This window comes from Tinamus guttatus, unplaced genomic scaffold (assembly GCF_059628265.1).
Source record: "Tinamus guttatus ecotype Peru unplaced genomic scaffold, ASM5962826v1 Tinamus_guttatus_pri_ptg000939l, whole genome shotgun sequence".
NCBI lineage: Eukaryota > Metazoa > Chordata > Aves > Tinamiformes > Tinamidae > Tinamus > Tinamus guttatus.
In genome coordinates this window covers 1-70,297 of record NW_028289473.1, presented here as the reverse complement: position 1 = coordinate 70,297, position 70,297 = coordinate 1, and the positions used below count along the sequence as shown (strand labels likewise).

The window sequence follows — 70,297 nt, the reverse complement described above, 5'->3', positions numbered from 1 at the left end:
GGGGACAAGGACAGGACACCATGGGGACAAGGACAGGGGACACGCACAGCGCGTAGCGGCTCTGCAGGGGACACGCCAGCGCTGCGGGGACAATGACACCATGGGGACAAGGTGAGGACACCATGGGGACAAGGACAGGGGACACGCACAGCGCGTAGCGGCTCTGCGGGGGACACGCCAGCGCTGCCATGGGGACAAGGACACCGTGTCACCATGGGGACAAGGTGAGGACACCATGGGGACAAGGACAGGGGACACGCACAGCGCGTAGCGGCTCTGCGGGGGACACGCCAGCGCTGCGGGGACAATGACACCATGGGGACAAGGTCAGGACACCATGGGGACACGCACAGCGCGTAGCGGCTCTGCGGGGGACACGCCAGCGCTGCAGGGACAATGACACCATGGGGACAAGGACAGGACACCATGGGGACACGCACAGCACGTAGCGGCTCTGCGGGGGACACGCCAGCGCTATGGGGACAAGGACACCGTGTCACCATGGGGACAAGGACAGGGACCACGCACAGCACGTAGCGGCTCTGCGGGGGACACGCCAGCGCTGTGCGGACAATGACACCATGGGGACAAGGTCAGGACACCATGGGGACACGCACAGCACGTAGCGGCTCTGCGGGGGACACGCCAGCGCTATGGGGACAGGGATGGGGGACAGACACATAAGGGGACGTCATGGGTGGACACTGGGGACATCATGGTTGAACAGACACATGCGGGGACGTCATGGGCACTGGGGACAACGTGGTTGGACAGACACACGAGGGGACATCGCGGACACCAAGGGACATGATGGGTAGACACCTCAGGACATTGTGGTTGGACAGACACGCAAGGGGACATCATGGATGGACCCTGGGGACATGGTGGTTGGACAGACACACAAGGGGACATCGTGGGTGGACCCTGGGGACATGGTGGTTGGACAGACACACAAGGGGACATCAGGGATGGACACCAAGGGACGTGATGGATGGACACCTCAGGACATTGTGGTTGGACAGACACACAAGGGGACGTCATGGGTGGACCCTGGGGACATCATGGTTGGACAGACACATGAGGGGACGTCATGGGCACTGGGGACATTGTGGTTGGACAGACACCTAAAGGGACATCATGGGTGGACCCTGGGGACATGGTGATTGGACAGACACACAAGGGGACATCAGGGATGGACACCAAGGGACGTGATGGATGGACACCTCAGGACATTGTGGTTGAACAGACACATAAGGGGGCGTCATGGACGCTGGGGACATCGTGGTTGGACAGACACACAAGGGGACATCGTGGATGGACCCTGGGGACATGGTGATTGGACAGACACACAAGGGGACGTCATGGGTGGACCCTGGGGACATCATGGTTGGACAGACACATGAGGGGACGTCATGGGCACTGGGGACATTGTGGTTGGACAGACACACAAGGAGACGTCATGGGTGGACGCTGGGGACATCGTGGTTGGACAGACACACGAGGGGACATCGTGGATGGACCCTGGGGACATGGTGGTTGGACAGACACACAAGGGGACGTCATGGGTGGACCCTGGGGACACGGCGGCTGCACCGGCCCCTCGGGGCCGCCGCGTCGGGCAGGACCCCCCTCCCGGGGCCGTCCCCGACTCACGGCAGAAGCTCTGGCTGCGCCAGGGCCGCAGGGGGGCCCCGGCGTCCTGGCAGGCGGCGGCGTAGGCGGCCATGGCGGCGCAGAGGACGTCGCCGCCGCGGTCGCCGGGCGCCTCGCACAGCTCCCGCACGCACGCCGCGAAGAAGGCGCCGGGGTCCAGGGCGCCGTGGCAGCCCCCGAACGGCCCCCGGGCCTCCCGCAGGAGGCCGCAGAGCTCGGCGTGCGCCGAGGCCCGTCGCGGAGGCTGGTGGCACGGGGGACACGCGGGGCAGCCGCGGCGACACGGGGCGGCGTCGCCGGCGCAGAGGCCGCAGGTGCCGTTGAGCAGCGCCGGCGGCACCGCCACGGCCAGGCGGGTGCCGGGGCCCAGGGCCACGCGGAGGCCCGAGGCCGCCAGCAGCACCCGCTGCGCCCCGTGCTGCAGGACGCACGCGCCGCGGCCGCCCGCGCACCACGGCGGCGTCACCGCCGCGCCGTCCACCTGCGGGAGCCGGCGGCACCGCCGGGGGACGGATGGGGCCGCCTGCCCGAGGGTGTCCACCCACCCAACCTTCTAACCTTCCACCCGTCCAACCTTCTACCCATCCACCCAACTCCCACCCATCCAACCTTCCTCTCATCCAACCTTCCCTCCATCCACCCACCCAACCTTCTAACCTTCCACCCGTCCAACCCTCCATCAATCCAACCTTCTACCCATCCAACCTTCCCTCCATCCATCCACCCAACCTCCCACCTGTCCATCCCTCCATCCACCCAACCTTCCACCCGTCCATCGCTCCATCCATCCTTCCATCCCTCCAACCTTCCATCCTTCCATCCACCCATGCAACCTTCCACCAATCCAACCTTCCACCCATCCAACCTTCCCTCCATCCACCTGTCCAACCTTCCACCTGTCCAACCTTCCACCCGTCCAACCTTCCACCCGTCCAACCTTCCCTCCATCCACCTGTCCAACCTTCCACCCGTCCAACCTTCTACCCATCCAACCTTCCCTCCATCCACCTGTCCAACCTTCCACCCGTCCAACCTTCCACCCGTCCAACCTTCCCTCCATCCACCTGTCCAACCTTCCACCCGTCCAACCTTCCACCCATCCAAACTTCACCCATCCAACCTTCCCTCTATCCAACCTTTCAACCTTCTATCCATCCATCCCTTCAGCCATCCCTCCATCCATCCTTCCATCCACCCATCCAACCTTGCACCCATCCATTCTTCCACCCATCCATCCCTCTATCCATCCAACCTTCCCACTAATTTCTCCATCCAGCCACCCATCTATCCCTCCTTCTTCACCTGTTTCTCCTTGTTCTCTACCCATCCTTCTGCCATTTCCATTGCTTTCTCCATCCCTCTCTCCTTCCCTACCTCCCTCTCTCTCTCCTTTTCTGTCCCTCCCTTCTCTATCCCTCCCTCCACACTCTTCTTGATCCCTCCATCCATGTTCTTCTCCCTCCCTTCATTAATCTTGTTCTTGAGCCCTCCATGTTCTCCATCTATCCTTCCAACCTTGCTCTTCTTGACCCTTCCATGGTCTTCTACATCCATCCCTCCTTCCCTCATTCCCTCCAACCATCCATTCTCTTCTTGATTCCTTCATGTTATTATCCATCCATCTATCCATCCATCCACCCATCCAACCTTCCACCCACCCACCCGTCCCTCCATCCATCCATCTATCCATCCATCCACCATTCTACCCAGCCATGCCTCCATGCATCCACTCATCCATCCTTCCATCCTTCCATCCATCCATCCATCCATCCACCCATCCATCCATCCATCCATCCATCCTTCCATCCACCCGTCCAATTTTCCACCAGCCATCCCTCCATCCATCCAATCTTCCATCCATCCATCCTTCCACCCATTCCTCCATCCATCCATCCGTCGGTGTCTCCCTCCCTCATCCCTTCCTCATCCTGGTCCCTCCGCCCTCTTCCTCACCCAACCCCTCCACCCTGCGTGTCCCCGCACCTCCACGACGCCGGGGCTCCCGCTGTCCATCACCACGCGGTGCTTGCCCAGCTCCACGGTGACGCGGCGGCCGCCGACGCCGGCGCCGGGCCGGTCGTCCACGCTCACCGCGAAGCCGCGCGCGGCCCCGCAGCTCCTGGCCACCACGTAGGAGCAGTTGGGGCGCACGGCGAAGGCCGCCCCGTCCAGGCCGCGGTAGTGCCAGGCGCCCGTGGAGTGACACGTCCCCACCGCGGTGGTGGCCGGCGGCGGCTCCGGCGCCGTCCCGCATGCCGGCGCGCCGGCCGGGTCCACGCAGCCCTCGCGGCAGCCCGGGGTGCAGCCCGCGGCGCACACGGAGTAGCGGTGACCGGGGGGACAACGGGGGGCTGCGGGGACAAGGGGGCGTCAGCGACCGGGGTGGGTGGATGAGGAGAGGGATGGAGGAGAGGAGGGAGGGAGGTGTGAGATGGAAGGATGGAGGGATGGAAGGATGGATGAAGGGGTGGATGGATGGGTGAGGAGATGGATGAAGAGGAGAATGGATGAGGGGATGAATGGAGGGATGGAAGGATGGATGGGTGGATGGAGGATCGATGGGTGGATGGATGGATGGATGGATGAAGGGGTGGATGAAAGGATGGAGGATGGGTGGAGGGGTGGGTGGATGGAAGGATGGAGGATGGACAGGTGGATGGATGGATGGATGAAGGGGTGGATGGATGGATGGGTGGATGGAAGGATGGATGAAGGGATGGATGGATGGGTGGATGGAGGATGGACAGGTGGATGGATGGAAGGATGGATCGATGAAGGGGTGGATGGATGGATGGGTGGATGGAAGGATGGAGGATGGACAGGTGGATGGATGGAAGGATGGATCGATGAAGGGGTGGATGGATGGATGGGTGGATGGAAGGATGGAGGATGGACAGGTGGATGGATGGATGAAGGGGTGGATGGATGGGTGGATGGATGGAGGGTTGGGTGGATGAGGGGATGGATGAAGAACCCCTCGAGAAGGGCGGCTGGGCTGATGATTGGCCAACACCAGGGCCCTCTCCCACCCCCCCGTCCCCACAGCCCCATCCCGCTCCCCCCACATCCCCCACCTCCCGGATCCGCCCGGACGCCGGGGCCCCTTCCCGGGGCACTTACGGCAGAAGCCCTCGGAGCGCCACTCCAGGACCTTCCTGCCGGCCTCCTGGCAGGCGGCCACGTAGGCGGCCAGGACGCGGCACGCGGCGCCCGCGCGCCCCTTGTGGCGGCAGCGGTCGGCCACGCAGTCGCGGAAGTAGGTTTCAGGGTGAACGGCCTCGTGGCACAGGCGGAAGGGCCCGTCCTTGCGCAGCAGCAGGGAGCACTCGCCGCCCTCCGCGCGCTCCCGCCGGGGCCAGCGCGGGGCGGCCACGTCGCCGCAGCCGGCGGGCTCGGCCTCGCCGCAGCCGGGCAGCGCGCGCGCCCGCCAGCCCCGCGCGGGCGCCGCGTCGTTGCGCGGGTCGCCGTCGAAGTCGCCGCAGAGGCCGCAGAGCCGCTGCCGGTAGGCGGCCGGCACCTGGACGCTCACGCGGCCGTGGCGCCCGTCGAAGGCCACGCGCGGGCCCCGCGGCGCCCGCAGCTCCACTGACCAGCCCCGCGGCTCCAGGGACAGCCCCGAGGCGGCCGCCACGTGGGGCAGCCGGACGGACTCGCCGTTCACCTGGAAAACGCGGGAGGAACTGGGGTGGCGCGGAGCTCCAGGCCTTCTGGAGCCCCCTCACCTGCTCCAAGGGCTTCACTCGCCCCCCTGGACGTCCCGAGCACCAGGTGGGACATCCTGAGCTCTACATGGGACATCCTGAGCTCCACATGGGACATCCTGAGCTCCAGGTGGGACATCCTGAGCTCCATATGGGACATCCTGAGCACCAGGGACATCCTGAGCTCCACGTGGGACATCCTGAGCTCTACATGGGACATCCTGAGCTCCACATGGGACATCCTGAGCACCAGGGACATCCTGAGCTCCACGTGGGACATCCTGAGCACCACATGGGACATCCTGAGCTCCACATGGGACATCCTGAGCACCAGGTGGGACTAAACTGATGGACATTGACCTGTTCCTCCTGCTTTACTCACCTGTTCCCTTGGACCTCTTGAGGTGAGGGTCATCTGACCAACTGTGACCTGCTCTTCATGCTCTACTAACTCATTACCCACCATTGGCCTCCTGAACCTCCTGAGGTGAGGACCAGCCTGGACCAAGCTCCATTGACCAACACTGACCTCCTTCTCCTCGTGCTTCACTCACTTGGCCTCTTGAGGTGAGGACCAGCCTGGACCAAGCTCCATTGACCAACACTGACCTCCTTCTCCTCGTGCTTCACTCACTTGGCCTCCCGAGGTGAGGCCTGCACAGTTCCAGACCTGGTGGACCTGCTCCTCACGCTTCCCTCCCTCCTCCTCGGAGCAACCCCCAGGTGAGAGGTCCCGCTCGGGGCTCACCGTGACGCGTCCGGCCTCCATGGCCACGTGGGTGTCGCGCAGCAGGACCTCGGCGGCGACGATGCCGTCGGGGCTGCCCCGCACCAGGACGCGGAAGGGCTCAGGGCCCTGGGCCTTGGGGCAGAGCCCGGCCAGGAGGTAGACGCAGGTGCCGGGGAAGTCGTGGTGGAGCCGGTCGAAGGTGCGGAAGTGGCCGGCGCCCAGCGCTGAGCAGGTCGCGGTGATGGGCAGGGGGACGGGGACGGGGACGGGGGCGTCACAGGGCTCGTCGTGGGAGCAGGACGGAGCTGTGGGGACAGCAGGGGTGGGACATGGAGAGGGGCTCCCTGCTGTGGACCCTCCATCAGCCCGGCCACCTTCTCGAGGGGTTCTTCATCCATCCCCTCGTCCACCTCTTCATCCGTCCATCCCTCCATCCACCTTCTCATCCATCCCCTCACCCATCCCTCCATCCATCCCCCTCATCCTTCTCTCTATCCTTCTTTAAAGGTTTCTTCACCCACGTGTCCATCCATCTTTATTCACCTACTTCCCCACCCATCTCTCAAACCATCCTTTTCACTGCTTTCTACATCCATCCATCCATCCATCCATCCATCCATCCATCCATTCTTCTTCACCCATATCACCACCTGTTCATCTCTCCATCCATCCATCTCTCCATCCTTCACCTGCTTCTTCATCTATCTTTTCCACTGGTTTCTCCATCTGTCCATCCGTCCATCCATTCATCCATCCATCCATTCTTCTTCACCCATATCACCACCCGTTCATCTCTCCATCCATCCATCTCCATCCTTCACCTGCTTCTCCATCCATCTTTTCCAGTGGTTTCTCCATCCATCCCTCCATCCACCCGGCGGTCCCTCCCTCTTCACCTCTTCCTCCTTCCATCCCTCTCTCCCTCCTTCTCCACCACCCAACCCTTCTCCCATCCTTCCCACCGCTTCCTCCCCGCCGCCTTTGTCCCCCCCTAACTCACGGCATTGTGTCCCGTGTCCCTCGCTGTCCTTGTCCCCTCCGGCCGGGTGGGCGCAGAGCCCGCAGAGCCGCCCCTGCAGGCTCCCCGGGGCCATGACGCTCACGGCGCCGTCCCTGCCGAAGGCCACGCGCACGCCCAGGGACGTGGTCACCAGCCGCTGGCCACCGCGTCGGGCCAGCTGCACCTTGCCCCCGGCCAGCGCGAAGGGCAGCAGGACGTGGCGCCCGTCCACCTGCGAAGGGAAGACACCGGGGCTGCAGAACAGGGCCGCCCGGATCCACCCCCTAACGCAGGAGTTGGGAGGACCTCGATGGCCAAGTGTGGTCTAGGGACTGGAAGGACCTCGATGGCCAGCTGTGTTCTATGGGTTGGAAGGACCTTGATGGTCACGTGTGATCGGGGAGCTGGAAGTCCTTGATGGCCAGGCGTGATCTTAAGGTCGGAAGGACCTTGACGGCCAAGTATGATCTACGGGTTGGAAGGACCTTGATGGGCAAGTGTCATCTAGAGGTTGGAAGGACCTCAGTGGCCAAGTATGATCTACTGGTTGGAAGAACCTTGATGGCCAATGGTCATCTAGCGGTTGGAAGGACCTTGAATGGCCAAGTATGATCTACGGGTTGGAAGGACCTCGACGGCCAATGGTCATCTTGGCTTTGGAAGGACCCTGATGGCCTCGTTCCCTTCTCCATCCTCACCAAGGTAAGGAGCCCGTTCCCACCACCTCCGCGCCGCCCCGTCCCCACGTCCCGTCCTCACCCTGGCCATCCCCTCCTCTCCTCGGAGCAGGACCACCTCGTAGCCGTCCCCGCGGAGCGTGACGCGGCTCACGGCGGCGCCCGGCGTCTTCTCGCTGCCCAGGGCCACGCGCAGCGATGGCGGCCGGGGGTGGGCGCCGCAGAGGGTCACCAGGGTGCGGGCGCAGGGCCCGGGGAAGCCGTAGCTCCGTCCGTCGAAGGCGCGGAAACGCGAGCGCCCGGACACGTGGCACACGAGCGGGAGCTGCGGGGCCGGCGCGCACTGGGGCGAGGAGTCCACCATGTGGCACGTGGTGCCCTTGGGGCACTGGACGTCATTGCAGGACGGTCTATGGGGCAGGCACTTGGGCGAGGAGTCCACCATGTGGCACGTGGTGCCCTTGGGGCACTGGACGTCATTGCAGGACGGTCTATGGGGCAGGCACTTGGGCGAGGTGTCCACCATGTGGCACGTGGTGCCCTTGGGACACTGGACGTCATTGCAGGATGGTCTATGGGGCAGGCACTTGGGCGAGGTGTCCACCATGTGGCACGTGGTGCCCTTGGGGCATTGGATGTCATTGCAGGACGGTCTATGGGGCAGGCACTTGGGCGAGGTGTCCACCATGTGGCACGTGGTGCCCTTGGGGCACTGGACGTCATTGCAGGACGGTCTATGGGGCAGGCACTTGGGCGACGCGTCCACCATGTGGCACGTGGTGCCCTTGGGGCACTGGACGTCATTGCAGGACGGTCTATGGGGCAGGCACTTGGGCGAGGTGTCCACCATGTGGCACGTGGTGCCCTTGGGGCATTGGATGTCATTGCAGGACGGTCTATGGGGCAGGCACTTGGGCGAGGAGTCCACCATGTGGCACGTGGTGCCCTTGGGGCATTGGACGTCGCTACAAGAGGGCTTGCTAGGGACACATTTGGGCCAGCCGTCTACCAGGCTGCACGTGGTGCCCTTGGGGCAGTGCATGTCGTTGCAGGAGGGCTTGTTGGGGACGCACTTGGGCCAGTTGTCCACCATGTGGCACGTGCTCCCCGGCGGGCAGCGCATGTCCCCGCAGGAGAGCTGGTTGGGGACGCACTTGGGCCAGTCGTCCACCATGCGGCACGCGGTGCCCGCGGGGCAGTGCATGTCCCCGCAGGACGGCTTCTTGGGGACGCACTTGGGCCAGTCGTCCACCATGTGGCACGCGGTGCCCGCGGGGCAGCGCACGGCGGCGCACGAGAGCCTCTTGGGGACGCACTGGGGCCACCCGTCCACGACGCGGCAGGCGGTGCCCGCGGGGCAGCGCGCGGCGGCGCACGAGGGCGTCGCGGGGACGCACTGGGGCCCCCCGCGGGCCACGCGGCACCCCATGCCCGGCGGGCAGCGCACGCCGGCGCACGAGGCCGGCGGGAGGCTCCGGGCCACGCGCACGCAGCGCGGCCGCCCCTGCACCACGCGGCAGCCGGCGCCGCCGCCGCAGCGCAGCTCGCGGCACGAGGGCGCGCGCACGCAGCGCGGCCACCCGCGCAGCACGCGGCAGCCCGTGCCCGCCGGGCACTGCAGGTTGCGGCAGCCGGGCCGCGACACGCAGGACGGGTGGCCGTGCACCAGGACGCAGGCGGTGCCCGGCGCGCAGGGCACGCGGCGGCACGAGGGCGGCAGCGCGGCGCAGCGCGGCGCCCCCGACACCAGCGCGCACGCGGTGCCCGCCGGGCACAGCAGGGACAGGCACGAGGCCGGCGGGAAGGGGATGCAGACGGGGCCGCCCGCGAGGACCTTGCAGCCCGTGGCGCGCGGGCAGCGGATGCCCTTGCAGGACGACGGGGTCGAGGCCACGAACGGGGAGAAAGGGGCGATGGAGGCGGCTGAGAGGCACCGGGGCCACCCCTCGGTGACGCTGCAGGACGTGCCCTGGGGACACTGGATGTCCTGGCAGGAGAGGTGGTCGGGGATGCACTGGGGCCACCCATCGACACTCATGCAGGAGGTGCCTTTGGGGCACGGGATGTCCCCACAGGACGGTTGGCTTGGGGAGCTCTTGGTCTGCACGCACCTGGGCTGCCCATCGATGATCTGACAGGAGGTCCCCTTCTGGCACTGGATGTCATGGCAGGACGGTCTGTTGTGGACACACTGGGGCCACCCGTCTGTCATCTGGCACCTGGTTCCCTTGGGACACTGCACCTCTCGACAAGAAGGTCTCCTGATCTCTGCCTTGGTCTGCACACACCTTGGCCAACCATCGATGAGCTGACAGGTGGTTCCCTTCTGGCACTGGATGTCATGGCAGGAAGGTTGATTTGGGACACACCGGGGCTGGCCATCGATGATCTGACATGAGGTCCCCTTGTGACACTGGATGTCATGGCAGGAAGGTTGATTTGGGACACACCGGGGATGGCCATCGATGATCTGACACGAGGTCCCTTTGGGGCAATGGGTGTCACTGCAAGAAGGACGTCGTGGGGAGCTCTTGGTCTGCATGCACCTTGGCCAACCATCAACGATCTGGCACGAGGATCCCTTCTGGCACTGGATGTCATGGCAGGAGGGTCTGTTGTGGACACACTGGGGCCACCCGTCTGTCATCTGGCACCTGGTTCCTTTGGGACACTGCACATCTCGACAAGAAGGTCTCCTGATGGCCGTCTTGGTTAGGACACACCTTGGCCACCCATCCACCATCTGGCATGAGGTCCCCTTCTGACATTGGACGTCATGGCAGGAAGGTTGATGCTGGAGACATTGAGGCCACCCATCTGTGACCCTACATGTGGTCCCTTTGGGGCACTGCACGTCATGACAAGAAGGTCTCCTGATGGCCGTCTTGGTCTGCACACACCTTGGCCAACCATCAACCATCTGGCATGAGCTCCCCTTCTCACATTGGATGTCATGGCAGGAAGGTTGATTTGGGACACACTGGGGATGGCCATCAATGATCTGACACGAGGTCCCCTTGGGGCAATGGGTGTCACTGCAAGAAGGTCGTGTTGGAGTGCTCTTAGTCTGCACACACCTTGGCCACCCATCGACGATCTGACAGGAGGATCCCTTCTGACATTGGATGTCATGGCAGGAGGGCCTGTTGTGGACACACTGGGGCCACCCGTCTGTCATCTGGCACATGGTTCCTTTGGGACACTGCACATTCTGACAGGAGGGTCTCCTGATGACCGTCTTGGTTTGGATGCAACGGGGCCACCCATCCACCATCTGGCATGTGGTTCCCTTCTGGCACTGGATGTCATGGCAGGAAGGTTGATGCTGGACACATTGAGGCCACCCATCTGTGACCCTACATGTGCTCCCTTTGGGACACTGGACATCATGGCAAGTGGGTCTCCTGATGGCCGTCTTGGTCTGCACACAGCGGGGCCACCCATCCACCATCTGGCACGAGGTCCCCTTCTGGCACTGGATGTCATGGCAGGAAGGTCGATTTTGGACACATTGGGGCCCACCATGGATCATCTGGCATGAAGTCCCCTTCTGGCACTGGATGTCATGGCAGGAGGGTCGATGCTGGACACATTCTGGATGGCCATCGACCAGGTGGCACATGGTGCCCTTGGGACACTGGATGTCCTTGCACGAGGGTCGTCTTGGGATAGATTTGGTCTGCACACATCTCGGCCACCCATCGATGAGCTGACACGTGGTTCCCTTCTCACATTGGATGTCGTGGCAGGAAGGTTGATTTGGGACACACTGGGGATGGCCATTAATGATCTGACACGAGGTCCCCTTGGGGCAATGGATGTCACTGCAAGAAGGACGTCTTGGAATGGTCTTGGTCTGCACACACCTTGGCCAACCATCAACGATCTGACAGGAGGTTCCCTTCTGACACTGGATGTCATGGCAGGAAGGTTGATTTGGGACACACTGGGGATGGCCATCGATGATCTGACACGAGGTTCCCTTGGGGCAATGGGTGTCACTGCAAGAAGGACGTCTTGGATTGCTCTTGGTCTGCACGCACCTTGGCCAATCATCGATGATCTGACAGGACATTCCCTTGGGGCACTGCACATCATGGCAGGAGGGTCTGTTGTGGACACACTGGGGCCACCTGTCTGTCATCTGGCACCTGGTTCCCTTGGGACACTGGACATCGTGACAGGAGGGTCTCCTGATGGCCGTCTTGGTTGGCACACAGTGGGGCTGCCCATCCACCATCTGACACAAGGTCCCCTTCTGACATTGGACGTCATGGCAGGAGGGTCGATGCTGGACACATTCTGGATGGCCATCGACCAGGTGGCACATGGTGCCCTTGGGACATTGCAGGTCTTTACATGATGGACGTCTTGGGGGGGTCTTGGTCTGCACACACCTTGGCCACCCATCAATGGTTTGGCACGTGGTCCCCTTCTGACATTGGATGTCATGGCAGGAAGGTTGATTTGGGACACACTGGGGATGGCCATCGATGATCTGACACGAGGTCCCCTTGGGGCAATGGGTATCAGTGCAAGAAGGACGTCTTGGGGTGCTCTTGGTCTGCACACACCTTGGCCAATCATCGATGATCTGACAGGAGGATCCCTTCTGACATTGGATGTCATGGCAGGAGGGTCTGTTGTGGACACACTGGGGCCACCCGTCTGTCATCTGGCACCTGGTTCCCTTGGGACACTGCACATTCTGACAGGAGGGTCTCCTGATGGCTGTCTTGATCTGCACACAGTGGGGCTGCCCATCCACCATCTGGCATGAGGATCCCTTCTGGCACTGGATGTCATGGCAGGAAGGTCGATTTGGGACACATTGGGGCCCACCGTGGATCACCTGGCATGAGGTTCCCTTGGGGCACTGCACATCATGGCAGGAGGGTCTGTTGTGGATACACTGGGGCCACCCGTCTGTCATCTGGCACCTGGTTCCCTTGGGACACTGGACATCGTGACAAGAGGGTCTCCTGATGGCCGTCTTGGTTTGAATGCAAAGGGGCCACCCATCCACCATCTGGCACGAGGTCCCCTTCTGACATTGGATGTTGTGACAGGAAGGTTGATTTGGGACACACTGGGGATGGCCATCAATGATCTGACATGAGCTTCCCTTGGGGCAGTGGGTGTCACTGCAAGAAGGTCGTCTTGGGGTGGTCTTGGTCTGCACACATCTCGGCCACCCATCAATGATTTGGCACGAGGTCCCCTTGTGACACTGGATGTCATGGCAGGAAGGTCGATTTTGGACACACTGGGGATGGCCATCGATCATCTGGCACGAGGTCCCTTTAGGACATTGCATGTCCTTACAGGATGGTCGCCTTGGAGGGCTCTTGGTCTGCACACACCTTGGCCAATCATCGACAATCTGACATGAGGATCCCTTCTGACATTGGATGTCATGACAGGAAGGTCGATTTTGGACACATTGAGGATGGCCATCGATCATCTGGCACGAGGTCCCTTTGCGACATTGCAGATCTTTACAGGATGGTCGCCTTGGAGTGCTCTTGGTCTGCACACACCTTGGCCACCCATCAATGAGCTGACACGTGGTTCCCTTCTGACACTGGATGTCATGACAGGAAGGTTGATTTGGGACACACTGGGGATGGCCATCGATGATCTGACACGAGGTCCCCTTGGGGCAATGGGTGTCACTGCAAGAAGGACGTCTTGGAGTGCTCTTGGTCTGCACGCACCTTGGCCAATCATCGATGATCTGACATGAGGTCCCCTTCTGACACTGGATGTCATGGCAGGAGGGTTGATGCTGGACACATTCTGGATGGCCATCGACCAGGTGGCACATGGTGCCCTTGGGACACTGGATGTCCTTGCAGGAGGGTCGTCTTGGGGTGGTCTTGCTCTGCACACATCTCGGCCACCCATCAATGATTTGGCACGAGGTCCCCTTCTGACATTGGATGTCATGGCAGGAAGGTCTGTTGTGGACACACTGGGGCCACCCGTCTGTCATCTGGCACCTGGTTCCCTTGGGACACCGGACATCATGACAAGAGGGTCTCCTGATGTCTGCCTTGGTCTGCACGCACCTTGGCCAACCATCAACCATCTGGCAAGAGGTCCCCTTCTCACACTGGATGTCAAGACAGGAAGGTTGATTTGGGACACACTGGGGATGGCCATCGATGATCTGACATGAGGTCCTCTTGGGGCAATGGGTGTCACTGCAAGAAGGTCGTCTTGGAGTGCTCTTGGTCTGCACACACCTTGGCCAATCATCAACAATCTGACATGAGGTTCCCTTCTGGCACTGGATGTCATGGCAGGAAGGTTGATGCTGGACACATTGAGGCCACCCATCTGTGACCCTACATGTGCTCCCTTTGGGACACTGGACATCATGGCAAGTGGGTCTCCTGATGGCCGTCTTGGTCTGCACACAGCGGGACCACCCATCCACCATCTGGCACGAGGTCCCCTTCTGGCACTGGATGTCATGGCAGGAAGGTCGATTTTGGACACATTGGGGCCCACCATGGATCATCTGGCATGAAGTCCCCTTCTGGCACTGGATGTCCTTGCAGGAGGGCCTATTGTGGACACACTGGGGCCACCCGTCTGTCACCTGGCACCTGGTTCCCTTGGGACACTGCACATCGTGACAAGAGGGTCTCCTGATGGCCGTCTTGGTCTGCACGCACCTTGGCCAACCATCAACCATCTGGCATGACGTCCCCTTGTGACATTGGATGTCATGGCAGGAAGGTTGATTTGGGACACACTGGGGATGGCCATCGATGATCTGACAGGAGGTCCCCTTGGGGCAATGGGTGTCACTGCAAGAAGGTCGCCTTGGGGCTATCTTGGTATCCACGCAACGTGGCCAATCATCGATGATCTGACAGAAGGATCCCTTCTGACACTGGATGTCATGGCAGGACGGTCTGTTGTGGACACACTGGGGCCACCCCTCTGTCATCTGGCACCTGGTTCCCTTGGGACACTGGACATCGTGACAAGAAGGTCTCCTGATGGCCGTCTTGGTCTGCACACACCTTGGCCACCCATCCACCATCTGACAGGAGGATCCCTTCTGGCACTGGATGTCATGGCAGGAAGGTTGATTTTGGACACATTGGGGATGGCCATCAATCATCTGGCATGAGGTCCCTTTAGGACATTGCAGGTCCTTACAGGTCGGTAGTCTTGGAGTGCTCTTGGTCTGCACGCACCTTGGCCAACCATCGATGAGCTGACAGGAGGATCCCTTCTGACACTGGATGTCATGGCAGGAGGGTCTGTTGTGGACACACTGGGGCCACCCATCTGTGACCCTACATGTGCTCCCTTTGGGACACTGCATGTCATGACAAGAAGGTCTCCTGATGGCCGTCTTGGTCTGCACACAGTGGGGCCACCCATCCACCATCTGGCACAAGGTCCCCTTGTGACACTGGATGTCATGGCAGGAAGGTCGATTTGGGACACATTGGGGATGGCCATCGATGATCTGACACGAGGTCCCCTTGGGGCAATGGGTGTCACTGCAAGAAGGACGTCTTGGGGTGCTCTTGGTCTGCACACACCTTGGCCAACCATCAACCATCTGGCACGAGGTCCCCTTCTGGCACTGGATGTCATGGCAGGAAGGTTGATGCTGGAGACATTGAGGCCACCCATCTGTGACCCTACATGTGGTACCTTTGGGACACTGCACGTCACGGCAAGTGGGTCTCCTGATGGCCGTCTTGGTCTGCACACACCTTGGCCAACCATCAACCATCTGGCATGAGGTTCCCTTCTCACATTGGATGTCATGGCAGGAAGGTCGATTTGGGACACACTGGGGATGGCCATCAATGATCTGACACGAGGTCCCTTTGGGGCAGTGGGTGTCACTGCAAGAAGGTCGTCTTGGGGTGGTCTTGGTCTGCACACATCTCGGCCACCCATCAATGATTTGGCACGTGGTCTCCTTTTGGCACTGGATGTCATGACAGGAAGGTCGATTTTGGACACACTGGGGATGGCCATCGATCATCTGGCACGAGGTCCCTTTAGGACATTGCAGGTCTTTACAGGATGGTCGTCTCGGGGTGCTCTTGCTCTGCACGCACCTTGGCCAACCATCAAACATCTGGCATGAGGTCCCTTTCTGACACTGGATGTCATGGCAGGAAGGTTGATTTGGGACACACTGGGGATGGCCATCAATGATCTGACACGAGGTCCCTTTGGGGCAATGGGTGTCACTGCAAGAAGGACGTCTTGGGGCTGTCTTGGTATCCACGCAACGTGGCCACCCATCGACGATCTGACAGGAGGATCCCTTCTGGCACTGGATGTCATGGCAGGAGGGTCTGTTGTGGACACACTGGGGCCACCCGTCTGTCATCTGGCACCTGGTTCCCTTGGGACACTGGACATCGTGACAAGAGGGTCTCCTGATGGCCGTCTTGGTTAGGACGCACCTTGGCCAACCATCAACCATCTGGCATGAGGTCCCCTTCTGACATTGGATGTCATGGCAGGAAGGTTGATTTGGGACACACCGGGGATGGCCATCGATGATCTGACAGGAGGTCCCCTTGGGGCAATGGGTGTCACTGCAAGAAGGACGTCTTGGGGTGCTCTTGGTCTGCACACACCTTGGCCAACCATCAACCAGCTGACACAAGGTCCCCTTCTGGCACTGGATGTCATGACAGGAAGGTTGATGCTGGACACATTGAGGCCACCCGTCTGTGACCCTACATGTGGTCCCTTTGGGACATTGCACGTCATGACAGGAGGGTCTCCTGATGGCCGTCTTGGTCTGCACACAGCGGGGCCACCCATCCACCATCTGGCATGAGGTCCCCTTCTGGCACTGGATGTTATGGCAGGAAGGTTGATTTGGGACACATTGGGGCCCACCATGGATCATCTGGCATGAGGTTTCTTTGGGGCACTGCACATCATGGCAGGAGGGTCTGTTGTGGACACACTGGGGCCACCCGTCTGTCATCTGGCACCTGCTTCCCTTGGGACACTGGACATCATGACAAGAGGGTCTCCTGATGGCCGTCTTGGTTTGGATGCAACGGGGCCACCCATCAACCATCTGGCACGAGGTCCCCTTGTGACACTGGATGTCATGGCAGGAAGGTTGATTTGGGACACACTGGGGATGGCCATCAATGATCTCACACGAGGTCCCCTTGGGGCAATGGGTGTCACTGCAAGAAGGTCGTCTTGGGGCTGTCTTGGTATCCACGCAACGTGGCCAATCATCGATGATCTGACAGGAGGATCCCTTCTGGCACTGGATGTCATGGCAGGAGGGCCTGTTGTGGACACACTGGGGCCACCCGTCTGTCATCTGGCACCTGGTTCCTTTGGGACACTGCACATCTCGACAAGAAGGTTTCCTGATGGCCGTCTTGGTTAGGACACACCTTGGCCACCCATCCACCATCTGGCATGAGGTCCCCTTCTGACATTGGACGTCATGGCAGGAAGGTTGATTTGGAACACATTGGGGCCCACCATTGATCATCTGGCATGAAGTCCCCTTCTGGCACTGCACATCATGGCAGGACGGTCTGTTGTGGACACACCGGGGCCACCCGTCTGTCATCTGGCACCTGGTTCCCTTGGGACACTGGACATCGTGACAGGAGGGTCTCCTGATGGCCGTCTTGGTCTGCACACACCTTGGCCACCCATCCACCATCTGGCATGAGGTCCCTTTCTGACACTGGACGTCATGGCAGGAGGGTCGATGCTGGACACATTCTGGATAGCCATCGACCATGTGGCACGTGGTGCCCTTGGGACACTGGATGTCCTTGCAGGAGGGTCGTCTTGGGGTAGATTTGGTCTGCACACACCTTGGCCAACCATCAACCATCTGGCAAGAGGTCCCCTTCTGACATTGGATGTCATGACAGGAAGGTCGATTTGGGACACACTGGGGATGGCCATCAATGATCTGACACGAGGTCCCTTTGGGGCAATGGGTGTCACTGCAAGAAGGTCGTCTCGGGGTGCTCTTGGTCTGCACACACCTTGGCCAACCATCAACAATCTGACAGGAGGATCCCTTCTGACATTGGATGTCATGGCAGGAGGGTCGATGCTGGACACATTCTGGATGGCCATCGACCAGGTGGCACATGGTGCCCTTGGGACACTGGATGTCCTTACAGGAAGGTCGTCTCGGAGTGCTCTTGGTCTGCACACACCTTGGCCACCCATCAATGATTTGGCACGTGACGCCCTTGGGGCACTGGATGTCCCTGCAGGAGGGCGGGTTGTGGACGCACTTTGGCCAAGCGCCACCCACCATCTTGCACACGGTGCCCTTGGGGCAGCGGATGTCCTCACACGTGGGCAGGGGCCCCACGCACCGGGGCCACCCGTCCACCACGGTGCACACGGTGCCCTCGTGGCACCGGATGTCCTCGCAGCTGTGGCCCTTGTGGCCGAGGTACCCCAGGGCGGTCGAGACTTGGACGCAGCGGGGCCACCCGTCCACCACGTGGCACGTGGTCCCCTGGGGACACCGGCTCTCGTGGCACGAGGGCGGCGGGCGGACGCGCGCGGGACGCGGCGCTTCCCGCCGGACGAGCGCCTTGCGGACGCACCGGGGCCACCCGCCGGCCATGCGGCACCGGGTGCCCTTGGGGCAGCGGATCTCCTTGCAGGACGGCGCCGCCGGGACGCACGTGGGGCCGCCGTCCACCATCCGGCACCGCGTTCCCGCCTCGCAGGGGAAGTTGTGGCACGAGGGCGCCGGGACGCACACGGGGCGACCGGCCACCACCTGGCACCGCGTCCCCGACCCGCAGCGGACAGTCCTGCACGATGGCGCCGCGACGCAACGGGGCCACCCGGCCACCATCCGGCACCGCGTACCCGCCTGGCAATGGAAGTGATGGCACGAGGGCACCGGGACGCACCGGGGCGACCCGTCCACCATCTGGCACCGCGTCCCCGTCCCGCAGCGGACGGTCTTGCACGACGGCACCGCGACGCATTTGGGCCACCCGTCAACCATCGTGCATTGGGTTCCCGCCCCACAACGGATGTTCTTGCATGACGGCAACGGGATGCACCTGGGTGACCCGTCAACCATCGTGCATTGGGTTCCTGCCCCACAACGGATGTTCTTGCAGGTGGGCAACGGGACACACGTAGGGGACCCGTTAACCATCGTGCATTGGGTTCCTGCCCCACAACGGATGTTCTTGCAGGTTGGCAAGGGGACACATCTAGGAGACCCGTTAACCATCTGACATTGAGTTCCCGCCCCACAACGGATGTCCTTGCACGTGGGCAACGGGACACATCTAGGAGACCCATCAACCATCTGGCATTGAGTTCCTGCCCCACAACGGATGTCCTTGCACGTGGGCAACGGGACACAGGTAGGGGACCCGTTAACCATCTGGCATTGGGTTCCTGCCCCACAACGGATGTCCTTGCACGTGGGCAAGGGGACACACGTAGGGGACCCGTTAACCATCGTGCATTGGGTTCCTGCCCCACAACGGATGTCCTTGCACGTGGGAATGGGGACACATCTGGGGGACCCACCAACCATCTGACATTGGGTTCCTGCCCCACAACGGATGTCCTTGCAGGTTGGCAAGGGGACACATCTAGGGGACCCGTTAACCATCTGACATTGGGTTCCTGCCCCACAATGGATGTCCTTGCACGTGGGAATGGGAACACACGTAGGGGACCCGTTAACCATCTGGCATTGGGTTCCTGCCCCACAACGGATGTCCTTGCACGTGGGAATGGGGACACATCTAGGGGACCCGTTAACCATCTGACATTGGGTTCCTGCCCCACAACGGATGTCCTTGCAGGTTGGCAAGGGGACACATCTAGGGGACCCATCAACCATCTGACATTGGGTTCCTGCCCCACAACGGATGTCCTTGCACGTGGGAATGGGGACACATCTAGGGGACCCGTTAACCATCGTGCATTGGGTTCCTGCCCCACAACGGACGTTCTTGCACGATGGCACCGGGACGCACCTGGGGGCCCCGTCCACGACGTCGCACGCGGTGCCCGGCTTGCAGCTCACCCCGTGACAGGCCCGCTCCTTGGTGACGCACTCGGGCCAGCCCTTGGTGGCCACGCAGGCCAGGCCGGGGCCGCAACGCGCCTTGGCGCACAGGTGGGCTCCGCTTCGGGGCGACGGGTCGGCGGCTGGGGGACAAAACCAGGACCTCAGTAAGGGGCTGGACCGGCTCCTTGAGGGTCCCTGTGGCTTCTTGGGCATGAGGGGCTCCAGCTGGACTCAACTCAACCCCATATTAGACACCAGAGAATCCCTTGATGGTGGAGCAGATTTGGGGGGCAAATGGGGCAGTTTCCCACTGAACTTGGTCTCCTCCCACTAAACCCAGCCCGTTCCTCCCCTTGGCTCATTGGAGGCTTTTGGGGTGTTCCCGAGTGTCTCGTAGTGGAGTTGGGCACTTGTTGCCCTGGATTTGGGGCAGGGGGTGGAAACTGAGGGATGGGGTGGGCAGGAAGGAGGGATCTGGGGAGAAGGACGAGGAGGGGGGACACGGGTGGGATTCGGGTGGAGAAAAGGGGGATTTGGACAAATTGGACTCACCGCATTGGAGTGTGACCCAGGCCAGGAGGAGCAGCAGCCGGTGAGGCCCCATCTGGGGACACATGGGAGGGACCGTGAGGACGGGGGGCCCGGGCGTCCGCGTCCCACCTTGTCCCACTCTCTCCCATCCATCCAATGACCCCCAGAGCTGGACAAGGGGCCCAGGCGTCCGGGTCCCACCTTGTCCCACCACCCCAACCCCACGCGGGGGCCCAGGCGTCCGGGACTCACCTTTCCGGGGCCACCAGGGCTGAGGCTCTTCTGAGGGCACTGGACTTTTGTAGGGACCAAGGCGGCTGCGTCGGCCAATGGGGTGCTGGTCCCGCCCCCCCGGGCTCCACCCCCATTGGACCTCATGGTTAGGGCGGGGCTTGCAGGGCGCCCTGGCCCTGGGGCAGAGATAAGATCTGGGGCCGGAGGGATCCGGATGGCGCCGAGCAGGCGGGGGTGGCGGGACGGGCCCCATGGGGACCTCCATCCATCCATCCATCCCTGCACCCATCCATCCATCCATCCATCCTTCCATGAATCCATCCATCCCTCCACCCATCTGTCCTTCCATCCGTCCATGAATGCATCCATCCCTCCATCCATCCTTCCTTGAATCCATCCATCCATCCCTCCATCCATCCTTCCTTGAATCCATCCATCCATCCATCCATCCCTGCATCCATCCATCCTTCCACCCATCTGTCCTTCCATCCCTTCCATCTCTCCATCCTTCCATGAATCCATCCATCCCTCCATCCATCCCTCCATCCTTCTGTCCATCCACCCACCCCTCCATCCATCTTCCCAGCCCTCCATCCTTCCATCCATCCTTCAATGAATCCAACCAAGCATCCATCCACCCTTCCTTCTGTCCATCCATCCACCTCTGCATCCATCTCTCAATCCAACCCTTCCTTCCTTCCTTCCTTCCTTCCTTCCTTCCTTCCTTCCTTCCTTCCTTCCTTCCTTCCTTCCTTCCTTCCTCCCTCCCTCCCTCCCTCCCTCCCTTCCTTCCTCCCTCCTTTCTCTTCCTCCCTCCTTTCTCTTCCTTCCTCCTTTCTCTTCCTTCCTCCTTCCCTTCCTTCCTCCCTTTCTTCCTCCCTTCCTCCCTCTCTTCCTTTCTCCTTCTCTTCCTCCTTTCTCTTCCTCCCTCCTTTCTCTTCCTTCCTCCCTCTCTTCCTTCCTCCTTCTCTTCCTCCTTTCTCTTCCTCCCTCCCTTCCTCCCCTCCCTCCCTCTCCATCCCCCCTCCAGTCCCTGCTGCCCTCCCCAGGGGCCCAGGCGTCCGGGCCCGGCCCCGCTGGGACGTCCGGGTTCCTCTGCTCTCCTGCTCCCGATAATTGGCGCGGGAGCCTTTTGTTCTGCAGAACAATGGAGCTTCCCGCCCCTCAGCACCCCTGGGTGCCGGCGGGAGGGGAGCACCCAAGGGCCCATCCGGGTGATGCGGCCTTGCCGGGGGGCTCCATGGGGTCGATACCCCCCAGCCCGGACGCCTGGGCCCCTGGACGCTCTATGGGGCCCAATCCCGCCCTGCTCGGACGCCTGGGCCCCTGGTGCTCCCTGGGGGTGGGTGCAACCCCCCCACCCCCAACCCGGACGCCTGGGCCCCTGGGAGGTCCCCAACCCCGTAGACCCTTCCCAGAGGGCCCAGGCATCCGGGGGAGGAGCAGGGGGGATTTCACCCAGCCCCAGGGAGCCCCCGGGGGCCCAGGCGTCCGGGGCTTGGGGGAGGGGGCCCAGGCGTCCGGGGGCCTCGTCAGGGGCCCCTCGTTAGCGGCTCCCCGGGCCGTGGCGCCCGGAGCCGCCTGTTCCTTTGCTCAGCAATTAGCAGGGCCCGACCCAGGGCCACCCCGGACGCCTGGGCCCCTGGCACTGCCCGGGGGGGGGCGGAAAGGGGGGAGGCAAGTCCGTCCATCCCGCACCCGTGCAAGCAAGTGTGCAAATCTGCAAGCAATTGTGCAAGGGTGCAAAAGTGGCATTTTGCAAGCGAGTGCACAAGCATGCAATGCACAAACGTGCAAGCATGCAGATTTGCAGGTGTGCAAGCAAGTGTGCAAATCTGCAGGTGTGCAGTTCTTTGCGTATGCGTGCAACTATCCATGCAACTGTGCAGGCATGAAGGTTTGCAAGTGTGCAAGCATGCGAGTGTGCCGTTCTCCATGCATGCATGCAACTATCTGTGCAAGGATGCATGTGTGCGGGCCCCCCTCCACGTATCTCTGTGCACACATGCATGTGGGTGTATCTGGGGACCCATGTGCATGCATGCAACGGCACATGCATGTGTGCATGCATGCAACGGCACATCTCCCTCCTGTGTTTGCAACCAGCTCTGCAGCCTGGGTTTGCATCCGCATCCCGTGTTTGCAATTGCACCTGCACCCTGGGGTTGCATTTGCATCTACTCCCGGCTTTGCAACCCCATCCCCACGTCTGCAATTGCATTTGCTCCCTGGATTTGCGTCTGCATCCTGCATTTGCAACCCCAGGAAAGGCCGACGTCTCCATCCCACGTTTCCAACTGCGGCTGCGCCCTGTGTTTGCAATCCCAGCTCCATCCAGCGCTGGAAACGGGATCTGCAGCCCCCGTGTGCGATTGCACCGGGATCCTGGGTTGCATTTGCGCCCTCGTCCCCATCCCGCGTCCCCAGTTGCATTGTGGTTCCATTCCCGCTTCCGGGTCGAGGGGCCCAGGCGTCCGGGCAGTCCCACCCTGTCCCCCTACGTCACCAACCCCCTCCCTCTCCCTTGTATTAGACGCAAAGGGGCCCAGGCGTCCGAGCAGGTTGAATCTCCCGCCTTTATGTCCCCCCCACCCCACGGAACAAGGAAGGGCCTGAGCGTCCGGGAGGGACATTCCACGCTATGGAAATGCCCCAAAACCGCCGATTTGCATCTTTCTGTCTTTTTTTTGTTCCCTTCTGGGGAAAATAATTTAAACAAGACAAAAATGCTGCAAAAATCCCCCTTTCGGGCTGCCAAATCCAACCGCCTCCGCACGAATCCGCCCCGCTCGGCTTCCCGTCTTTGGCTTTTTGCCCCCAAACAGTTTTTTTTTTTTTTTTTTCAATGTGTTTTGCATTGCCCCATTTGCATGGGGCTGCTTTGCATTTTGAGTTTCTTTCCCCCATTTTGCAGCCTCCTGCTTTGCATTTTCCCCATTTGCATTTCCCTGCTTTGCATTTTGGGTCGCAGCCCCCCCTTTTTGCATTTCCCCCGTTTTGCATTGCCCTGGTTTGTAATTTGGGTTGTATTTCCCCATTTTGAATCATCCCACTTTGCATTTCCCCACTTTGCATTTTGGGTTGCATCCCCTCCTTTTGCATTTTGGGTTTCGTTTCCTTGTTTTGCAGCACCCCAATTTGCATTTCCCCCATTTGCATGTCCCTGTTTTGTATTTTGGGTTTGAATCTCCCTTTTTGCATTTCCCCACTTTGCATTTTTGGGTTGCCTCCCCCCGCTTTTTGCATTGCCCCAATTTGCATTATCCCAGTTTGCATTTTGGGTCTCTTTTCCCCGTTTTGCATCGCCCCACTTGACATTTTTGGGTTGCGTCCCCCTCTGTTGCATCTCCCTCTTTCTGCATCACCCCAGGCTGCATTTTGGGTCAGAATCCCCCATTTTGTCTCATCCCAGGTCGCATTTTGGGTCAGAATCCCCCCTTTTCACCCACAGATCCACTCAGGACCAGGGGCACCGAGACCAGCCCAACGCTTCCTAATCCCGGAGGAAATTAACCCCCAAAGCCCCTTGTGCAACAGGGATTTGGGCTCAAAAGCTGCAGAAACGGGAAAAAACACACCCGAGGCAGGAGAGTAGGTGGCGCTGGAGGAGGTTTATTGGAAAATGGGCATTATGGATCCATTTTTGGGGGGGAAAACAAGGGGTTTGGGGGCAGGCTGGTGGATCGACCTTCTTCTCGCTCTCCTGCAGGTTGCTCCGGTTTGGAGGCATCTGGGCGGCTTCGGGGCTGGTGGAGCAGGAGGTCCAGGTGGGACCTCAAGGGACGTCGCAGTTGGAGCCCTGATGGGTCCTCAAGTGCTCAAGGTTGGGTGGAACAGGCGGTCCAGGTGGATCCTCAGGAGACGTCTTAGTTGGAGGCCATGCGGAGGCTCATGATGCATCGAGGCGGCTTCGCGGTTGGTGGACAGGGAGGTCCAGGTGGGACCTCAGGACACGTTGTGGTCGGAGTCCAGGTGGGTCCTCACGTCTGGATCAGGTTGGCTGGAACATGAGTTCGAGGTGGATCCTCAAGAGCCATCGTGGCTGGAGCCCAGGTGGAACCTTGAGCCCAGGTAGGTTCTCAAGGGACATCACGGTGGGGGTCCTGGTTGGTCCCCGTGATGCATCAGGGTGGCTTTGGGGTCAGTGGAACGGGAGGTCCAAGTGGGTCCTCACAGGACATTACAGCTGCAAGGGGAGCGGCTCAAGTGGTCGCTGCCACCTCCAGTCCTCCATGTCCATCTTCAGCTCTGGTGAAAGCCCGTCCCAGCTGGAGCCTCTTGGTCATTTTGGGGTGGTTTGGGGTCCTTTGGGGTCCTTTGGGCTACGTCCCCCCACAGAAGCCCTCATGGAGGCACCTACTGCTGCGGGTAGACGGGGGCTTCGGCCTCGCTCCGCCCGCGGTCCGAGACGCGGCTGGAAGGGAGGGGAGGTGGGATGAGGGACCCGGCGTCTCCCCGACCTTGTCCTGCTCCTCTGCGCGAGGGAGAACCCACCTCGCGCCGCCCCCAACCCGCGTCCTGGTGGCATCTCCTGCCATGGGAGCCACGTGGGGACCCAACACAGGGACACGCGGGGACCTCCCAGGTGGCCCCAGTGGAGCGCTCAAGGTGCAGAACATCTGGTGGGGCCGGATGTGTGGAAGGGGCTGGAGGCATCTCGAGGGCATCGCGCCCTGATCCCCAGCTCGGGGAGGACCTCCAGGATTGCCCCAGCCAGGAGAAGCCTTTGGGCCTCTCCAGAGCTTCTCCTCAAACCTCTCCTCATGTTCTGACCTTACAGGGACCAACCATGGCCCTTGGCTCCAATGTGGAGGTGGCCATGAAGGGATTCTCCAAGCCACTCCCGGGCTCATCCATCCTGCTGATGACCACCTAGTTGTGAGGGGCCAGCCGCAAATTTCACCATCTCTCTGGTCAAGATGGACCCAACCCGCCCGGATTGGCCTCCCCTGGGGCTTCTCGATGGGTTCCAAGTGCCCGAGCGAAGCTGAGAAGACCCCGTGATGTCCTGCTCCGCGGGCGTCCACCAGCCGGGTGAGCAAAGCGACCTCCTGGATGGGGACCAAGACGCGGCCTTGGGACCGTCCCTCGCGGCGGTGCCGGCTCCGCTCCGCGGCCCCAGCGTGGGGGGACCCGACGCGACGCGTGGGATTGGGACGGGTCAGCTAAGGGAAGGTTCATCCGGGTGGCTTGGGAGGACCAAGAAGGTGGGCGCGGAGGTGGCCAGAGCCACTGGGGTCCTCAGGTTTCGTGCGTCAGTCACTGTGGACGAAACCAGAGACCTCCTTGGTGGTGGAGCTCCATGGAGGACCTGGAGATCCCCCTAGTTCCATGGAGGACCTGGAGGTCCCCCTGGCTGGTGGAGCTCAGTGGAGGACCTGGAGGTCCCCCTGGTTCTGTGGTGAGCCCAGAGGTCCTCCTGGTTCCATGGAGGACCTGAAGGTCTCCCTGGTTGGTGGAGCTCAGTGGAGGACCTGGAGGTCCCCCTGGTTCTATGGTGAGCCCAGAGGTCCTCCTGGTTCCATGGAGGACCTGGAGGTCCCCCTGGTTCTATGGTGAGCCCAGAGGTCCTCCTGGTTCCATGGAGGACCTGGAGGTCCCTCTGGCTGGTGGAGCTCAATGGAGGACCTGGAGGTCCCCCTGGTTCTATGGTGAGCCCAGAGGTCCTCCTGGTTCCATGGAGGACCTGGAGGTCCCTCTGGCTGGTGGAGCTCAATGGAGGACCTGGAGGTCCCCCTGGTTCTATGGTGAGCTCAGAGGTCCTCCTGGTTCCATGGAGGACCTGGAGGTCCCCCTGGTTCTATGGTGAGCCCAGAGGTCCTCCTGGTTCCATGGAGGACCTGGAGGTCCCCCTGGTTGGTGGAGTTCCATGGAGGACCTGGAGCTCCCCCTGGTTCCATGGAGGACCCAGAGGTCCCCCTGGTTCCATGGAGGACTTGGATGTCCTTTTGGCTCCAGGGAGGACCTGGAGGTCCCTCTGGTTGGCAGAAGCAGCCCCAAGATGGGATTTTTAGGCGCAAGGACAGGGCAGGGGGGGACCATGTCACTCACCACCCAGTGAAGTCCTTGGCCCTCCAGGCGTCCACCACGTGGGCCAGGCTGGAGGCCACACGGCCATTGGGCAGCTTGAGGTCATCACCGGCGTCACCGTCAAAGTCACCGCAGGGCCCGCAGAGGCGCCCGGCCAGTTGGCCGCCTGCGGTCACCGTCACCTCCCCCGTGGGGCTGAAGAGGACCCGGAGGCCGGAGGAGTGGGACACGGTGAGGCCGGTGGTGGCTGTCCCGGTCAAGGTGGTGGCAGCGGAGATGTTGGCTGGTGGGTGGGTGTAGAGGCCGTTCACCTGGGGACACGAGGCAGGAGGGGGACCATGGAGGGGACATCCCCACCGGGCTGCCACCCACAGGCCACCCCGAGAGTCCAGGAAGGTCCCAAGGCTCCATGGAGGGACCAAGGGCTCCAGGAAGGTCCAAAGTCTCCATGGAGGGACCCAGGGCTTCAGGAAGGTCCCAGATCTCCATGGACGGACCCAAGAGTCCAGGAAGGTCCCAGATCTCCATGGAGGGACCCAAGAGTCCAGGAAAGTCCCAGGTCTCCATGGAGAAACTTAGGAGTCTACGAAGGTCCCAGGTCTCCATGGAGAAACCCAAGAGTCCAGAAAGGTCCCAAGTCTCCATGGAGGGACCCAAGAGTCTACGAAGGTCCCAGGTCTCCACGGAGAAACCCAAGAGTCCGGAAAGGTCCCAAGTCTCCATGGAGGGACCCAAGAAGCCCAGGTAGATGCCCCCAACCAGGTGCCACCTCCCAGGCGCCCTCCCTCTCCAGCACCTCCCAGGAGCCCCTGGGGCAGCAGCTCCTCACCCAGGCCTCCATGTCGGCGTTGAGGGTGACGAGGGCGTCGCGGAAGAAGACGAAGACGGCGGCGCCGGCGGGGACGCTGTCGCCCCGGCACTCGCCCACCTCCACCACCACCTTGAACCAGGCGGGCGAGCGCTCGTCGCACAGCGCGGCCACCTTGTAGGTGCCGCTGCCCGGCAGGCGCCCGGTGGCCCCGTCGAAGGTGCTCATGGTGGCCCCGGGGGCCACGCGGCAGTGGCCGAGGTGGCGCTCGCAGCGCCGCGTCCCCTCGCGGGTGACGCAGGCCTCGTCGGCGCCGCACCGCGTCTCCTCGCACCGCAGGCCGCGCGCCGGGTGGCAGGTGCAGCGCCGGGTGCAGTTGTGGGTGAGGACGGTCTCCGAGGCCTGCGGGGAGAGTTGGGTTGGGGACGCTCGTGTCACCTCCGGCCCTCGGGAGGGGGACGAGAGCCAGGAGAAGGAGGGTGCCCCGCGGCACCGTGAGCCTCGTGCAGGAAGGATGGCTGTTGGGAGAGGTGGCCTCCAAGCCACGTGGCCTCCAGGCCATGAGGCCACCAAACCCCATGTCTTGCAAGGCGTGTGGCCTCCAAGCCCTGCATCTTCTGAATTCCACCTCCATCCTCCAAGCCCCGTGTCCTCCAATCCCCGTGTCCTCCAATCCCCGTGTCCTCCAATCTCTGTGTCCTCCAAGCCCCATGTTCTCCAAGCCCCATGTTCCCCAAGCCCCATGTCCTCCAAGCCCCGTGTCCTCCAAGCCCCGTGTCCTCCAAGCCCCGTGTCCTCCAAGCCCCGTGTCCTCCAATCCCGGTGTCTTCCAAGCCCCGTGTCCCCCAAGCCCTGTGTCCTCCAATCCCCGTGTCCTCCAATCTCTGTGTCCTCCAAGCCCCATGTCCTCCAATCTGTGTGTCCTCCAAGCCCCATGTTCCCCAAGCCCCATGTCCTCCAATCCCGGTGTCCTCCAATCCCGGTGTCCTCCAAGCCCCATGTCCTCCAATCCCGGTGTCCTCCAAGCCCCATGTCCTCCAAGCCCCGTGTCCTCCAATCCCGGTGTCCTCCAACCCCCGTGTCCTCCAATCCCGGTGTCCTCCAAGCCCCATGTCCTCCAATCCATGCAGCTCCAACCCCCCCATCCTCCCATCCCCACGTCCTCCAGCCCCCGTGCTCCCCCGCTGGAGCCCCTCACCTTGAGGTAGCGCCCGTGGTGGACGCAGCCGCAGCGCTCGAGCGAGACGCAGGCGGCGCCGTCGAAGAGGAAGCCGTCGTCGCAGCGGCAGCCCTCGAAGCAGCGCGGCCCGCACGGCGCCGCCACCGCCAGCCCCGCGCACGTGGCCTCGCACGAGCGCGTGCAGAGCGCGTAGTGGCTGTGGGGCGGGCAGGCCAGGGCTGCGGGGAGAGGGCGGCGTCACCGCGGGGACAGCGTGGCGGGGGACAACCCAACGGGAGCTGCCAACGGCCAATGGAAGACACCAATGGGAGCCAACAGCCAACGGGAGCCTCCAACGGCCAACGGGGACCACCAACAGCCGATGGGAGCCTCCATCAGCCAATGAGAGTCACCAATGGGAGTCACCAATGAGAGCCAACAGCCAATGGGAGCCTCCAACGGCCGACGGGGACCACCAACAGCCAATGGGAGCCTCCATCAGCCAATGAGAGTCGCCAATGGCCAATGGGAGCCACCAAGGAGAGCCAACAGCCAATGGGAGCCACTAATGGCCAATGGGAGCCTGCATCAGCCAACAGGAGCCTTCAACAGCCAAAGGGAGCCCTCAATGGGAGCCAATGGCCAATGAGAGCCGCCAATGGGAACCACCAATGGCCAACGGGAGCCACCAGTGGGAGCCAATGGCCAATGGGGGCCTCCAACAGCCAACGGGAGCACCAATGACCAACAGGAGCCACCAGTGGCCAGTGGGAGCCTCCATCAGCCAATGGGAGCCACCAGCAGCCAACAGGAGCAGCCAACGGCCAATGGGAGCCACTAACAAGCAATGGCCAATGGGAACTGCTCCATGTGACCTCGGCCCAACCAACAGCCCCAGGGTGTCCCCAACTGCTCTGTGTGACCTCAGAAGGTCCAAAAGCTGCTTCTACCTCCAGGTGAGGCCCCCTGCTCTACCCACAACTATGTGGCCTCCGCGCCAAAGCGGAAGGTCTCCCATCTCCCCCTGATTTGGGGTGAGGACAGCCATACTGGAGGGGATGAGCTGCAATTTTGGGTCTCCTCAAGGCACTTGGGACTCAAAAGCCCAAACGACGAGGATCCGAGACTGTTCGGCCGGGAAAGGGGCACTCACGGCAGAAGGACGACGTCCTCCAGGCGCCGATGTCGGCCCCGGCGGCCTGGCAGGCGGCCGCGTAGGCCTGGAGGCTCTGGCAGAGGGTGTCGCGGGCGCCGCCGGCCGCGCACACGTCGTGGAGGCAGTGCTCGAAGTAGTCGCCGGGGCTCACGCGGGGGTGGCAGCTCCCAAAGGGCCCCGCGGGGTCGCGGATGAGGCCGCAGGAGGCGCCCGCGCGGTAGGGAGCCACGTCGGGGGCGTCGCACACGGGGCAGTCGGCGCCGCAGCCGTCCACGCAGGCCTCGCCGGGCACCTTCCAGGAGGCCACGAACTCCTCCATGCTCCGCGCGGCGCTGCCGTCGGGCAGCTGGAAGTCGTCGTCCTGGTCGCCGTTGTAGTTGCCCCCCAGGCCGCACAAGCGGCCCTGGTAGCTGCTGGGCACGGTGAGCAGCAGGTAGGAGGCCGCGTTGTAGAGGAGCTGGAGGCCGGAGGCGGCCTCCAGCACCAGGTTGGTCCCTTCCTGGCTCACGCGCAGCTGCCCGTCCTCGGTGGCCACCGGCAGCGTGTGGCGCTCGCCGTTCAGCTGCAGCGAAAGGAGATGGGCTCGTTTAGGGGGATACGGGCTACTAAAAGAGGAGACGGGCTATTTAGGAGGACGTGGGCTACTTGAGGAGGAGATGGTCTACTTGAGGAGGAGGTAGACAAGTCCATGGGGACATGGGCTACTTTAGGAGAAGATGGATGACTTTAGGAGAAGATGAGCGATGTTAGAAGGAGACGGACAACTTGAGAAGTAGGTGGACTACTAAAAGAGGAGATGGACTTTAGAAGCAGGAGGACTACTTTGAGAGGAGATGGACTTCTTCAGGAGGAAATGGACAACCTAAAACGATTAACTGCTTTAGGAGGCCACGGGCTCCTTTAGGAGGAGGTGGACTTCTTTAGGACAGGGACCACTTTGGGAGAGATGGACATCTCTAGGAGGAGGTGGACATGTCTAGGAGGAAGTAGACGACTTCAGGAGGAGAGAGACGTCTTAGGAGGCCATGGGCTTTAGGAGGAGATGGGAAACTTCAGGAGAAGATGGGCTACTAAAAAAAGGAGATGGGCTACTAAAAAAGGAGATGGGCTACTAAAAAAGGAGATGGGCTTCTTTAGGAGGGTGAGGACTACTTTGGGAGAAGGAGAACTTTAGAAGCGGCCTTCTTCCAGAGAACTTCACGAGGACATGGGCTGCTTCAGGAGGTCAAGGACAACTCGAGCAGGAGACGGCCCTCGTGTCCGTGCCACTCACCGTCACCTCCCAGGCCCGTCCGCGCTCCATGGCCACCACGTAGCCGTGGACGGCCACCACCACCGTCTTCATGAGCACCGCGTTGCCGCGGCCGTCGGAGCGGCCGTTCTCCAGCAGCACCGAGAAGTTGGCCAGGCCGGGGCCGGCGCCACAGAGCCGCGCCAGGACGTAGGTGCAGGCGCCGCGCACGTGGAAGGCCCTCCCGTCGAAGGTGACGTGATGAGGGTCGCCGGCCACCACGAGCCGCCCGTAGCCCGCGGGGTGGCAGCCCAGCACGCCGCGCTCCACCCGGCACTCCTCGTGGCGCCCGCACGGGCGCTCGCGGCACGTCACGGCGCCGCCGGCCTCGCAGCGGCACCGCTCGCGGCAGCCGTCGTCCGCGTAGAAGTCCTGGCCCAGCTTGTAGTAGCGGCCGCGGTGGCGGCAGCCGCACGCGGCCGCCGGGACGCACTCGTCGCCGCTCAGCACGAAGCCCTCGTCGCAGAAGCAGCCCTCGGCGCAGGGCAACTCGCAGCCCTCGGCCTCGGCCCCGCACGTGGCCGGGCAGCCGGGGCCGCAGAGCTCGTAGTGCGAGTTGTAGGGACACACGGGGCCTGCGGGCGAGGGGAGCGTCAACGGGGCCGGGGCTACGGGCCAAAGCCGGGGGCGAAGGGGCTGCTGGGAGGACGGGACAGGGTGGCCACCGCGGGGCTTTGGGGTGAAGAACGAGGGGCCACCGTGAAGGTTGGTGATGAAGAGCAAAGGGGCCATCCCGAAGCTTTGGGTTATTGTCCAAGGTGACCATTGAGAAGCTTCGGGATGAGGACCAAGGTGGCCACCATGAAGGGTCGTGGTGAAGAGCAAAGGGGCCACTGGGAAGCTTTGGGATAGGAGCCCAGGTAGCCCCCATGGAGCTTTGGGGTGAGGACCAAAGAGGCCACCATGACCCCATTCTGGAGGCCTCATGACCCCAGTTTGAGACTTTGGGATCCCAATTTGGAGGCCTCGGGACACCATTTTGGAGGTGTCAGGACCTCCATTTTGGGGACTTTGGGACCCCATTTTGGAGATGTCAGGACTCCATTTTTGAGGGGTCATGACCCCCATTTTGGAGGTGCCAGGGCCTCCACTTTGGAGGTGCCCTGAGCCCAATTTGGAGACTTTGGGACCCGATTTGGAGGCCAGGCAACCCCTCGTTGGAGGCCGTCCCCCCCAGCCCACTCACTGCAGAAGTCGGGCGTCCTCCACTCGCCGAGCCGGACGCCGCGCTCCTGGCACGCGGCCACGTAGGCGGCCACGGCGCCGCACAGCGTGTCGTGGTGGCCCTTGTACTGGCACACGTCGAAGGCGCAGTCCTCCACGTAGGGCGCCGGGTCGAGCGCCGCGTGGCAGGCGGCGAAGGGGCTCCCGGCGAGGACGCCGCAGAAGCCGTCGCCGCCGTACGGCGCCTTCTGCTCCTCGCCGCACGCGGCGCAGTCGCCGTCGCAGCCCGACGAGCAGCCGGGGACGTCGGCCACTTTCCAGCCCTCGGCGAAGGCCATGGGGTCGCCGCCGGGGAGGTCGTTGGCCGGGTCGCCGTCGGCGTCGCCGCAGAGGCCGCACAGGGCGCCCGCGTAGGCGCGGGGCACGATGACGCGCGCGTAGCTGTACCAGTCGAAGCTGACGCGCAGGTCGAAGCGGGTGCGCACGAAGCCGTGGACGCCGCTCACGTAGACGCTGAACCCCTCTTGCTTGAAGGGCAGCTCCACGAAGACCCCGTTGACCTGCGGGAGGAGGACGAGGGTCAACGGGGCGTCTCGGCGCCCCGCGTTGGCCGGGGGGAGGCCGCCCTCATGACCGGGAGGGTTTTGCAAGAGAGTTGGCGGCTGCCGGAGGGTTTTTCCAGCCTGGAGGGTTCCCACCTCCCACGTCCCAGCGCTGGGGGGATCCGGAATGTCAAAACACGGGGGAATGTTCCGTGGAAATCAACCCCGGGACGGCCCGGCCCAGCTGCGAGCCCAAGGGGCCGTCCCGGCAGCCCCCGGTCCCCGCCAGGGCTCGTCTTGAGCGTCACGGGCGGTCACGGGAGCCGCAGCTCCCCGGAGACACCCGATTCCGCGGAACGCGCCCGGCTCCTGGCAAGGGCACAGTCCAAACAGCCCTGTTTGCTCTCCGCAAGGAGCCGGCCCCACCTCGAGCCGCCGCTCCGGCCAAAACGCCGCCGCTCCGGGCGAAGAAGAGGCCGTTGAGGGCGGCGGGAGCTGGAGGGCGGCCAAGCGCCGGGGCCGGCGCCGGGGCCAGCGCCGCAGCTGCCGGGGACGGGGCCGCCCCGAGCAGCGCCCGGGCGGGCGGCAGCGCCGGCGCCGACGGCGTTTGGGGCCATTTTGCTCCTCTTTTGTAAGGTGGAACCTCAGGAAAAATGACGTTTTGGGCACACCTGAAACGACTTTTGGGCCTTGGTTTGCCCTTTTTATTCCCTTTTTTTCCCTTTTTTTCTCTTTTTTGTCTCTATTTTTTTCTATTTTTTCTATTATTCCTATTTTTTTCTATTTCTCTTTTTTCTATTTATTATTTCTATTCTTTCTATCATTTTATTTCTATAATTTCTATTCTATCATTTTATTTCTATAATTTCTATTTCTATTTTTTCTATTTATTATTTCTATTCTTTCTATCATTTTATTTCTATAATTTCTATTTCTATCTTTTCTATTTATTATTTCTATTCTTTCTATCATTTTATTTCTATTATTTCTATTTCTATAATTTCTATTTCTATCTTTTCTATTTATTATTTCTATTCTTTCTATCATTTTATTTCCATTATTTCTATTTCCATTATTTCTATTTCTATTATTTCTATTTCTATCTTTTCTATTTATTATTTCTATTCTTTCTATCATTTTATTTCTATTATTTCTATTTCTATTTTTTCTATTTCTATCTTTTCTATTTATTATTTCTATTCTTTCTATCATTTTATTTCTATTTTTTCTATTTCTATCTTTTCTATTTATTATTTCTATTCTTTCTATCATTTTATTTCTATAATTTCTATTTCTATCTTTTCTATTTATTATTTCTATTCTTTCTATCGTTTTATTTCCATTATTTCTATTTCCATTATTTCTATTTCTATTATTTCTAATTCTATTATTTCTATTTCATTTTTTTTTTAAGAAATGCAAACGGGGCATCTGAGCCCCACACGATCAGCCCTGGGGGCCCCACGTTGCTCCCCGGGAACCCGAACACGGGGCTCCCCGCGTCCCCCGCTCACCTTGACCTTGCGCGGGTGCTCCTGGCTCATGGTGACGACGGCGCCGTAGACCTCCACGGTCACCGTCTTGGTGAAGGACACGGCCTTGCTGCCGCGGTTGTTGTTCTCCACGGTGACGCTGAAGGGCTCGAGCGCGGGGTCGCGCGGCGCGCACAGCGCGGCCATGCGGTACACGCACGTGCCCTGGAAGTCGAAGCGGCGCCCGTCGAACGTGGTGTAGTGCGGGTCGCCGGTGCCCACGCAGGTCGCGTACGCGTTGGCCTCGCAGCGGGGGCCGCCGGCGGCCGCCACGCAGCGCTCGTGCGCCTTGCAGGCGGCGTCGCGGCAGCTCACGCGGCCGCCCTGGCAGCGGCAGCGCGAGCGGCACCGCTCGTCGCCCCAGAACTCGTCGCCGGCGCCGTAGGGGCGGCCGCCGTGGACGCAGCCGCAGCGGGCGGCCGGGACGCAGGCGGCGCCGTCCAGGAGGAAGCCGGGCGCGCAGCGGCAGCCCGGGGCGCACGGGCGCTCGCAGGACGCCGGGGCCTCCGGGGCGGCGCAGGTGGCCGGGCACGCGGGCGCGCAGGCCTCGAAGCGGCTGTTCTCGGGGCAGCGCGGGGCGGCTGCGGGGAGAGACCCGGCTCAGCGCGGGACCGAGGGGCCGCTGCGAGCGGAGGGGTCGGCTCGGCCACCCCTGCGCCCGCGGCTGTACCTGCATCTCCATCCCCATCCCCGTCTCCATCCCCATCTCCATCTTCACCTCCATCTCCACCTCCATCTCCACCTCCATCTCCATCCCCATCTCCACCTCCACCTCCATCTCCACCTCCACCTCCATCTCCACCTCCATCTCCACCTCCACCTCCATCTCCACCTCCATCTCCACCTCCATCTCCATCTCCACCTCCACCTCCATCTCCACCTCCATCTCCACCTCCATCTCCATCTCCACCTCCATCTCCACCTCCATCCCCATCTCCACCTCCATCTCCACCTCCATCTCCATCTCCACCTCCACCTCCATCTCCACCTCCATCTCCACCTCCATCTCCATCCCCATCTCCACCTCCATCTCCATCTCCACCTCCATCTCCACCTCCACCTCCATCTCCACCTCCACCTCCACCTCCACCTCCATCCCCATCTCCACCTCCATCTCCACCTCCATCCCCATCTCCACCTCCATCTCCACCTCCACCTCCACCTCCATCTCCACCTTCATCCCCACCTCCACCTCCATCTCCACCTCCACCTCCACCTCCATCCCCACCTCCACCTCCACCTCCATCTCCACCTCCACCTCCACCTCCACCTCCATCTCCACCTCCACCTCCACCTCCACCTCCACCTCCATCTCCACCTCCACCTCCATCTCCACCTCCACCTCCATCTCCACCTCCACCTCCATCTCCACCTCCACCTGCATCTCCACCTCCATCTCCACCTCCACCTCCATCTCCACCTCCATCTCCATCTCCACCTCCATCTCCACCTCCATCCCCATCTCCACCTCCATCTCCACCTCCACCTCCACCTCCATCTCCACCTTCATCCCCATCTCCACCTCCATCTCCACCTCCACCTCCACCTCCATCTCCACCTTCATCCCCATCTCCATCTCCACCTCCACCTCCATCTCCACCTCCATCTCCACCTCCACCTCCATCTCCACCTCCACCTCCACCTCCATCTCCACCTCCACCTCCACCTCCACCTCCATCTCCACCTCCACCTCCATCTCCACCTCCACCTCCACCTCCATCTCCACCTCCACCTCCATCTCCACCTCCACCTCCACCTCCACCTCCATCTCCACCTTCATCCCCACCTCCACCTCCATCCCCACCTCCATCTCCACCTCCATCTCCACCTCCACCTCCATCCCCACCTCCACCTCCACCTCCATCTCCACCTCCACCTCCACCTCCATCTCCACCTTCATCCCCACCTCCACCTCCATCCCCACCTCCATCTCCACCTCCATCTCCACCTCCACCTCCATCCCCACCTCCACCTCCACCTCCATCTCCACCTCCACCTCCACCTCCATCTCCACCTTCATCCCCACCTCCACCTCCATCCCCACCTCCATCTCCACCTCCATCTCCACCTCCACCTCCATCCCCACCTCCACCTCCACCTCCACCTCCATCTCCACCTCCATCTCCACCTCCACCTCCATCCCCACCTCCACCTCCATCTCCACCTCCATCTCCACCTCCATCTCCACCTCCATCCCCATCCCCACCTCCATCTCCATCCCCACCTCCACCTCCATCTCCACCTCCATCTCCACCTCCATCCCCATCCCCACCTCCATCTCCACCTCCACCTCCACCTCCTCCTCCACCTCCATCCCCACCTCCACCTCCATCTCCACCTCCATCTCCACCCCCACCTCCACCTCCATCCCCACCTCCACCTCCATCTCCACCTCCATCTCCACCCCCATCTCCACCTCCACCTCCATCCCCACCTCCACCTCCATCTCCACCTCCATCTCCACCCCCATCTCCACCTCCATCCCCATCTCCACCTCCACCTCCATCTCCACCTCCATCTCCACCTCCATCTCCACTTCCACTTCCTTGGGAGGAGGAAAACATGACTCCCTGCTCGTCCCCCACATCCCTCACGACCACCACAGAGGTAGGTGGCATCTCCCGAGCGTGCAGGTCACCCCGCTGCCACATCCCGCCATGCCAGCCCCACCACGGGGACCCTCTCCTTCTCCTCACCGCATCCCGACGCCTCCCGCCAGCCGGGCAGGGCCACCCCCTGCTCCTCGCAGGCGTCCGCGTAGGCGCCCAGCGCGCGGCACCGCGCGCCGTCGTCCCTGTCGGCGCCGCAGAGCTCCAGCACGCAGCGCGACACGAAGTCCTGCGGGTCCACGCGGGCCGCGCAGGCCTCGAAGGGGCCCCGCGCGCCCATGACGCCGCACGCGGCCCTCGCCTCGTGCCACCGCTCCCGCTGGCACCGGGGACAGCGCCCGCCGCAGAAGTCCCAGCAGGTGGCATCTCGCCAGGCGTCCAGCCACACGTCCACGCTGGTGGCCCTGGCGCCGTCGGGCAGCGCCGTGGCCTCGTCGCCCGCCTCCCCGTCGAAGTTGCCGCAGAGGCCGCACGTGGCCCCGAAGTAGCTGCTGGGCAGGGCCACCTGCAGCGCCAGGTCCTCGGCGTAGGACACCCGCAGCCCGAAGTCCGTCCGCAGGACGGTCCGACCGTCCTCACGTGTCACCCGGATCCTCCCGCCCTCCAGGACGGCCGGGAGGCCGGCGGGCTCCCCGTCCACCTGCGAGGAAGAGCGCGGGATGAAGGGCTCCGGCCTCAGCGGTGCCCGGGGTGACACAAGGTCCCTCAACGGGGGCGGTTTAAGGAAGGTCCTGGTGTTATGGGGTGGAAATTGGCTCCTTGGGGCCCGCGCGGCCTCGTCCCACCTCGCCCAACAGGTCCAGGTCGTGTCTAGGCCCCTCGGGGCCATCTCTGGGGACCAGATAGAGCCCCCATGTGTGGGACACATCCCTACCCATCGCGCCCTTAACCCCTTCTTCTGCAATGGCCACCCCAAAAGATGAGCGCGGTCAATGGGGAGACTCCACCATGGACCCCCGCGCCCAACGGAAGGGGCTGCGTGACCCCAAAGCTCCATCCCCACCTCCACCTCCATCTCCACCTCCATCCCCACTTCCACCTCCACTTCCATCTCCATCTCCACCTCCATCCCCACCTCCACCTCCATCTCCACCTCCACCTCCATCTCCATCTCCATCTCCACCTCCATCCCCACCTCCACCTCCATCTCCATCTCCACCTCCACCTCCATCTCCACCTCCATCCCCATCTCCACCTCCATCCCCACCTCCACCTCCATCTCCACCTCCATCCCCACCTCCATCCCCACCTCCATCCCCACCTCCACCTCCACCTCCTCCTCCACCTCCATCTCCACCTCCACCTCCATCTCCACCTCCATCCCCACCTCCATCCCCACCTCCACCTCCATCTCCACCTCCACCTCCACCTCCATCTCCACCTCCACCTCCACCTCCACCTCCACCTCCATCTCCACCTCCATCTCCACCTCCATCCCCACCTCCATCCCCACCTCCACCTCCACCTCCTCCTCCACCTCCGTCTCCACCTCCACCTCCATCTCCACCTCCACCTCCATCTCCACCTCCACCTCCACCTCCATCTCCACCTCCACCTCCACCTCCATCCCCACCTCCACCTCCATCCCCACCTCCACCTCCACCTCCATCCCCACCTCCACCTCCACCTCCACCTCCATCCCCACCTCCACCTCCACCTCCATCTCCACCTCCATCCCCACCTCCACCTCCATCCCCACCTCCACCTCCACCTCCACCTCCATCCCCACCTCCACCTCCATCTCCACCTCCACCTCCACCTCCTCCTCCACCTCCATCTCCACCTCCACCTCCATCTCCACCTCCTCCTCCACCTCCATCCCCATCTCCACCTCCACCTCCATCTCCACCTCCACCTCCACCTCCATCTCCACCTCCACCTCCATCTCCACCTCCATCTCCACCTCCACCTCCACCTCCACCTCCATCTCCATCTCCATCCCCATCGCCACCTCCACCTCCATCTCCACCTCCACCTCCATCCCGCCCCCCGGGAGGTCCCCGCTCCGCTCCGGAGGCTCCGCCCGGCGCCCACCGGGCCCCCGCACCTGCACGTGGCCGTCGGCGCCCGCGGACACGGTGACGTTGCGACCATAGACGGACACCAGGGCCGACCAGGCGCCGGCGCCGCGCGGCGCCTCCACCACGGCGAAGGGCTCCAGGGCGCCCGCAGCGTCGCACGATCGGGCCACCGTGTAGGGGCAGCCGGGCTGGAAGGCGACGGCGGCGCCGTCGAACGTGCGGTACCGCGGCTCGGCCGAGCGCCCGCAGGTGCCCACGTAGTCGGCGACGCAGCCCGCGCGCCCGTCCTGCACCCGGCAGCTCTCCTTGGCGCGGCACTGCACTGCCTGGCACGGATCTGCCGAAAGAGCCCAAAACACCCCATTTTGGGGCCTATTTTGGTGTGCGACGTGGCCGGTGGAAGTGGCACCAGCTCTAGCTGAGACCTTCCTTGTGGAGGTATCACCCTAACGGTGCCACAACCACCGGTGACAGCCGGGATGGAGGGTCCTCATCCCAGACCTGGCTTCCAGGTGCCACCTTGGTGGCCATGGGGCTTCTAGAGGCCACGGGAGCTCCAATTTGGGTGCAGAAAAGCCAATTTTGGTGTCTACCTATGTTATTTTTCCACCTGATTTGCAGCTAAGGGTTGCCGGAAGACCCAGGGTAGAGGTGGCCCAAGACCAAGTGGACCCATTTCCAAGCCATATTCCCAGGTGCCACCTTGGTGCCCACCAACTATGGGGCTTCTAGAGGCCAAAGGAGCTCCAATTTGGGTGGAAAAAAGCCTGTTTTGGCTTCTCCCCATGTGTTTTCCTCAATCCAAGGTCTCAGGAGGCCGGGAGAGGTGGGAGACCCAGGGTAGAGGCGGCCCAAGACCAACCCAACCCATATTCCCCGGTGCCGCCTTGGTGTCCATGAGCTGTTGAGCTTTTAGATGCCAGGGGACCTCCACCCACACCCACTTTGGGTGGAAAAAAGGTGATTTTGGCTTCTCCCCATGCTTTCCGCGCACCCCAGGGGCCAGGAGCGGCCACTCACCGCTGTCGCAGATGGCCGCCGTGCCGTAGGCCTTGCGCTGGCCCCGTCCCACGCTGAGCAGCCCGAAGGGCCCCGCCGCGCTCCGCACCGCGTAGGACGCGAAGCCCTCGCCCAGGTCGTAGCCGGCCCACGCGTAGTCGGTGCCCGGCACCGGCGTCCACGCGGCCGCGCGCAGCGGGCGCCCGTCGACCGTGATGGCCGCCGCCTCGGCCTCCTTGGCCACGAGCAGCAGGTGGTTGTCGTAGCCCTGCAGCGCGAAGGCCACGTAGGAGCGGCAGTAGCTGCCCACGTCCGGGACGCGCATCAGGAAGGGCCCGGCCTCCGCGGGGCCTCCGTCCGCGAAGACGGTGACCTGGAGGGCGCCGTCGGCGCGGAGGCTCAACGCGTGCGGCGCGCGGAGGCCGTAGAGCGCGGCGCGGTCCGCGTAGAGGCGGCGGAGGCTGCTGGTGGCGCCGTGCTGGGCCTCGGCGCGCGCGGGGCCGGCGGCGGCCGCGTGGACGCGCGCGGCCGCGAAGGGCAGCGGCGGCACCACGAAGCGGAGGCCCCACGCGGCCGCGGGGAGCAGCTGCTCCACGGCGAGGCCGCACGGCCCCGCGCGCCCCACGCACGTGTGGCCCGCCAGGACGGCCACGGGCCGCGACGCCGCCACGCGCGTCCCCGACAGGTCCCCCGCGCTCTGCAGCTGGGCGCCCTCGAAGGGCTCCAAGCGGAGGCGGAAGGCGGCGCCGCGCGGGTGCGTGCGGCCCGCGAAGGTCACGGGCGCCGCGGGCAGCACCTCCACGTCCACCGCCGCGTCCCAGGCCAGCACGGCCAGCTGGGCGTAGCGCGCGGCGCCCGCGCCCGGCGTCGCCGCGCGGTACTCGGTGCCCCACGCGGGCACGGGCAGCAGGGCGGCCGCGTCGCCCGCCGCCGCCTTCTCGTTGACCAGCAGCACCGCGACGTCCGCGGCCGCCCGCAGCGCCAGGACGTTCTCGAAGGCCTTGGCGCCCACCGCCTCGGCCTGCGGCGGCACCTTGAGCGCCACCGTCTGCCCCGGCGTCACCGTGAGCGCCAGGCGCAGCCGCGGCCGCTTCATGGTGACGGTGACGGCGGCCGGCGCCGGGGCCGCCAGCAGCAGCTTGAAGTCGGCGCCGGCGCCCGGCTCGAGGCCGTTCTGCGTGAAGGCGGCCGCGAAGGCCCGGCCCAGCGCGCGGGGGGACGCCGGGGACACCGGGGGCGCCGGGGACGCTGGGGACACCGGGGACGCTGGGGACTCCGGGGACGCCGGGGACACCGGGGATGCTGGGGACGCCGCCACGGCCCCTGCGGAAGCAGCAGGAGGAGGAGGAGGGTGGGATGTCTGGGCGAGACGATGTCCCCATGTCTCCCCATGTCCCTCCATGTCCCCGATGTCCCTCCATGTCGCCCCATGTTCCTCTATGTCCCTCATGTCCCTCCATGTCCCCGTGTCCCCCCATGTCCCCCATATCCCTCCATGTCTCTCATGTCCCCAATGTCCTCCCATGTCCCTCCATATCCCCTATGTCCCTCCATGTCCCCAGTGTCCCCCCCATGTCCCTCCATGTCCCTCCATGTCCCCAATGTTCCCAATGTCCCCCCATGCCCCATGTCCCCAGTGTCCTCAATGTCCCGTCATGTCCTCTGTATCCCTCCATGTCTCTCACATCCCTCATGTCCCCCATGTCCCTCCATGTCCCCAGTGTCCCCCCATGTCCCACATGTCCCCCATGTCCCCAAAGTCCCTCCATATCCCCCCATGTCCCCCCACGTCCCCTATGTCCCTCCATGTCCTCAATGTTCCCAATGTCCCCCCATGTCCCCAAAGTCCCTCCATGTCCCCCCATGTCCCCAATGTCCCCCATGTCCCTCCATGTCTCTCATGTCCCCAATGTCCTCCATATCCTCCCATGTCCCTCCATGTCCCCCATATCCCCCCATGTCCCCCATGTCCCCCATGTCCCTCCATGTCCCCAGTGTCCCCAATGTCCCCCCCTCTCCCCACGTCCCCACTCACCCAACATTGTCACCATCCAGAGCCACCAAGGAGCCACCATGACTGGGAGGTGACACAGGGGCCACCAGGGCCCTTCCTGTGACCCTAAATTGGGGCAAAAACAAAGGGATTTGAATCGGGAAGGGGTCACAATTGCGTTTACACCCTCAAAAATAACCAAAATGCCCCAAATTCCCCCCCGAACAAGCGTTACCTTCTGTCGAGCCCCAAAATCGTCTGTTTTGGCCTCAAAATAGCGGCTCCCCCCCAGTTTTATAGCATTGGCTCCCCCCCCCCCAGGGCCCCGCCCGCCTGAGCTCATTGTTGGCCAGAACGGGGGAAAAAGAGGGGATTTTTGGTGTCTTCCTATTATTTATTGTTATTTTTGTGTTATTCTTCATTTTGTTTTTATTGCAGAAATAAAAGGGGGAGGGAAATAAAAAAAAAAATCCCCATTGGGAATATTTTGCAATTGAAAAAAAAAAAAAAAAAAAAAAAAAAAAAAAAAAAAAAAAACCACAGCCGAAACCGAGAATTGGGGAATTGCAAAGGGGTCATTGCAAAATAAATAAAAAATAAAAGTATTTTTTTCTGTTTTTCCCATTTTACCCTGTTTTGGGGGTGCTGAAGTGGCCAAGGTTGGACCCAAAAACCAGGTTTTTCATCCTATTTTCTGCCACCCCTCCCAGGTTGGCAGAGGCAGCAGCTGCAAGGGGCAAAAGAGGGCAAAAAATAGGGGAGGAAAAGAGGGGGAAAAGTGGGGAAAAAAAGAGGGAAAAAAGAGGGAAAAACGGGGCTGGGCAGGAGGGAAATGGGAGAAGGTGCAAAAAATAATGATTCTTTTGCCCCCAGAATTGCCCAAATTGCAAACGTGCAGCCCTGATGTATTGGAGAAGAGCAGCACTCCAAAAACACCATTTTTCACCCCATTCTCGGCCCTAATTCCCCATTTTTAAATACTCATTTCTTCATTCTGATGAAAATTGTCTTTTTCTGCTGCTTGGGAAAAACATCCAAAAAGTCCTTTTCACGCTCTATCACCCCAAATTCCCACTTTTTCCACCCATTCCTCCCTTTCCGTGAATGTTGTTGTCTTCCACCCCTCTGTGGGAAGAACACCCCAAAATGGTGTTTTCACCCCATTATCATCCCTAAATCCCCATTTTTCCACCCATTCCCCCACACTAGTGAAAATTGTTGCCTTCTCCCGGAGAGCACCCAAAAACGGTGTTTTTCACCCCAGCGTCCACCCAAATCCCCGTTTTCCTGCCTGTTCCCTGAGGACCACCGCGCACCATGCCGGGCGCCCCCAAAATCACTGTTTTTGACCCCATTTCTCAGCACTAATTTCACCCGCTGAGGCCGAAAAGGCCCCAAATGGGTTAAAAAAGGTGGGAAAAAAAAGGGGGAAAAAGAGGAGGAAAAAGGAGCCGTGGGAAAGGCCCTGGGGCGGGGGCGGGACCCGGACGCCGGGGCCCCTCCCCAGCGACCCAGCTGGGTCAATATTGGCCCTCGAGCACCCGGACGCGGGGGCCCCTTCCTCATGGGGGGGACCCGGACGCCTGGGCCCATGGGGGGAGCGGCGGTAACTGGACACCTGGGTGCTCTGGAAGGGGGGGGGACCCGGACGCCTGGGCCCATTGCGGGGGGGGGGAGGGGCGGGGAGGGGAAGGTGGCCCCGGGGGGGGGGGTCACCCCAAGAAGTCCCTCCCATCCAGACCGGGATAAAGAGACCCGGGAGGGGGACGGAGGAGCCGGTGACACCGAGATGAGGTGAGAGGGACATGGGGACATTGGGGACATTGGGGGGCATTGGGGGCATGGGGGCATTGGGGACATTGGGGACATGGGGGCATTGGGGACATGGGGATATGGGGGGACATTGGGGGGGCATTGGGGACATGGGGGCATGGGGGGACATTGGGGACGTGGAGGACATGGGGGGACATTGGGGACATGGGGGCATTGGGGATATGGGGATATGGGGGGACACTGGGGACATTGGGGGCATGGAGGGACATTGGGGAACATGGGGGCATTGGGGACATGGGGATATTGGGGGACATGAGGGCATTGGGGACATGGGGGGGCTTTGGGGACATGGAGGGACATGGGGGCATTGGGGACATGGGGATATGGGAGGACATTGGGGACATGGAGGGACATGGGGGAACATGGGGGCATTGGGGACATGGGGATATGGGGGGACGTGGGGACATGGGGGGACATGAAGGGACATGGGAAGGACATTGGGGACAAGGGATCGGGGACAAGGGGTGGTCACCTCCTCTGTCCCCCGTGTCCCTCCATGTCCCCATGTCCCTGTGTCCTCAGGCAGCCGAAGGCTCCCGCCCTCCTCCTCCTCCTGCTCCTGCTGGGTGAGTCGGGGACATGGGGACGGGTGACACCGTGGGGTGACACCGTGGGGTGACATCAGGAAGATGACATTGGGGGTGACGTCAGGGGGGTCACATCAGGGGGGACTCGAGGACAAAGGGGGCAATGGGGACAATGAGGATAATGGGGGCAACCGGGACAATGAAGATAATGGGGACAATAGGGGCAATAGGGACACCGGGGACATGGGGGACATGGGGGAGGTGGCCCGGGGTGACCCCCTGTCCCCCCCCACCAGAGCCAGTGGCCGCGACGGTGACAGAGGAGGAGCCGGTGGCAGGTGAGAGGTGGAAACCCATGGCAGGTCCTGGGGTCCCATGTCCCCAATGTCCCCACGTCCCCAATGTCCCCATGTCCCCCCATGTCCCCAATGTCCCCCCATGTCTCCAGTGTCCCCAATGTCCCCCCATGTCCCCAACGTCCCTCATGTCCCCCACATCTCCCCATGTCTCCCCATATCCCCAATGTCCCTCCATGTCCCCAATGTCCCCATGTCCCCAATGTCCCCCCCATGTCTCCAGTGTCCTCCATGTCCCTCCACATCTCCCCATGTCCCCCCATACTCCCAATGTCCCTCCATGTCCTTTCATGTCCCCTCATGTCTCCAATGTCCCCCATGAACCCCATGTCCCCCCATGTCCCCATGTCCCCCAATGTCCCTCATGACCCCCAAGTCTCCCCATGTCCCCATGTCCCCTGTTCCCAGAGGGTCCCCTCTACCCGTTCGGGCCCCTGGCCGGGGACACACGGGCACCCCGCGAGGACGACGGGTCGAGTCCCCCGGTGACACCCAGGAGCCCCTTCGTCTTCCTCGGCCACCCCTACCGCTCCCTCTACGTGCGTGGGGACATTGGGGACACTGGGGACATCGGGAGGACATTGGGGACATGGGGAGATGTGGGGATGTGGGGGCTTTGGAGATATGGGGGGACATTAGGGACATGGGGGGACATGGGGGCATTGGGGACATGGGGGGACATGGGGTCGCTGGGGACATGGGGCCATTGGGGACGTTGGGGACATGAGGGGGTCAGGGTGTTCTTTGGGTTGGGGACAGGGTGGCTTGGGGACACCACGTCTTGGGGCTACGCGGTGCCACCAGGGCGCTGGGGGTGACAGCGGGTGGTGACACCGCTGGTGACACCGCGGTGCCACTGGGGTGACACTGGGGTTAGTGACACCAAGGTGACACCAAGGTGACATCGTGGTGCCACTGGGGTGCCACTGGGGTTAGTGACACCAAGGTGACACTGGGATGACACTGGGGTTGGTGACACCAAGGTGACACCGCGGTGACATGTGTGTCCCCAGGTCAACACCAATGGCCTGGTGACACTGGGCGCCCCCATGGCCACATCCAGCCTGTGGCCGTCCCCGACGGCCGCTGTCCCTGATGTCTCCGCTGTCCCCGATGTCCCCGGTGTCCCCAGTGTCCCCGATGTCCCCGGTGTCCCCGGTGTCCCCAATGTCCCCGGCGTCCCCGGCGTCCCCGCGCTGGTGGCCCCGTTCTGGGCGGACGTGGACACGCGCCGGGGAGGGGACATCTTCTACCGGCAGAGCCAGCGGCCGGCGCTGCTGTCCCGGCTGCGCCGAGACCTGGCCAACGTCACCGGCCTCGGGGACGCGGTGCCAGCGCCGCGCTGGGCCCTGGTGGCCACGTGGCACCGCGTCGGCTTCTTCGGGAGCGCCGGGACAAAGGTGGGGACACTGGGGACAATGGGGTGCTGGGGACAATGGGGGTGCTGGGGACATTGAGGACATGGGGAGACATTGGGGATGTTGGGGGCAATGGAGACATGGGGACAATGGGGATATTGGGGACAATGGGGGACATTGGGGATGGGGGTGTTGGAGACACGGGGACATTGAGGACATGGGGAGACATTGGGGATGTTGGGGACAATGGGGACAAGGGGGGGCATTGGGGACAATGGGGATATTGGGCACATGGGGGATGTTTGGGACATTGGGGGCATTGGGGACATGAGAGGACATGGGGGGACATGGCGGGACATGGGGACACGGAGGACATGGGGGGACACGGAGGGACATGGAGGGACCTTGTGGCCATGGGGTCCATGGGGACATGGGGACACGGGGACATGGGGACTGTCCCCGCAGGCCAACACGTTCCAGGCCGTCCTGGCCGCCGGTGACGCCGCCGCCTTCGTCATGTTCAACTACGGGACCCTCCAATGGACGAGCGGGATCGCGGACGGGGGCGGCGCCCACAGCGGCCTGGGGGGCCGCGCGGCCCGGGTGGGGACACGGGGACAGCGGGGACAATGGGGACAAGGGGGACATGGGGGGCAATGGGGACAAGGGGGGCAATGGGGGCAATGGGGGCAATGGGGACAATGGGGGCAATGGGGACAAAGGGGGCAGTGGGGGCAAGGGGGACAATGGGGTAATGGGGACATGGGGGGACATGGGGGACATGGGGTCATTGGGGACATTGGGGACACAGAGGGTAATGGGGACAGTGGGGACACAGGGACATTGGGGACAAGGGGGGCAATGAGGGTGATGGGGATAATGGGGGTAATGAGGACAATGGGGGCAATGGGGACATTGGGGACATGGGGGCAATGGGGACACGGGGAGAATGGGGACAAGGGGAGCAATGGAGACAAGGGTGACATTGGGGACAAGGGTGACTTGGGAGCCAATGGGGACAACGTTAGGGAATGGCCTCCTTGGTGGCCACCTCCAAGGGGACTCCCTGCGTGTCCCCGGTGTCCCCGGTGTCCCCCCCCGTGATGTCCCCCCCGTGACGTCCCCGCGTCCCCAGGTCGGCTTCGCGGGCGCCGGCGGCTCCCGGTGGCTCCCGGGGTCCCGCTCGGCCGCCGTCCTCGCGCTGGCCGCGACCTCCAACGCGGCCGTCCCCGGGCGCTGGGTCTTCCGCGTGGACCAGCCCCTGGTGGCCCCCACGACGGCCACCGCGGGGGACACGACGGCCACCGCGGGGGACACGGCGGCCACCGAGGAGGAACCCGCCTACGTGTGCGGCTGGTGGGTGGCCCGGACGCCTGGGCCCCCTTTGGGGACACATGGGGGAATCTCGGGGGACACCCGGACGCCTGGGCCCCCTTTGGGGACACTCGGACGCCTGGGCCCCCCTGACCCCCCCTTTCTCCCCCCGCAGATGACAACGACCCAGCGCCCCCCCCAACCCCCAAAGGCTGCAATAAAAACCCGCTGCCACACCCGCGTGTGACGTCATTGAGGGGGTGACGTCACGCGCCGTGACGTCACCGGGGGGGATCGCGCGTGGGTGACGTCATTGCGGGGGGGCACACGGGCGGCACCCGGGGGGGGAGGACAGGTCCGGGCTCCCCTCCGAACCCCCGGGCGGGGCCCAGGCGTCCGGGTGACCCCCCCGCCCCAGACCCCTCCTCCGCTCCCGCCCCCTCAAAGGGGCCCCGGCGTCCGGGCGCTGGCCCCGCCCCCTCCCAGGTGAGGCCCCGCCCCCTCGCGATCCCGCTCGACGGCCGGGGCGCGCGGGCAGGTGAGCGGCGGCGCCCGGACGCCGGGGCCCCTTCGCGGGGGCGCGGGGGGGGGCCCGGACGCCGGGGCCCCTTCGCGGGGGTGCGGGGGGGGGCCGGACGCCGGGGCCCCTTTGCGGAGCGGGGGAGGGGGGCGGCGACACCCGGTCTCCTGGGTCTGTCCCGGGGCGGGAGGGACCCGGACGCCTGGGCCCCGTAGCGGGGAGGAGGGAGCCCGGACCCCTTTTGGGGCTCCCACCCGGACGCCGGGGCCCATTTTTGGGCGGGGGGGGGGGTGGGGGACACACAACACTTCCGAACTCCTCGGGAAGGGCCCCGGCGTCCGGGTCCCCCCCCCGCGGGTTCCGTCCGCCTTATCTGGAGCCAGGCGGTGCCGGGAGAGGGGCCCAGGCGTCCGGGAGCCGCCCTGCCCCCCCCGCCTTCCCCCGCCACGTCCCGTCCCCACAAACAACCCCCGAGGGGACCCAGGCGTCCGGGGACCCCCCTTGAACTCCCCCGAAAAAGGGGCCCAGGCGCCCGGGACCCCCCCCAACACCCCGCCCCAAAAAAAGGGCCCAGGCGTCCGGGCGGAACCGCCCGCCCCGTCCAGCCGTCCCGTCCCGGAGCCCGGAGGGGCCCAGGCGTCCGGGACACCCCCCTCCCCCCCAAAGAGGGACCCGGGCGTCCGGGACACCCCCCTCCCCCCCAGAGAGGGGCCCAGGCGTCCGGGCCGAGCCCCACCCCGGCCTGGAACGCGGGAGGGGCCCCGGAGTCCGGCCACGCCCCCCGGAGCACGAAGGGGCCCCGGCGTCCGGGTGCGGCCCCCCCGGCCCTTAACCCGGACGCCGGGGCCCCTCTGTCACCCCCCAGGTGACAGGTCAGAGGTCGCCATGGCCTGGGCGCTGCTGGGGGGGCTGCTGCTGGCAGGTGAGGGGGGCAATTTGGGCTCATTTGGGGGGATTTTGGGTCATTTTGGGGGATTGGGGGCAATTTGGAGGAGTTTGGGTTAATTTGGGGCAGTCTGGGGGCATTTGGGGGTGTTCGGGGGGTGGAGGGCATTTTGGGGGGATTTGGGTTCATTTTGGGTGGTTTGGGGTCATTTGGGGGCTTTGGGGATATTTGGGGTCATTTTGGGAGGATTTGGGGTAATTTGGGGAGTTTGGGGCCATTTGGGGTATTGGGGATTTTGGTACATTTTGGGGGGTTTTGAGTCATTTTGGGGGGGTTTTGAGGGATTTGGGGGCTTGGGGACCCTTTAGGGGGGTTTGGGGATCATTTTGGGGCTGTTTGGGTGGATTTGGGGTCGTTTGGGGGGATTTTTGACGCCCTCCCTTTGCTCTCCCCCCCCCAGCTCTGAGTCCGGTGACGTCGGCCCCCCCCGAGCCTGGTGAGACCCAAAATGGGGTGAAATGAGCCCAAAAATGGGACCGAGAGGGGGGGACTGCAACAGGGAGACCCAAAATGGGGTGAAATGAGCCCAAAAATGGGACCGAGAGGGGGGAACTGCGACCGGGAGACCCAAAATGGGGTGAAATGAGCCCAAAAATGGGACCGAGAGGGGGGAACTGCGACCGGGAGACCCAAAATGGGGTGAAATGAGCCCAAAATGGGACTGGGGGGGGGAACTGTGACAGGGAGACCCAAAATGGGGTGAAATGAGCCCAAAATGGGACTGGGGGGGGGGAACTGTGACAGGGAGACCCAAAATGGGGTGAAATGAGCCCAAAATGGGACTGGGGGGGGGCAGAACTGCAACAGGGAGACCCAAAATGGGGTGAAATGAGCCCAAAATTGCACCAAGGGGGGAGGGGCGGCCGAGGGGCCCAGGCGTCCGGGTCTGACACCCCCTCCCTCCCCAGGGGAGGCCGAGAGCCCCTTCCACTATGGTGAGTTGGGGACGTTGGGGACACTGGGGACGTCGGTGTCACTGGGGGACGTTGGGGACACGTTGGGGACACCAGGGATGTTGGGGACACATTGGGGACACATTGGGGACATGGCGATGCTGGGGACACGTTGGGGACATTGGGAGGGTGTTGGGGACATGGGGATGTGGGGATGTTGGGGACACGTTGGGGACATGGGGACACACTGGGGACATTGGGGAGATGTTGGGAACACGGGGACATGGGGACATTGGGGACACGGGGACATCGGGGGGATGCTGGGGACACATTGGGGCTGTGTTGGGGGGACGTGGGGACGTTGGGGACACTGGGGCTGCGTTGGGGCCATGTTGGGGACATTGGGGACATGGGGACATTGGGGACACGGGGACATCGGGGGGACGTTGGGGACACATTGGGGCTGTGTTGGGGGGACGTGGGGACGTTGGGGACACTGGGGCCGCGTTGGGGACACATTGGGGACATTGGGGACGCCGGTGTCCCCAGACTGGCACCGCCTGCGTGTGGCCGGGCTGGCGGTGGCCGCTGTCCTCTGCGTCCTGGGCGTCATCGTCCTCCTCAGTGAGTGACACCGGGGGACACGGGGAGCCCTTGTGTCACCTGGGGGGGTCCCTGTGTCACCTGGGGGGTCCTTGTGTCACCTATGGAGCCCTTGTGTCACCTGGGGGGGTCCCTGGGTCACCCTGGGGGGTCCCTGTGTCACCTATGGGGCCCTTGTGTCACCTGGGAGGTCCCTGTGTCACCTGAGGGGGTCCTTGTGTCACCTGGTGGGTCCTACGTCACCTATGGGGCCCTTGTGTCACCTATGGGGCCCTTGTGTCACCTGGGGGGGTCCCTGTGTCACCTGGTGGGTCCTACGTCACCTATGGGGCCCTTGTGTCACCTCTCGGGTCCCTGTGTCACCGATGGGGCCCTTGTGTCACCTGGGGGATCCCGATGTCACCTGCGGAGTCCCTATGTCGCCCGGGGGGTCCCCGTGTCCCCTGCGATGTCCCTTGTCCCCTGGTGCCACCCCATAGGTGGGGGGTGACTTGTCTTCTGTCCCCTCCCTCCCTTTTGTTTCTCCACAGGTGGCAAGTGCAAGTGCGGCAGGAAGGGCAGGTGGGGACAATGGGGACAATGGGGACATGGGGGGGACATTGGGGACATGGGGGGAACATTGGGGACATGGGGGGACGTGGAAGGGATATGGGGGGACAATGGGGACAATGGGGACATGGGGGGGACATTGGGGACATGGGGGGACGTGGAGGGGATATGGGGGGACAATGGGGACATTGGGGACATGGGGGGGACATTGGGGACATGGGGGGACATTGGGGACATGGGGGGACATGGAGGGGATATGGGGGACTTTGGGGACATGGGACATGGGGGACATGGAGGGACATGGGGGATATTGGGGACATGGGGGGACATTGAGGACATGGGGACATGGAGGGACATGGGGGATGGGGGACATGGGGGAACATTGGGGACATGAGGGGACATGGGGGGACATTGGGGACATGGGGGGGACATGGGGGGACATTGGGGACAGGGGGGGACATTGGGGACAGGGGTGACCTGTCCCCCCCCCTTGTCCCCAGGCGCTCCCGCCCCCCCCCGGAGACCTCCCACCTGGTCCCCACAGGTACCTCCCTGTCCCCTCCCCCCCCGAGGGGCCCAGGCGTCCGGGTGACCCCCCTGTCCCCCCCCCAGGAGCCGCCAGCACCTGCTGAGGACGGGGGGGACACGGGGACACGCGGCCGATGTCCCCAGTCCAGTGACACCTGGAGAGGGGGACACGTTTATTGGGGGGAAAAAACGGGGGTTTGAGTAAAAAAAATGGTTAAAAAAGTGGAATGTTGATTATTTGGGGGAGAGATTGGGGGTGTTGGGGACATTGGGGGGGTCAATGGGGACATTGAGGGGGACTTGGGGTCTACGGTGACATTGGAGGGGTCATTGGGGGCACTGGGGTGGCCATGGGGACATTGAGTGGGACGGGGGGGTCAATGGGGACATTGAGGGGGACTTGGGGTCATTGGGGACATTGGGGAGGTCTTTGGGGACAACAGGAGGGGACATTTGGGCAATGGGGATGTTGGGGGACACTGGGGGGGTCAGAGGGGACATTGGGAGGTGACAAGGGCCAGCTTGGCCATTGGGGACATTGGTGACCAAGGTGACATTGGGCCAATGGGGACACTGGGGACTGAGATGATGTGGGGCTAATGGGGACACTGGGGCCATTGGAAGGGACTTGGGGACAACAGGAGGGGACACTGGGAATAGAGGGGACATGGGGCTAATGGGGACATTGAGGGGGACGAGGGGACACAGGGCCAATGGTGACATTGGGGATGGTTACATGGGGCTAATGGGGACATTGGGGACACCAGGAGGGGACATGGGGCCAGTGGTGCCACTGGGACAGTGCCAGGTGACACCGGGAGGGGACAGGGGATTCACGGTGACACCGGGGGACGATGGTGACGACAGCGCCAGGAGAGGACAAGGCCACAGGGCCCATGTCCCCATGTCCCTCAGCATCCAGGTCCATGGGGACGTGGTGGCCGATGTCCCCGTGTCCCTCGGGGCCCTGTCCATGGTGACACAGTGACCAATGTCCAAGTGTCCCTTGGGTGTCCGGCTCCATGGTGACACGGTGGCCGATGTCCCCATGTCCCTCAGGCGTCCAGCTCCACGATGTCCCCATGTCGCCGTGTCCTCAGCTCCACGGTGGCCGATGTCCCCTAGGTGCCCAGGTTGATAGTGACCAATGTCCCCATGTCCCCATTCCCACCATGACCCACGTCCCCATGTCCCCACCTCCACGGTGACACGCTGCCCGATGTCCCCTCATGTCTCCAGCTCCACGGTGACACAATGACCAATGTCCCCATGTCCCCATCCCCACCAGGACCCACGTCCCCATGTCCCCCCGTGTCCCCACCTCCACGGTGACACGCTGCCCGACGTCCCCTCATGTCCCCAGGTCCACGGTGACACAATGACCAACGTCCCCATGTCCCCATCTCCATGATGACCCACGTCCCCATGTCCCCCCATGTCCCCACCTCCACGGTGACACGCTGCCCGATGTCCCCTCATGTCCCCAGCTCCACGGTGACACAATGACCAACGTCCCCATGTCCCCATCTCCATGATGACCAATGTCCCCATGTCCCCATCCCCACCATGACCCACGTCCCCGTGTCCCCCCGTGTCCCCACCTCCACGGTGACACGCTGCCCGACGTCCCCTCATGTCCCCAGGTCCACGGTGACACAATGACCAACGTCCCCATGTCCCCATCTCCATGATGACCAATGTCCCCATGTCCCCATCCCCACAATGACCCACATCCCCATGTCCCCCCCGTGTCCCCACCTCCACGGTGACACGCTGCCCGACGTCCCCTCATGTCCCCAGGTCCACGGTGACACAATGACCAACGTCCCCATGTCCCCATCCCCACCAGGACCCACGTCCCCATGTCCCCATCTCCATGATGACCAACGTCCCCATCCCCACCAGGACCCACGTCCCCATGTCCCCCCATGTCCCCACCTCCACGGTGACACGCTGCCCGACGTCCCCTCATGTCCCCAGGTCCACGGTGACACAATGACCAACGTCCCCATGTCCCCATCTCCATGATGACCAACGTCCCCATGTCCCCATCCCCACCATGACCCACATCCCCGTGTCCCCCCGTGTCCCCATCTCCACAATGACCAACGTCCCCATGTCCCCATCTCCATGATGACCAATGTCCCCATGTCCCCATCCCCACCATGACCCACGTCCCCGTGTCCCCCCGTGTCCCCACCTCCACGGTGACACGCTGCCCGACGTCCCCTCATGTCCCCAGGTCCACGGTGACCTGCTGGTAGACCAGGGTGGCCCCGTGCAGGCTGGAGGCCACCAGGAAGTGGTGGTGGCCGAGGGCCAGCGCGGCCACCGCGCGCGGCGCCGGCAGCAGCAGCTCCTGGGTGGCCTCCAGGTGGCCCTGGGGCCCCAGGGCGTAGAGGACGCTCGGGGCCAGGTCGTTGCCCAGGGCCACCAAGCGGCGGCCACCGAGGGACAAGGGCTGGAAGAGGAGGGAGCCCCGCGCGGGGACGCGCTGCAGCTCGCGGAACATGGAGCCCTCCCAGCGGAGCACCTGGGGACAGCGAGGGGACATGGGGACAATGGGGGACATGGGGACAATGGGGACAATGAGGGACATGGGGACAATGGGGACAATGAGGGACATGGAGACAATGGGGGACACGGGGACAATGGGGACAATGGGGGACATTGGAGACAACGGGGACAATGGGGACATGGGGACAATGAGGGGACATGGGGACATTGGGGACAATGGGGGACATGGAGACAATGGGGGACATAGGGACAATGAGGGACGTGGGGACAATGGGGGACACGGGGACAATGAGGACAATGGGGGACATTGGGGACAATGGGGGACATGGGGACAATGGGGGACATAGGGACAATGAGGGATGTGGGGACAATGGGGGACACGGGGACAATGGGGACAATGGGGGACATTGGAGACAACGGGGACAATGGGGACATGGGGACAATGGGGGACATTGGGGACAATGAGGGGACATGGGGACAATGGGCACAGTGAGGGACAATGAGGGTCATGGAGGACCATGGGGTCCCCATGGCCACCAATGGGCCCATGGTCACGTGACAGACCCCATGGTCACGTGACAGACCCCATGGCCACGTGACGGTCCCCATGGCCACCCTGTTGTCCCCATGGCCACCCCCTGGTCCCCATGTCCTTGTGATGGCCCCATGGCCACCCAGTGATCCCCACAACCACCCCATGTGTCCCCTATCCCATGGTGTCCCCATGTCCCCGTGTGTGCCCCATCCCCTCGGTGTCCCCATGTCCCCCCATTGTCCCCATGTCCCCATATCCCCTCATTGTCCCCATGTCCCCATTGTCCCCATGTCCCCATATCCCCTCGTGTCCCACCTTGGCATCCCCCAACGCGCGGCACACGCACAGGTAGACGCTCCCGCGCTGCCGGAAGTGCCGTGTCCCCATGTCCCCATATCCCATGGTGTCCCCATGTCCCATGGTGTCCCCATGTGTCCCCATGTCCCCATTGTCCCCATGTCCCCATTGTCCCCATGTCCCACCTTGGCGTCCCCCAGCGCCCGGCACACGCACAGGTAGACGCTCCCGCGCTGCCGGAAGTGCCGCGTCCCCATGTCCCCATGTCCCATGGTGTCCCCATATCCCATGGTGTCCCCATGTCCCCTCATTGTCCCCATTGTCCCCATGTCCCCTCATTGTCCCCATGTCCCCATATCCCATGGTGTCCCCATTGTCCCCATGTCCCACCTTGGCGTCGCCCAGCGCCCGGCACACGCACAGGTAGACGCTCCCGCGCTGCCGGAAGTGCCGTGTCCCCATGTCCCATGGTGTCCCCATGTCCCATGGTGTCCCCATGTCCCCTCATTGTCCCCATGTCCCCATCGTGTCCCCATGTCCCCTCATTGTCCCAATGTCCCCACATGTCCCCCCATTGTCCCATTGTCCCCATGTCCCCCCATTGTCCCCATGTCCCACCTTGGCGTCCCCCAGCGCCCGGCACACGCACAGGTAGACACTCCCGCGCTGCCAGAAGTGCCGTGTCCCCATGTCCCATGGTGTCCCCATGTCCCCATGTCCCCTCATTGTCCCCCATTGTCCCCATGTCCCCTCATTGTCCCCATTGTCCCCATGTCCCCCATTGTCCCCATGTCCCCCCATTGTCCCCATGTCCCACCTTGGCGTCGCCCAACGCCCGGCACACGCACAGGTAGATGCTCCCGCGCTGCCGGAAGTGCCGTGTCCCCATGTCCCCATGTCCCATGGTGTCCCCATATCCCATGGTGTCCCCATGTCCCCTCATTGTCCCCCATGTCCCCATGTCCCCTCATTGTCCCCATGTCCCCTCATTGTCCCCAGTCCCACCTTGGCGTCCCCCAGCGCCCGGCACACGCACAGGTAGACGCTCCCGCGCTGCCGGAAGTGCCGTGTCCCCATGTCCCATGGTGTCCCCATATCCCATGGTGTCCCCATGTCCCCATGTCCCCATGTCCCCTCATTGTCCCCATTGTCCCCATGTCCCCCCATATCCCCTGGTGTCCCCATGTCCCCTCATTGTCCCCATTGTCCCCATGTCCCCTCATTGTCCCCATGATGTCCCACCTTGGCGTCGCCCAGCGCGCGGCACACGCACAGGTAGACGCTCCCCGCGCTGCCGGAAGTGCCGTGTCCCCATGTCCCCATGTCCCATGGTGTCCCCATGTCCCCTCATTGTCCCATTGTCCCCATGTCCCCATGATGTCCCACCTTGGCGTCGCCCAGCGCCCGGCACACGCACAGGTAGACGCTCCCGCGCTGCCGGAAGTGCCGTGTCCCCATGTCCCATGGTGTCCCCATGTCCCCTCATTGTCCCCATGTCCCCATGTCCCCATGTCCCCTCATTGTCCCCATTGTCCCCATGTCCCCCCATATCCCCTGGTGTCCCCATGTCCCCTCATTGTCCCCATTGTCCCCATGTCCCCTCATTGTCCCCATGATGTCCCACCTTGGCGTCGCCCAGCGCGCGGCACACGCACAGGTAGACGCTCCCGCGCTGCCGGAAGTGCCATGTCCCCATGTCCCCATGTCCCCCCATTGTCCCCATTGTCCCCATGTCCCACCTTGGCGTCCCCCAACGCCCGGCACACGCACAGGTAGACGCTCCCGCGCTGCCGGAAGTGCCGTGTCCCCATGTCCCCATGTCCCATGGTGTCCCCATGTCCCCTCATTGTCCCAATGTCCCCATGTCCCCTCATTGTCCCCATTGTCCCCATGATGTCCCACCTTGGCGTCCCCCCAGCGCCCGGCACACGCACAGGTAGACGCTCCCGCGCTGCCGGAAGTGCCGCGCCGCGTAGGCGTCGGGCGCCTGCGGGATGTCCGTGTGCGCCGCGAACGTCCCCGAGGCGCCGTCCCAGCGGTAGAGCGCGGGGCGGCCGGGGCCGCCGCAGGCCACGAGCGCCGGGCGGCCGCCCAGCTCCAGGAACTCCAGGTGGGTGTCGCGGCGCCAGCGCCGCAGCCGCTGCTGCGGGTAGAAGGCCCGGCCGGCCCAGCGGAACACGGTGCTGGCGCCGCCCTTGGAGCTGTCGGCCACGGCCACCATGGGCTGGCCCCGCACGAGCGCCGAGGCCACCGCGTGCGGCCGCCGCAGCCGCCCCGCGCCCAGCGGCTGCAGCGGGACGAAGGGGGCGCCGGGGCCGCCCGCGCGGCGCCACACGGCCGACGGGGCGCCCAGCTGGGCCACCACGAGGAGCAGGTGGCCACCGAGGGACACGGGGTGGCAGGCGACAGGCCATGAACCTGGGGGGACATCAGGGGACATGGGGACGTCAGGGGGACATCAGGGGACATCAGGGGACATGGGAGACACAGGGGGACATGGTGGAGACATGGGGGACACAGGTGGCGCCACACGGCCGACGGGGCGCCCAGCTGGGCCACCACGAGGAGCAGGTGGCCACCGAGGGGACAGCGGGTGGCAGGCGACGGGCCATGAACCTGGGGACATGGAGGGGGACATAGGGACATTAGGGAACATGGAGACATGGGGACATCAGGGGACATGGGGACGTCAGGGGACACAGGGACATGGGGACACAGGGACATGGGGATGTCACAGGGACATGGGGGACACAGGTGGCGCCACACGGCCGACGGGGCGCCCAGCTGGGCCACCACGAGGAGCAGGTGGCCACCGAGGGACAGCGGGGTGGCAGGCGACCGGCCACGAGCCTGGGGGGACATCAGGGGACATGGGGACGTCAGGGGACATGGGGCATCAGGGAACATGGGGACGTCAGGGGACACAGTGGAGACACAAGGGTACATGGGGACCTGATGGGGACATGGGGACACAGGGGACACAGGCGGCACCACACGGCCGACGGGGTGCCCAGCTGGGCCACCACCAGGAGCAGGTGGCCACCGAGGGACACGGGGGTGGCAGGCGACGGGCCATGAACCTGGGGGGACATCAGGGGACATGGGGACGTCAGGGGACATGGGGACCTGGTGGGGACATGGGGACACAAGGACATGGGGATGTCAGGGGGACATGGGAGACACAAGGGGACATGGGGACCTGGTGGAGACATGAGGACATGGGGACATGGGGACATCAGGGGACATGGGGACGTCAGGGGACACAGGGATGTCAGGGAACATGGGGACATGGGGACACAGGGGCATCATGGGGACACAGGGGACACAGGCAGCGCCACACGGCCAACGGGGCGCCCAGCTGGGCCACCACGAGGAGCAGGTGGCCACCGAGGGGACAGCGGGTGGCAGGCGACGGGCCATGAACCTGGGGACATGGAGGGGACATAGGGACATTAGGGAACATGGAGACATGGGGACATCAGGGGACATGGGGACATTGGGGAACATGGAGACATGGGGACACAGGGATGTCACGAGGACATGGGGACACAGGGGACACAGGCAGCGCCACACGGCCGACGGGGCGCCCAGCTGGGCCACCACCAGGAGCAGGTGGCCACCGAGGGACAGCGGGTGGCAGGTGACCGGCCACGAGCCTGGGGGGACATCAGGGGACGTCAGGGGACATGGGGACATGGTGGAGACATGGGGGACACAGTGGAGACACATGGGGACCTCAAGGGGACACAGGGACACATCAGGGGACATGGGGACATCAAGGGGACATGGGGACACAGGGGACACAGGTGGCGCCACACGGCCGACGGGGCGCCCAGCTGGGCCACCACGAGGAGCCACCGAGGGGACAGCGGGTGACAGGCGACAGGCCACGAGCCTGGGGACATGGAGGGGACATCAGGGGACACTGGGGTATCGTGGGGACACAGGGACATGGGGGATACAGGGACATCAGGGGACGTCAGGGGACGTCAGGGGACATGGGGACGTCAGGGGGACACGGGGGATGTCAGGGGGACATGGGGCATCAGGAGGACACGGGTATCAGGGGGACACAGGGACCTGGTGGGGACACGGGGACACAGGGACGTTAGGGGGACACAGTGAAGACGCAGGGGACACGAGGAGCCTATGGGGACACAGGGCACACGAGAGGGGACACAAGGGACGTCCAGGGGACATCAGGGGGGCTGGGGAGGGGGGTGGTGGCACCACAAGGTCCCGTGGTCCCTTGATGGGACAGGGACCAGGGACATGGGGGACACGGGGTTGGGGACACCAGGGAGGACATTTTTGGGGAACTCGGTGCCATTTTGGGGTCCCCTGGGGGTTTTGGGGGTCCCTGGGGCCATTTTTGGGGTCCCTGGTGGCCTCCAGAGCCATTTTTGGGTCCCCTGAGGGTCCCTGGAGGCATTTTTGGGGTCCCCAACCCTATTTTGCGGTCCCCCATCCCCATTTTTGGGGTACCTGAAGCCATTTTTGGGATCCCTGGATCTATTTTGGGTTCCCAGGGGGGTTTTGGGGCCTCCCTCCCCATTTTTGGGGCCCCCGGAGCCATTCTTGGGGTCCCCTGAGGGTTTTTGGGGGTCCCTGCAGCCATTTTTGGGGTCCCTGGTGCCATTTTGGGGGGGTCTTCAGAGCAATTTTTGGGGTCCCCTGGAGTGTTTGGGGGATGCCTGGAGCCATTTTTGGGATCCCTGGTGGCATTTTGGGCTCTCCAGAGCCATTTTGGGGTCCCCTGGGAGTTCCTGCAGGCATTTTTTGGGTCCCCAACCCTATTTTTGGGTCCCTCACCCCATTTTTTGGGTCCCAGGAGCCATTTTTGGGGTCCCTGGTGCCATTTTGGGTCCCCAGGGCGTTTCTGAGTCCACCCCTCTCCATTTTGGGGGCTCCCAGAGCCATTTTTGGGGTTCCCTGGGGTGTTTGGGGGTCCCTGGTGGCATTTTTGGGGTCCCCACCCATATTTTGGGGTCCCCCATCCCCATTTTTTGAGTCCCTGAAGCCATTTTTGGGGTCTCTGGAGCCATTTTTGGGGTCCCTGGTGCCATTTCAGGTCCCCAGGGGGTTTTTGAGCCCTCCCTCCCCATTTTTGGGGTCTCTTGGGGTGTTTGGGGGTCCCTGGAGCCATTTTTGGGGTCCCTGGTGGCATTTTTGGGGTCTCCAGAGCCATTTTTGGGGGTTTCCTGAGGGTTTTGGGGGTCCCTGGAGCCATTTTTGGGGTCCCTGGTGGCATTTTGGGGGTCTCCAGGGCCATTTTTGGGTCCCCTGGGGGTTCCCGGAGGCATTTTTGGGGTCCCCACCCCTATTTTTGGGGTCCCCTGAGGGTTTTGGGGGTCCCTGGAGGCATTTAGGGGGCCCCCAACTCCATTTTGGGGGTCCCCATCCCCATTTCGGGGTTTCCGAGCCCTCCCTCCCCATTCCTGCCGTCCCCACTGCCACGTTCGTGTCCCCCCGGGTGGTTCCTGGTGTCCCCTTCCCGCTGTCCCCGTTGTCCCCTGTGTCCCCCAGTGTCCCCGCTGTCCCCATTGTCCCCATTGTCCCTGCTGTCCCCATTGTCCCCATTGTCCCCATTGTCCCCAGTGTCCCCAGTGTCCCCGTTGTCCCCATTCTCCCCATTCTGCCCATTGTCCCCATTGTCCCTGTTGTCCCAGTGTCCCCATTGTCCCCATTGTCCCCACTGTTTCCGTTGTCCCCATTGTCCCCATTGTCCCCATTGCCCCCATTGTCCCTGTTGTCCCAGTGTCCCCATTGTCCCCAGTGTCCCCGTTGTCCCCATCGTCCCCGTTGTCCCCGTTATCCCCATTGTCCCTGCTGTCCCCATTGTCCCCATTCTCCCCATTGTCCCCAGTGTCCCCAGTGTCCCCGTTGTCCCCATTCTCCCCATTCTGCCCATTGTCCCCATTGTCCCTGTTGTCCCAGTGTCCCCATTGTCCCCATTGTCCCCACTGTCTCCGTTGTCCCCATTGTCCCCATTGCCCCCATTGTCCCTGTTGTCCCAGTGTCCCCATTGTCCCCGTTGTCCCCGTTATCCCCACTGTCCCCATTGCCCCCATTGTCCTCATTGTCCCTGCTGTCCCCATTGCCCCCGTTGTCCCCATTGTCCCCGCTGTCCCCCATTGTCCCCATTGTCCCTGTTATCCCCACTGTCCCCAGTGTCCCCATTGTCCTCATTGTCCCTACTGTCCCCCGCTGTTGCCGTTGTCCCCGTTGTCCCCATTGCCCCCATTGTCCCCGCTGTCCCCACTGTCCCCATTGTCCCCATTGTCCCCGCTGTCGCCGTTGTCCCCGCTGTCCCCATTGTCCCCATCGTCCCCATCGTCCCCATCGTCCCCAGCCCTCACCGTTGATGACGACGGGGCGCGCGGAAGCGCCCGGCCAGCTGGTCCCACTCGAGCAGGGCGCAGGCGCCCGCGTGGGGCTGGGCCAGGGCCACCCCGACCTGGGCTCCCTGCGCGAAGGTCTCGGCCGCCAGCGACGCGAACGGCAGCGACTGGAAGGGCCGCAGCTCTGGGGGGGGGACCCGTCAGCGCCCGGACGCCGGGGCCCCCCGCGGGCGCTCGGAAGGGCCCGGGCGTCCGGGGAGGGAGCTGGGAAGGGTCCGGGTGTCCAGGAGGGGCCCAGGCGTCCGGGGAAGAGAATCAAGGATCTAGGAAGGGGCCCAGATGTCCAGGGAAGGGACCCAGGTGTCCAGGAGGGCTCCAGGGGTTGGGGAAGGGACCCAGGTGTCCAGGAAAGGGAATCAGGGATATGGGAAGGGCCCAGGCGTCCAGGAGGGGCCCGGGCGTCCGGGGAAGGGACCCAGGTGTCCAGGAGGGCTCCAGGTGTCCAGGAGGGGCCCGGGCGTCCGGGGAAGGGACCCAGGTGTCCAGGAGGGCTCCAGGTGTCTGGGAGGGGCCCGGGCGTCCGGGGAAGGGACCCAGGTGTCCAGGAGGGTTCCAGGTGTCCAGGAGGGGCCCGGGTGTCCGGGGAAGGGACCCAGGTGTCCAGGGGGGCTCCAGGTGTCCAGGAGGGGCCCGGGTGTCCGGGGAAGGGAATCAGGGCTCTGGGAAGGGCCCCGGTGCTGGGGAAGGGGCCCCGGCGTCCGGGCTCACCCTGCACCAGGCAGGGGAAGTCGCGGGGCCGCAGCCGGGCCAGGTCGGTGCCGTTGTGGGGCGGGGGGCCCCGGCAGGTCCCCGCGTCGGCGGTGGCGGGCCGCTGTCCCCAACCAGGTGACCAGCCAGCGCAGGCGGCAGTCGCAGCGCCAGGGGTTGTCCCGGAGGTCGCTGCGGACCCCGGGGGGGTCACCCGGGCGCCTGGGCCCCAACGGGGACCCATGGGTGGCCCCCATGTCCCCAGTGTCCCTCCCATGTCCCTCCAATGTCCCCATCTCCTCCTATGTCCCCAATGTCCCTCCCATGTCCCTCCAATGTCCCCATCTCCTCCCATCTCCCCCTATGTCCTCCCACATCCCCCCATGTCCCCATGTCCCCCCATGTCCCCCCATGTCCCCAATATCCCCCCATGTCCCCTCATGCCCCCAATGTCCCCATGTCCCCCCATGTCCCCCAATATCCCCCATGTCCCCAATGTCCCTCCCATGTCTCCCAATGTCCCCCCATGTCCTCCCATGTCCCCCCATGTCCCCATCTCTCCTCATGTCCCCAATGTCCCCAATGCCCCCCATGTCCCTCCATATCCCCCATGTCCCCAATGTCCTCCATGTCCCCCCCATGTCCTCCCATATTCCTCCATATCCCCCATGTCCCCAATGTCCCCCAATATCCCCCATGTCCCTCCATATTCCCCATGTCCCCAATGTCCCTCCCATGTCCCCCCATGTCCTCCCATGTCCCCCCATGTCCCCATCTCTCCTCATGCCCCCCAATGTCCCCATATAGCCCCTCATGTCCCCAGTGTCCCCAATGCCCCCCATGTCCTCCCATATCCTCCCACGTCCCCCCCATGTCCCCAATATCCCCCCATGTCCCCAATGCTCCCCATGTCCCCCTATATTCCCCCATATCCCCCCATGTCCCCAATGTCCCCGGTGTCCCCTGTCCCTCACAGGTGCAGGAGGGTCTCCAGCCCCTTGAACAGGTCCTTGGGCAGCGTCTCCAGGCCGTTATTGGCCAAACTCCTGCGGTGACAACGGGGGACCCTTGGGGACACCCTGGGGACGGGGACACTCGGGGCCATGGGAACCCCCGGGGACATGGAGGGAAATGGAAACGGGGGACGTGGGGACCCCGCGGAATGGGGATGGGGACAGAGGGACCCTTGGGGACACCCCGGGGACTGTTGGTGACATCTTGAGGACACCAGGGACCTCTGGTGACACCTTGGGGACCCCCTGGGGACACTTGGGGACACTCCGGGGACCATTGGTGACATCTTGAGGACACCAGGGACCTTTGGTGACACCTTGGGGACCACCTGGGGACACTTGGGCACCCCTGGGGACCGTTGGTGACATCTTGAGGACACCAGGGACCTTTGGTGACACGTTGGGGACCCCCTGGGGCCCGTTGGGGACACCCTGGGGACCATTGGTGACAGCTTGAGGACACCAGGGACCTCTGGTGACACCTTGGGGACCCTCTGGGGACCCGTGGGGACCCTTGGGGACACCCCGGGGACCGTTGGTGACATCTTGAGGACACCAGGGACCTCTGGTGACACCTTGGGGACCCTCTGGGGACACTTGGAGACCCTTGGGGACACCCCGGGGACCGTTGGTGACATCTTGAGGACACCAGGGACCTTTGGCGACACCTTGGGGACCCCCTGGGGACACTTGGGCACCCCTGGGGACCGTTGGTGACATCTTGAGGACACCAGGGACCTTTGGTGACACGTTGGGGACCCCCTGGGGCCCGTTGGGGACACCTTGGGGACCATTGGTGACAGCTTGAGGACACCAGGGACCTTTGGTGACACCTTGGGGACCCCCTGGAGACACTTGGGGACCCCCTGGGGCCCCTTGGGGACACCCTTGGTGACCCTTGGGGAACCCCTGGGCACCCTTGGGGACATTTGGTGACACTTGGGGACGCCTTGAGGACCCTTGAGGACACCTTGGGGACACATGGGAGACACTTGGTGGCCCTTGGGGACACTTGGTGGCCCTTGGGGACACTCACAGGTAAAGGAGCCCCCGCAGCCCACGCAGGGCCCCGGGTTCGATGGCACCGACCTCGTTGTCCTCGATGAACCTGGGGACATTGGGGACATCGGGGACATTGGGGACAGCGTCACCCCCCGCCCCAGGTCCCCCTGGGGACCCCAGGGCCACCAGGGACCCCAACCCTGGGGCCACCAAACCCCATGGGGCCCCCCCAGGGCCACCCCTGCCCCCAGTGTCCCCAATGTCCCCCCATGTCCCCCAGTGTCCCCAATGTCCCCCAGTGTCCCCAATGTCCCCACTCTCACAGATGTTCCAGCTGCGGCAGCCCCGTGAAGGCCCCATCCTTGATGGTCCCCAAGTGGCTGGCGGTGACCAACCTGCAGGGACATGGGGACATTGGGGACATTGGGGACACCAGGAACTCAGGGGCATTGGGGACATCTGGGGGGGATGGGGACGTCCTGCTGCCACCCCTGGGGACATTGGGGACACCCTGGGGATGGGTTGGGGACACTGGAGGGGTTGAGGACACCCTGGGGACACTTGGGATTGGGGACACCCTGGGGCCAGGTTTGGGACAGGTTGGGGACACCCTGGGGACAGGGGACACTTTGGGGACAGGCTGGGGACCCCTTGGGGACACTGGGGCCAGGTTGGGGACACCCTGGGGATGGGGGACACCCTGGGGACACTGGGGACAGGTTGGGGACACTGGGGACAGGTTGGGGACAGTTCAGGGACACCCTGGGGATGGAGGACACCCTGGGGACAGGCTGGGGACCCCCTGGGGACACTGGGGGACAGGTTGGGGACACCCTGGGGATGGGGGACACCCTGGGGACACTGGGGACAGGTTGGGGACAGTTTGGGGACACCCTGGGGATGGGGGACACCTTGGGGACAGGCTGGGGATCCCCTGGGGACACTGGGGCAGGTTCGGGACAGGTTGGGGACAGTTTGGGGACACCCTGGGGATGGGGGACACCTTGGGGACAGGCTGGGGACCCCCTGGGGACAGGTTGGGGACAGTTTGGGGACACCCTGGGGATGGGGGACACCTTGGGGACAGGCTGGGGACGCCTTGGGGACACTGGGGGCCAGGTTGGGGCCAGGTTGGGGCCAGGTTGGGGATGGGGGACACCTTGGGGACAGGCTGGGGACCCCCTGGGGACACTGGGGCAGGTTCGGGACAGGTTGGGGACACCCTGGGGATGGGGGACACCTTGGGGACAGGCTGGGGACCCCCTGGGGACACTGGGGCCAGGTTGGGGACAGTTTGGGGACACCCTGGGGATGGAGGACACCTTGGGGACAGGCTGGGGACCCCCTGGGGACACTGGGGCAGGTTGGGGACAGTTTGGGGACACCCTGGGGATGGGGGACACCTTGGGGACAGGCTGGGGACCCCCTGGGGACACTGGGGCAGGTTGGGGACAGTTTGGGGACACCGGTGACGCCGCCGGGTCCCTACAGCAGCCGCAGGGCCGGGAGGTGCCGGAAACCGCCCTCGGGCAGGAGCTCGAGGTGCCACCGGAGCAGGGACCTGGGGACAGCAGGACAGTGAGGGGACATGGGGGGACACAGGGGGGACACGGGGGACATGGGGGACATGGGGGGACATGGGGGACATGGGGGACATGGGGGACAATGGGGCATGGGAAACATGGGGACAGGGGGGGACATTGGGGACATTGGGGACATGGGGGGACACACTGGGACCGGCCCCTCCCGACCCAGCGAGGGGCGGGGCTTCCCGCGGTGACGTCAAGGGAGCCCGGAGGAGGGGAGGGAGGGGTCACGCAAGGGGCGGGGTCTTGAGAAGGGGGCGGAGCCGCGTAGAGGGGCGGGGTCTCTGGGAGGGGCGGGGTCTCTGGGAGGGGGCCGTCTCGGGAAGGGGGCGGGGCCTCGTAGAGGGGCGGGGCCGCGCAGAGGGGCGGAGTTTCTCGGAGAGGGCGGGGTCTCGGGAAGGGGCGGGGTCTCGGGAAGGGGGCGGGGTCTCGGGAAGGGGTGGGGTCTCGGAAAGGGGGCCGGTCTCGGGAAAGGGGCGGGGTCTCGGGAAGGGGGCGGGGTCTCGGGAAGGGGGTGGGTCTCGAGAAGGGGGCGGGGTCTCGGGAAGGGGCGGGGCACTCACAGCGCCGCGACGCGGGGGGGCAGCGCGCGGGGCAGCCCCGCCCCCCCCCGGCACAGCGCCTGCTCCGCCGCGCACGCGCAGCGGGGGGGCAGCGCGGCCACGCCCCCCGCCGCCACCGCCCCGCCCCCGCGGGCCACGCCCCCGCCCCGCCCGCGGCCACGCCCCGCGGCCCAAGCCCCGCCCACGCGGCGCCGCCCAGCGCCAGCCCCAGCAGCAGCAGCAGCGCCGGGGGGGGCGGCGCCCGGACACGCCCCCTGCTGGCCCCGCCCATCGCGACCCCCCCTTGTCACGACCCCCCCCCTTGTCGCGACCCCCCCCCGTCACGACCCCCCCCGCTTGTCACGACCCCCCCCTTGTCGCGACTCCCCCTTGTCACGACCCCCCCCTTGTCACGACCCCCCCCTTGTCGCGACTCCCCCCCCGCGCTTGTCCCGACTCTCCCTCGAGCCCCCCCCCCTCCCCCGCCCTTGTCGCGACCCTCCTCTTGTCACCACCCCCCCCTCCCCCACCTGTCACGACCCCCCCCCCCCCCCCGCCCTTGTCGCGACCCGCCCCCCCCTCCCCGGTGGCGGCGGCGGCTCCCGGCGGCGGCGGCTCCCGGACTCCTGGGCCCCTCCCGGACTCCTGGGCCCCTCCGGGACGCCCGGGCCCCTCCCACGCCCCCCCCCGGACGCCTGGGCCCCTCCTACCCCCCCCCACCCCGGACGCCTGGGCCCCTGGGGGCGGACAAAGGAGCCGCTGTTGGTGCTCGGAGGAGAACAGAGCGGCCCTTGTGCGGGGGGGACACGGGTGACATCAGGGACATGGGGGACACGCTGGGGACATGGGGACGTCAGGGGGGCGGGGAGCGGGGGGGGACATGGAGGGACATTGGGGACATGGAGGGATATGGGGGACATGTGGGACATGAGGGGACATGGGGACATGGGGGACGTGCAGACATGGGGGACGTGCAGGGACATTGGGGACATGGAGGGATATGGGGGACATGGGGGACATGAGGGGACATGGGGACATGGGGGACATGGAGGGACATTGGGCACAGGGACATGGGGACATTGGGGACATGTGGGGACACTGGGGACATGGGAGACATGGGGGACATGGAGGGACATTGGGGACAGGGACATGGGGACATTGGGGACATGAGGGGACATGGAGGGACATTGGGGACATTGAGGACAGGGACATGGGGGACATGGGGACATTGGGGACATGTGGGGACATTGGTGACATGGGGGACATGGGGACATGGGGGACATTGGGGACAGGGACATGGGGACATTGGGGACATGAGGGGACATGGAGGGACATTGGGGACGTTGGGGACAGGGACATGGGGACACATTTGGCGCTCGGGTGCCTTGGGGACGCGGTGGCGCTCGGGTGTCACCGCTGGTGACGCCACCCGGGTATTTTTGGGGCACGAGGGCGGCGGGTTAAAAATAGCCCCCCCCCCCCAGCAGGGCCCAGGCGTCCGGGCGGGCAGCGGTGCCGGCCATGGGGAACCCGGGAGGTGAGTGGGGCCCCCGGACGCCTGGGCCCCTCATGCACCTGCCCCCTCCCCCCAACCACAGGAGGGTCCCCGGACGCCTGGGCCCCCTTTGGGGGGGGGGGGAGGATCCCTGGGCCCATCCGCCCTGCGGGGGGGGGGGGGGGGGGGTCATTGGCCCCAGTGGGCAAACAGGGGGGGAGGGGCCAAGGCCGCGTAGCCATGGAGACGGTCACGGCCGGGGGGGGCGGGGGGGAGCCGGACGCCTGGGCCCATTTTGCCCCCGGACGCCTGGGCCCCTCAGCACCCCCCCCCCCCCCCCAAACAGAGCCGCAGAGCCCGGAGGAGCCCGACCGCTTCGTCTATGGTGAGCGGCGCGGCGCGGCCGGCCGGGTGTAGCCGTCCGGGTGTTGTCACGGGTCAGGGTGTAGCCATGGGGGTGTTGTCACATGTCAGGGTGTTGTCGTGTGTCAGAGTGTAGCCGTCCGGGTGTTGTCACGGGTCAGGGTGTTGCTGTCCGGGTGTTCTTGCATGTCAGGGTGTAGCCATGGGGGTGTTGTCGCATGTCGGGGTGTTGTGGCGTGTCAGAGTGTTGCTGTGTGTCGCCATCAGGATGTTGTCACGGGTCAGGGTGTTGCTGTCCGGGTGTTCTCACATGTCAGGGTGTAGCCATGGGGCTGTTGTCATGTGTCAGGGTGTTGCTGTATGTCAGGGTGTAGCCATAGGGGTGTTGCGATGGGTCAGGGTGTTGCTGTCAGTGTTTTTCGCGTGTCAGGGTGTAGCCGTGGGGGTGTTGTCGCATGTCACGGTGTTGCTCTTTGCACATCAGGGCGGTGCTGCTGCGGGTCCAGGTGTTGTTCCGCATCGGGCTGTTGCAATTGGGGTGTTGTCGTGTGTCAGGGTGTTCTTCCACCCGGGGCTGCGGCTGTTGCGTTTCAGGAGAGCCATCTCCACGTATCCGGGCGCTGTCGCGGATAAGGGTGTTGTTGTCACCCGCGGCCGACTGTTTTTCCCCCCCAGACTACCACTCGCTGCGTGTCGGGGGCCTCGTCTTCGCCTGTGTCCTCTTCAGCCTCGGCATCCTCCTCATCCTCAGTGAGCCGCACCGCGACCGTGACCCCCGCGCGGCCGCCAACACCACGAGCGGCAACACCCGGACGTCCCCGCACCTCCCCCCAACCTCCTGGACCCCCCAACACCCCCTGGGCCCCCAGAACAGCTGCTGGCTCCATCGACAGCCCCACAACAGGCACCATCGCCCCCTGCAACAGCCCCATGTTGCCGACCCGCACACCCCCCGCAACACCCCTGAACACCCAATATGTCCTCAACACCCCCAGCAACATCCCCACTGCCTCAGACACCCCCCCGCAACAAAGCTACAGTGACACCCCACAACACCCCAAACAAACACTGCCAACAACACCCACAACAACCTTAACAACACCCTCCAAACACCCCAAAACGCCATCCAAAGGACCCCCCAAAACACCCCAGATCAACCCGAAATACTCCAGAACACCCCAATGAGACCCCCAGCACCAACCCTAAAAACACCCCAATTCCCCTCAAAACACCCCCCCAAAACCCCCTCAATAACAGCCCCTAAAACACCTGCAAAGCACCTCAAAACACCCCCCCAAATACAACACCCCAAAATAACCCAAAACACCCGTACAAACAACCCAAGAACACCCCAATAACAGCTGAAAAGATGCCCCAAACACCCCAAAACACTCAAAAAGACCTTAAAACACCCCAGAAATACAGGATAACATCCCAGCACACCCCAAAACCCCAAGATACCCCCCCCAAAAAGGCCACCAAACACCCCCAAAGAGCCCACAACACCCCAAAGCACCTCAATAACACCCCAAATACCCCCAAAGCAGTTCCCCAAAACAGACAGAAACAGCCCCCCCCCCCCCGAGGGGCCCCGGCGTCCGGGGCTCAGAGCTGTTTTCCCGCCAACAGGTCGTCACTGTCGGTGCAAGTTCGATCAACAGCCGAAGTAACCGGGGACAATGGGGACATTGGGGGACACTGGGGGACACTGGGGACATGGGGGACATGGGGGGACATGGAGGACATTGGGGACATGGGGAGACAAGGGGGACATGGGGGACGTTGGGGACATGGGGGACATGGGGGGACATGGAGGACATTGGGGACATAGGGGGACAGGGGGAAATTGGGGACATGGGGGGACATTGGGAACATGGGGGGATATGAGGGGACATTGGGGACACTGGGGGACATGGGGGGATATGAGGGGGACATGGGGACATGGAGGGACATTGGGGACATGGGGGACATGGGGGGATATGAGGGGACATTGGGGACCCTGGGGGACATTGGGGACATTGGGGTGTCACCGTTTCCCGCAGGACGGGGCAGCCGGACGAGGAGGAGGGGGCTCTGCGCCAGTCGATCCGACGTGAGCGCCCGGACGCCGGGGCCCCTCCGGCCGGGGGGGGTGGGGGGGGGGGGGGGTCACCCGGACGCCGGGGCCCCCTAACCCCGTCCCCCCCCCTCCAGGTTTGTCCACCCGGATGCGGTAGAAGGGGGTGAGTGGAGACCCCCCCCCCCCCCCCGGACGCCTGGGCCCTCCCGGACGCCTGGGCCCCGCTGTGACCACCCCCCCTTGGCAGGTTCCAGCCCCAACAGGCGCAGAGCGACAGGCGGCAACAGCCGCGGGCGCCTGTTCAGGGCACCCCCCAATAAAGGCTGCAACTGCCGGCTGGGGGCTGTTGTTGGTGCTGTGGGGTGTTGCGGGTCGGGGTGTTGTGTGGGGGTTGTCGTGGGTCAGAGTGTTGTGAGTGGGTTGTTGTGGGTTAGGGTGTTGTAGGTCAGGGTGTTCTGGGTGGGTTGTTGTGGGTTGAGGTGTTGTGGGTG

General features: G+C 63.7%; 2 protein-coding genes, 1 long non-coding RNA gene and 1 pseudogene across 4 annotated transcripts; 2 read left to right on the top strand and 2 right to left on the bottom strand.

Moving 5' to 3' along the window:
• Positions 1–24,926: 24,926 nt before the first annotated feature.
• Positions 24,927–41,931, bottom strand: LOC148591061 (IgGFc-binding protein-like). The gene is made up of 12 exons (XM_088538156.1): positions 41,925–41,931; positions 39,911–41,212; positions 38,917–39,227; positions 36,957–37,509; positions 34,243–34,841; positions 32,209–32,746; positions 31,005–31,597; positions 29,729–30,293; positions 28,615–28,814; positions 27,438–27,818; positions 26,630–26,919; positions 24,927–24,992 (listed from the first exon to the last, which is right to left on the bottom strand). Exons 1-12 carry the CDS (start codon positions 41,929–41,931, stop codon positions 24,935–24,937), a joined length of 5,397 nt encoding a protein of 1,798 aa, XP_088394282.1. The 3' UTR covers positions 24,927–24,934.
• Positions 41,932–49,640: 7,709 nt separating this feature from the next.
• On the top strand, positions 49,641–51,299 carry LOC148591060 (uncharacterized). Its single transcript, XR_015914202.1, has 4 exons — positions 49,641–49,671; positions 50,179–50,253; positions 50,763–50,793; positions 51,282–51,299. It is a non-coding gene; the product is annotated as an uncharacterized LOC148591060 (long non-coding RNA).
• Positions 51,300–53,539: 2,240 nt separating this feature from the next.
• Positions 53,540–66,181, bottom strand: LOC148591059 (leucine-rich repeat LGI family member 4-like; annotated as a pseudogene). Its single transcript, XR_015914203.1, has 11 exons — positions 66,158–66,181; positions 65,911–65,972; positions 65,251–65,322; positions 64,085–64,156; positions 63,796–63,867; positions 62,721–62,792; positions 61,768–61,938; positions 61,018–61,183; positions 56,611–57,076; positions 55,901–55,949; positions 53,540–53,842 (listed from the first exon to the last, which is right to left on the bottom strand). The product of XR_015914203.1 is annotated as a leucine-rich repeat LGI family member 4-like (transcript).
• Positions 66,182–67,410: 1,229 nt separating this feature from the next.
• LOC104565980 (phospholemman-like) lies at positions 67,411–69,973 on the top strand. Its single transcript, XM_088538154.1, has 6 exons — positions 67,411–67,426; positions 67,731–67,769; positions 68,423–68,497; positions 69,377–69,413; positions 69,790–69,839; positions 69,941–69,973. Exons 1-6 carry the CDS (start codon positions 67,411–67,413, stop codon positions 69,961–69,963), a joined length of 240 nt encoding a protein of 79 aa, XP_088394280.1. The 3' UTR covers positions 69,964–69,973.
• The last annotated feature ends 324 nt before the right edge of the window (positions 69,974–70,297 follow it).

What these genes read in the sequence shown, in the direction of transcription:
- LOC104565980 (XM_088538154.1), top strand. An exon ending in GCCCGACCGCTTCGTCTATG is followed by an intron (nt 67,770 to 68,422) that starts GTGAGCGGCGCG and finishes TTTCCCCCCCAG; the next exon opens with ACTACCACTCGCTGCGTGTC. An exon ending in AAGTTCGATCAACAGCCGAA is followed by an intron (nt 69,414 to 69,789) that starts GTAACCGGGGAC and finishes CGTTTCCCGCAG; the next exon opens with GACGGGGCAGCCGGACGAGG.
- LOC148591061 (XM_088538156.1), bottom strand. An exon ending in GCGGGAGGCGTCGGGATGCG is followed by an intron (nt 34,842 to 36,956) that starts GTGAGGAGAAGG and finishes CTCTCCCCGCAG; the next exon opens with CCGCCCCGCGCTGCCCCGAG. An exon ending in AGCACCCGCGCAAGGTCAAG is followed by an intron (nt 32,747 to 34,242) that starts GTGAGCGGGGGA and finishes CTCCTCCCGCAG; the next exon opens with GTCAACGGGGTCTTCGTGGA.